Source organism: Impatiens glandulifera, chromosome 8, assembly GCF_907164915.1.
Source record: "Impatiens glandulifera chromosome 8, dImpGla2.1, whole genome shotgun sequence".
NCBI classification, from domain to species: Eukaryota; Viridiplantae; Streptophyta; class Magnoliopsida; order Ericales; family Balsaminaceae; genus Impatiens; species Impatiens glandulifera.
Genome location: NC_061869.1, coordinates 8,353,684 through 8,425,772, shown reverse-complemented (window position 1 = coordinate 8,425,772; position 72,089 = coordinate 8,353,684). Strand labels below are relative to the sequence as shown.

General features: G+C 28.3%; 6 protein-coding genes across 6 annotated transcripts; all 6 read left to right on the top strand.

Moving 5' to 3' along the window:
- Positions 1-127: 127 nt before the first annotated feature.
- LOC124912442 (U-box domain-containing protein 54-like) lies at positions 128-2,388 on the top strand. Its single transcript, XM_047453062.1, has 4 exons — positions 128-414; positions 1,873-1,991; positions 2,065-2,183; positions 2,262-2,388. Exons 1-4 carry the CDS (start codon positions 183-185, stop codon positions 2,383-2,385), a joined length of 594 nt encoding a protein of 197 aa, XP_047309018.1. The 5' UTR covers positions 128-182; the 3' UTR covers positions 2,386-2,388.
- A 22,098-nt stretch (positions 2,389-24,486) lies between these two features.
- On the top strand, positions 24,487-26,668 carry LOC124911868 (BTB/POZ domain and ankyrin repeat-containing protein NPR1-like). Its single transcript, XM_047452400.1, has 4 exons — positions 24,487-25,233; positions 25,316-26,051; positions 26,114-26,287; positions 26,371-26,668. The coding sequence occupies exons 1-4, from the start codon at positions 24,697-24,699 to the stop codon at positions 26,592-26,594; spliced, it is 1,671 nt and encodes a 556-aa protein (XP_047308356.1). The 5' UTR covers positions 24,487-24,696; the 3' UTR covers positions 26,595-26,668.
- A 6,371-nt stretch (positions 26,669-33,039) lies between these two features.
- On the top strand, positions 33,040-35,060 carry LOC124912886 (trihelix transcription factor ASR3-like). Its single transcript, XM_047453523.1, has 2 exons — positions 33,040-34,098; positions 34,601-35,060. Exons 1-2 carry the CDS (start codon positions 33,442-33,444, stop codon positions 34,991-34,993), a joined length of 1,050 nt encoding a protein of 349 aa, XP_047309479.1. The 5' UTR covers positions 33,040-33,441; the 3' UTR covers positions 34,994-35,060.
- Positions 35,061-44,415: 9,355 nt separating this feature from the next.
- On the top strand, positions 44,416-46,224 carry LOC124912147 (6,7-dimethyl-8-ribityllumazine synthase, chloroplastic). The gene is made up of 8 exons (XM_047452710.1): positions 44,416-44,670; positions 44,753-44,850; positions 44,938-45,033; positions 45,138-45,233; positions 45,451-45,529; positions 45,719-45,765; positions 45,839-45,898; positions 46,017-46,224. Exons 1-8 carry the CDS (start codon positions 44,496-44,498, stop codon positions 46,056-46,058), a joined length of 693 nt encoding a protein of 230 aa, XP_047308666.1. The 5' UTR covers positions 44,416-44,495; the 3' UTR covers positions 46,059-46,224.
- Positions 46,225-47,823: 1,599 nt separating this feature from the next.
- On the top strand, positions 47,824-50,085 carry LOC124911732. The gene is made up of 3 exons (XM_047452239.1): positions 47,824-47,978; positions 48,852-49,803; positions 49,878-50,085. Exons 2-3 carry the CDS (start codon positions 48,862-48,864, stop codon positions 49,881-49,883), a joined length of 948 nt encoding a protein of 315 aa, XP_047308195.1. The 5' UTR covers positions 47,824-47,978; positions 48,852-48,861; the 3' UTR covers positions 49,884-50,085.
- Positions 50,086-67,080: 16,995 nt separating this feature from the next.
- On the top strand, positions 67,081-67,431 carry LOC124912885 (protein AUXIN-REGULATED GENE INVOLVED IN ORGAN SIZE-like). Its single transcript, XM_047453522.1, has one exon. The coding sequence runs from the start codon at positions 67,081-67,083 to the stop codon at positions 67,429-67,431; it is 351 nt and encodes a 116-aa protein (XP_047309478.1).
- The last annotated feature ends 4,658 nt before the right edge of the window (positions 67,432-72,089 follow it).

The window sequence follows — 72,089 nt, the reverse complement described above, 5'->3', positions numbered from 1 at the left end:
TAATATAACAGTCTTTATTTAAAAAAAACGAATTAATTTAATTTAATTTTTGTTTGAATAGACGACACGAGACCTAAGTTGTCTGCATATATTTAATTGTTCCTTGAAATGAGTTCACATTGAAAGAGAGAAAGTTATCATCCGATTTCCGGCCGGCCGATCAAATTGAACGCCGAGAAATTATGGCGATGAAGAGAGTGAGCGAAATAGAGGAAGAGAATATTAATACTAGAGAGAGAACGCCGGCGTTGGCACCGGTGAAGGAGGACGACGACGTCGTTTATGTGGTAATCTCCGGCGAAGAAAAGGGCGGTAATAGAAGCATGGACGCTCTGCTATGGACACTGAAGAATGAAGTTGCAGAGATCTTTCTAGTTCATGTCTTCCCTGAGATCCGTTTCATTCCGACTCCATGTTAGTATTCATCTCTTCCTCCATTCATTTTCTTAATAAATATATTGTTTTATCAATTCATGTTTTCCTTTTTTTTATAATAATTTTAAAATTAATTTATAAACATATATGTTCAAACATGAATGGTTGATTGAATGTATATATAATTGTATGTTTTTAAAATTTTTATCAAAATATTATCAAATTTGTTAGGTATATCATATATGGTTTCATATAAAATTTTGATAAATATAGTAGAGATTGAATTTATTCATATATTTATGGTAACATATATTTTTGATAATTTATCATTTTTGTATAGACATTTAAAGAAAAAAGTATCCTATTATTATTACTATTTTTTTATTTGAATAGAAATAAAACTAATTTCTGCATCATATTTTTTAATTGTAATTTTAAAATATGGTATTTTTTATTTAGGGGTAGTCTTTAGAGACTTGATGGTTGTTTGGCAGGGATTATTTGAATAATAGAGAAAAAAAATGATGATGATAATTTTTAAGAAGTATTGGTAGAAAAAAAAAATATTGATATATATTAATAAAATAAAAAATAATAATTTTAAGTAAAAGATATTTAATATTTTGATAAATGAAATGAATGATTTAATAAATAAGAGTGAGGGTGAATTGATGTTTGATTTTTTTGGGTTATTTAAATAACAAAAATCGAACAAAATTTTAGAAGATAATATATAATGATAAAATAAAAGGTAAAAAATTTAAATAGATGTATTTTAATATTTTAGTTACTGAATTTAGATATTTTATTTTGATTATTTTAAATATTTCAAACTTAATTAGGCTGATAAAATATTAATAATATTTTGTTGATTATTTTGAGAAAATAATTTTTATTTTTAATAAAAAAATTTATATATATAAATAAAATATAAAATAAAAAATATTTTAATATTTTGATTAACTATTTGAATGATGTGATTGATAAGGGAGGAATGATACGATGTTTTTTACTTTGTTTGAAACTCAAATTGAATAAGGCTTCACTATTAATATAAAAATAATATCATTTTGATTATAGAAAAAATCATTTTCTTGATTAGATAAAAAATAAAATTAAGAAAGACTTTAGGGTCCATTGATTAGAAGGAAGAAAATGACAATGCTGACTTTTCCTACTATATGTATATAGAGTAGTTGTTGGTCAAGACTTGACTTGTCTGGTTGTGTATAGTCGTTATTGTTGAATTGAATGGCTCTTTTTTTTTTCAAAATAAATTAATTAATTGTTAGCCTTGGAGAGATCATACTCAATTTAACTTACTTATAACATATACATTTAACTTTAAATTACATAAAAATAGATAGATAGAATTCAGAAAATCATACCTTTAATTTTTAAGACTAAATTACCCTTGAGATTAAATGTATCATTATTGATCTTATCTGTTTCTTTCTTGTTTGGGGTATGACTAAATGGTAATTAACTATTCGAAAGTGGGAAAGCTTCCAATAAATCAGGCAAATCCCGAGCAGAAGCAAATTCTCATGGAACAAGAACGAAATAAAAGACGCGAATATCTTTTTAAGTTTCTTAACTTATGTTCTGAATCAAAGGTACATTTTTTTTATATCTTTAAATAACAATACGAGAAATCATATCATAAATTAACGTAATAACAATTTGCAGGTTAAAGTGGACACGATCCTGATAGAAAGCGATATGGAGGCTAAGGCAATACTCGATTTGATTCCCATTCTCAACATTAAAAAGCTCATCTTGGGCTCCCCAACCAAATCCTCCCTCAAGTATATATACATATTGTGTTATTAAAATTGATTTTGATTGACGTTAATTGAATGAATGATGAATATATCTGATTACAGAAAACTGATCAAGCTGAGAAGGAAAGAAAATGGGGTGGCTGATAAAGTATTTGACAAGGCACCACATTTCTGTCAAGTGAAAATCATCTGCCAGGGTAAAGAAATCTCCAAGTCTATAGGATAATAATTATCGGCGCTTTAATATGCGTCGCAAATATATTTGTGACGTGTTATTCAACATTGTTAACTAATAGCGACACTTATGTGCCGAAAAATGTCATTATTTGCGTCGGTAAAAAATATTGTTAACAGGTCTGTAAATTCAAACCATCCTTTAAATCATATATCATAACAAAAATTAAGAACAAGCCATCACTTAAATCTAGTAAAGTTTGGTTGAATGAAAATGACTATAATTGGACTACTCACGGAATGAAATTGTTGTGTCTCACATTAGGTGTGGGGCACATTTTATCTTATTTTATTTAGTTGTGTTTTATTACACTTTAATATTGTTAGAAGACTATATAGCCTTACAAGTTTCATTATTACGGGGTACGATGATATTTTGTAAATTTTTTTAATTTCTCACTAATTACAAGTTTATCTTGAGCCATTACTCATTAGTATAGTTTTTTGTGTATCTATTTCGATCTCTTATCTTCTCTTCTCCCTCGATCTTACTTATCTTTGTTTACACAATCCTAACGGGTCGAAACAAAAATTTTCCAAATACAATCACATGGTTATCTTATCAATCTTTTTCTTTTATAAACATTCAAAGCAAAATTCTTTTCTTCCCCAACCCTTCTATATTTTAGGGTAGGTTGATCAACAGAAACCAAAACCCATGTAGGTGACTATTAGGATTTTTATCTCCCAAATCCAACATGCTTGAAGCAATATGTAAAAACGCAAAAGAAGAACACAAGAAGACACAGATTTATAGTGGTTCACTTAAATTGAGCTACGTCCACTTCAGCCACAACCAGATTTCACTATGAAGAAGAATAAGAAAGAATACGAGTTTTTGCCTTACACTTTATCTCTCTCGAATTATGTCTATAAAGTATAAACCTTTAATAATCACATGTTTATAAGATAACATTCAGGTAATAAACCTAAATAATTGTTGATCAGGCCCAAGCCCAAAACCAAATACAAACTCAATAAACTCTAATTAACAATGTAGAGTTTATTATAAGTGTAGGTTTCATAACTCAACAATCTCCCACTTGGAGACTAACTTCATCATCTCTCGATTGGTAGCGACTTTCCATCCGGTGTCTTAATGAAGAAGACCAACTGAAGTTGCACACAACTTCAGTTTCTCATTTGTCACAGCTTTCGTCAACATATCAGTTGGATTCTCACTCCCGGGAATCTTCTCAAAAGCTAATACTCCATCTTCTAAAACTGATCGGATGAAATGATAACGAACCTATATATGCTTCGTCTTTCCATGATAAACATGATTCATTGCCAAATGAATGACACTCTAACTGTCGCATCGCAACACACTTCCCTCGTAGTCTTGACCCAATTCTCGCAAAAAGGGTTGTAACCACATCATCTATTAACAACCTCTATTATAGCAACATACTCTATCTCACAACTAGAAAGAACAACAATCTTCTACAATTTTAAAACCCAATTGATTGCAGTACCTCCCAAAGTATAAATGTACTCTATTGTGCTTTTCCTACTATCAACATCACCACCATTGTCAGCATCAACATATCCTTCCAAACTCATATTAGACTTTTGAAAACACAAAGAGAGACCCATATTTCCTCTTAAGTATCGTAGTATCTACTTTACTACTTCTCAATGTTGTCTACCCGGAGAAAAAGCGCAGAAAGTAGAATGGGCTCCTCTTATATGGTCAACGAAGATTATCCCTCGACACCAGTTCATCCTATGGCTCGCCTTCTGGGAAAGACTCAGCACTCATGATCGTATCAGTAAGTATATGAGCATCCCGGATTCGAGTTGTCTTCTATGCATAGGAAATGAAGAAACCATAGATCACCTATTCGGGAGATGCTGTATTGCTTCGGAGCTTTGGGACAAATTCTATAAAAGCCTGGAGCTGATCAGTTTCCCGAGCGAATGGAATGAAATTAAAGAAGCAGCACTACTCAAAGTCAAGGGAAATAGATTTGCAACAAGCGTGTTCAAGTGTGGCTTTGGAGCAGTGGTGTATAACATCTGGCAAGAACGGAATGCAGGGGTATATGACAGAACCCGCAGGAGCATTGACGAGTTCTGGAAAGATATTGTATCGGATTGCAGCGCCCTCGCGGGAACGTGGAGAAGAATTCCAAGCACGGAGCAGAACTGGAATATCTGCAAGAACTGGAATTTACCGTTTTTTAAACTCACTAGAATTGAAAGCATTGTAAACAAATGATTCATTTACATTTTTAGCTTTTTAGCTTTTATTCAGAATGTTACGACTTCAAAATCATTCTAGGCCTGTCTAGAATGATCTCTTAAACTCGTGGGTTTTTTTCCCCGTTTTTGAGAATTTTTAATTAAATGACGCTAAGTCGTTTTTCCCAAAAAAATGTTGTCTACTCGGGTTGCTCATGAACCTGCTAACAACTCCCAATGCATGTGATATGTCTAGTCTTGTGCAAACCATCGCATACATAATATAACCAATGTCAGAGGAATACAGAACAATGACCATGTAAATTTTCTCCTCTTCTGTTGAAGGCGACTGATCTTTAGATAGTCTGAAGTGACTAGCTAAGGGGGTAGTAACTGGTTTTGTATCAAACAAGTTGAACATACTAAGAACTTTCCTCACATATTTTTCTTGTGAAAGTTTGAGAACTTCTTCATCCCTGAAAATTCTCATCCTAAAGATTTATTTTGCAGCACCCAAATTCTTCATTGCAAACTTTTCAGACAACTCTTTCTTGAGCTTGTTAATCTCATACAAGTTTGCTCCATCAATCAGCATGTCATCAACGTAGAGGAGTAGAATAATATACGATTTATCAAACATCTTGATATAACAACAATGATTAGCTTCACACCTCATAAAATTATTACTTTTCATGAAGCTATCAAACTTCTTATACCATTGCCTTGGAGCATGTTTTAAACCATACAGACTCTTCTGAAGCTTACACACAAGCTCATATTTTCCTTTGATTTCAAATCCTTCTAGTTGTCGCATATAAATCTCTTCATCTAAATCACCATGAAGAAAATCAGTTTTGACATCCATTTGTTGAAGATGAAGGTCTTCTTTCACAACCAAACTCAATTTTTTTTTGATTGTCATCAATTTAACTACTGGAGAGAAGATCTCATTATAGTCAATACCTTCTTTCTATTGAAATCCTTTCACAACCAATCTTGCATTGTACCTCATAGTTTTATCATATTCTTCTTTAATACTGAAGATCCATTTATTGTGAAGTGCTTTCTTTCCCTTTGGCAGCTCAGTGAACTCTCAAGTATGATTCAACGTCAAAAAGTTCATCTCATTTTTTATCATAGACTCCCACTTAACTGATTCATTAGATTGTATTGCTTTCTCATAGCATTCAGGTTCACCTCTATTTGTCAACAATATATAGTTTAGAGATGGAGACCACCTCTCAACTAGTTTTTGATTCCTTGACGATCTTTTTAACTATATAATCGGTGTTTGTTAATTTACCTATGGGGCCACGTTCTCAACGATTTCATCTTCAACAACACATTGTTCTTCTTCGACAGTCGGTATATATCCAGCTGAAAATTCTCTCAAATTGACTATACTAGTCTCTTCCAACTTGGAATCACCATTTGATGTCTTCTTAATACAATCTTTGTAGAGAACTTGTTCATTGAAGATGACATTTCTGCTACGAATGATCTTCTAATTTTGATTATCCCAGAAATGATAACCAAACTCGATATCACCATAACCAGTGAAAAAACATTTATTAGACTTTGGATCAAGCTTGCTCCTATCACATTCATTAATATGAACATATGATAAACAACCAAACACTTTCAAATAAGAAAAATTTACCTTTTTATTGCTTCAGGCTTCTTTAGGAATTCTGAATTCAAGAGGAACAGAGGGTCCCCTATTTATCAAATAGGCAGCAGTATTGATAGTTTTTGCCTAGAAGGTTTTAGGCAGCCCTACATGCAATCTCATGCTTCTAGCACGCTCGTTCAATGTTTGATTCATTCGTTCAATTATTCCATTATCTTGAGGCGTTTGGGGAATAGTCTTCACCATACTAATCTCATTCACAACACAATACTTTTTAAATCTGAATTGATATATTCACCTCCGTTGTCGGATCTCAAATACTTAACTTTCTGATTTGTTTTATTTTCAACCAAAGCCTTCCATTTCTTGAAAATAACAAATACTTCAAACGTGTGCTTCATAAAATATACCCATACCTTTCTTGTCGAATCATCTATAAACGTCACGTAGTATTGTGATCCACCAATAGAAGAAACAAGTGCAGGTCCTCACACATCAGTGTGTACCAACTCTAGCCTTTCTTTCTTGAGCTCCTTCTCAATCTTTAAAAAACTCACCCGTTTCTGTTTTCCATGAATACAATTTTCACATAATTGATTTTCAATAGACTTCTGTTCTAGAATCTGTCCACTCTTCAAAAGAATTTCATCCTTTTTTCGCTCATATGGTCCAACCTGCAATGCCACAACTCATTGTTCTTCGAGTCATCAACTACAGCAGCAACTGTTTCTCTACAAGTTGAAGTCGTGTATAACGTTCCAGTTTTGTGACCTCGAGCAACAACTATTGCTCCTTTAGTCACCTTCCACGCACCATTTTCACAACTGAAATTGTGACATTCTTCATCAAGTTGTGTAACAGAAATCAGATTGCGCATTAAACATGGAATGTGTCTCACCTTATTAATCTTCTAAACAAAACCATTTTCCATCTTCAATTTGATGTCACCAATGCCAACAATATCCAGTGGTTCACCATCTACGAGATAAAATTTCCCACAGTTTCTAGCCACATAATTCTCCATTAATTCTTTGTGGGCAATGGTGTGGAAAAATGCTCCCGAGTCCAAAACACATGAATCTATCGGGCTATCAATAGATAGAAGTAACGCATCAGTGACATTTTCTATAACAACGTTGGCTGCATCATTTTTATCATCACTATTTCTCTTCGGTGTTTTACAGTTCCTCTTCAAATGACCCTCTTTACCACAATTCCAGCACTCAAATGTCCGCATAAACTTGGACTGACTCCTCTTGCTCCTCGATATAGATTTGCTCTTACATTGGTTGAAATATTTATCATTATATCTGCCCCTGTTTTCCATATTCAGAACAGAACTTTTGAACGTTTCACCATAATCAATTTTACGAACCTCTTCAGCAAAAATACGGTCTCTAACTTCAACAAATTTCAGTTTAACATTTGCAACTGAATTACTAATTGTTGCTCTCATAGGTTCCCATCTATTTGGTAGAGATGCTAACAAAATCAGAGCACTAACTTCATCCCCAAAATCAATCTCAAAAGATAGCAATTGATTCACAATTGTATTGAATTCATTCAAATGAGTAGTGACAGAAGTACCATAAACCATTCTTAAGTAAAATAGTCTTTTCATTAAGTGTACCTTGTTGTTAGCAGATGGTTTCTCATACATATCAGAAAGAGCGTTCATCAGACCCATGGTGGTCTTCTCTTTTGCTACATTGTGAGCAACCGTCTTGACTAGTGTCAATCAGACAACTCCCAAAACCTGTCTATCAAGAAGTTTCTATTTAGCTTCATCCATATTCTCTAGTTTCTCACTCAGAGGAACATGAAGCTTCTTTCTATAGAGATAATCTTCAATCTGCATTCTCTAGAAAACATAATCTGTCTCATCGAATCTTCCAATCCCATGTCATATATTTCTCTCGCTTGTCATCATTTCCAATTCTCAGATCTAGCCTAACTACTCTAATACTAGTTGTTAGGATTTGTATCTCCCAAATATGACCTACTTGAAACAATCTATAAAACGCAAGAAAGAAGAACACAAGAAGACACAGATTTATAGTGGTTCACTCAAATTGAGCTACGTCCACTTCAGCCGCCACCAGATTTCACTATGAAGAAGAATAAGAAGGAATACAAAGTTTTTGTCTCACACTTTATCTCTCTAGAATTATGTTTATCAAGTGCATGTAAACCCTTAATAATCACATATTTATAAGATAAACATCCAGGTAATAAACTTAAATAACTATTGGTCGGGCTAAAGCTCAAACCCAAATACAAACCAATAAACTCTAATTAACAATGTATAGTTAATTATAAGTATAGGCTCCAAAACTCAACAGTGACTGAATCAAGCCACGTACATGCCAAAGGACCCCACGTTCTTCAATGTTCGAGTCACCTTAACCAGTTTGGTCAATGTCGATATGGTTATAGATGGGTAATTGTAGTTTGAGAGACTAGCATTCAATTATAAGGTTTACCAGCCACAAATTGAATTTGTGTCGCATTATAACCGATGGCACCAAGAAAATTGAAGTGGTCGTTAATGGTTAAGTCGATCCAAAATGCGATATGGGTTCACATGTCCGCTACCATGATTAAAGGTGTTGCCTTTGTTGAAATTTTAAATTAATTCATAAATTCCATTAATGAATGAAAATGAGAAATTGGGTAAATAAAATCAAATGAAATTCAAACGAAATTCACACGAAATTCAAACATGAATTAAAGTGAAATTTGATCCAAATAATTAAATTATTATAATTAATTTGTTAATTATGTAATTAACATTTAATGGCTTGAAGAACAATTATCAAATTAAATATATTTAATTTTGTTCATTGTCATTGTAACCTTCATAATATTATTGTTATCAATTTATTAGCAATTTAGAAAATCATGTAACGTGTATTTTCTAATAAAGAGAAAATACAAAGGGCAATGAAGAGGCAATCAAGGTGAGCCGTTGAATCAATGATTAATGGTTGATTTTATTTTTATGAAAGTTTAACTTTACAACAATATAAAACCCCTCATCTCTAATCTCAAACAACCCTATCATCTTATATTTTTTCACTCTAGAATTCTAAAAGCCCTTTTCTTGTTTTGTGAGTGTTCTTTGAGTCTTTTGATCGATATTTCCGTTGAAACCCGGTGATAGTTCAGATACGTTGATCAAGTTCGACGAGTAGTGATTTCAGTGCAGAATCTCTACTAGAGTCGTTGTACCCTGGGAGACAGTCATCTACGATAAGCTCCAACACAAACAGGAGACGATGAAACTGTTTTAAGGGAAATGTGTTTAACACATGCCTCGAATCAACATCTCAATCGGTGATTTCGTTCTTCGTATATTTAATTTTATTTAATTTATTTGTAACATCATATGTATATATATTTTCTGTTATTCTAGACAAGACAAAATATCTAACAACATTTACATTGTTGAAATCAAGAATAGGATTATGGGTATTGCCTGTTGTCCTTGCTGCATGATTCAAACACCACCCCATGATCATGATCATGATCCTGATTCGATACACTAATTAACCTTCTTAACTAGAGCGACATTTACAGCAACGTGAGGACAAGCCATGGAAGTGCCAGATTCGACGATGAACGAAATCCTTATCTCCATCAATAACTTGATATTTTAAAAAATGATTCCCAAGAGTAAGTTCAAATCATTTTATATGTAGGTTTTATAGGGATAACAACTAAATTTGGCACCTTGAGAGGTATATTTCCAATGAGAACTTTCAACATTTTGGGCAGCCTCATGGAGTTGATGTGAATGTGATCCCATATAAACTATGTAGGGCTATAAAACAAGCCAAGAAATGACGAGAAATAAACTCAAGTCTGGTACCAAACAAGGCTAAAAATGTTATAAGATTTTAGTGACAAAAGAAAGAGTAAAACCTATTTAGCTGTCATTGTCAATACTTGATAAGAGATGCGGAAGAAAACATAAGAGGAAGATACAAATTTGCAGTCACGTCGGAGCTAGGATTTAAAATCTATTTAGGCTAAATTTTTTCCGTAAAACCTACCCAAACATACTAGAACGATAATAATATCAAACAAACAAATCAAATATATCTAGTTAACTATCCAACATTTTGTATGAAAGAATATCATATATCACATTTTCTTATTAAACAATGATATTTAATTTATACAATATAACGTTATTACATTATTTATCACATTTTATCAAAGTAAAACTAAAAAACATATTAGTCTCAATTAGCCAGAAAAAATTAAATCAAAATAAATTATAGCAACTAAAATCAATATTAATTGTGTTGGTTAATATTCATATTATATTTATTGTGTTTATCTTACTTCACATAGTTGTAAAACTTATATGTTAATTTCTCAACCCTCTTTGAATTTGTTAATTTTTGTATATCCCTACTAATATTAGAATTCTCAATATTCTTTTTAGGCCGGCCTTAGGTGGTCATCTAGGCAGCCGATTAGGTCTTCCCCATATGGCACCCAAAATAAATAAATAAAATTTAAGTCATTTAACCAACCCAGTTATGTTACTTTTGTTTAAAATAATACAAATTTATTATATTTATTTAATAATATATATAATATAATTATTTTAACTAAAAAATAAGGATAAAATTTGTGCTTAAAGCACTCCAATTATGAGGACCGGTAATTATGGCGATCAATTCACTCATTCTTCGCGCTCTCTCAAGAATGTAGGGGTAGTCATACTAATCCGCAATCACGCCCTTTCTCGTTTGTTCAACGATTGAAGGTTCCGAGGAAAGAGTGTCGCATCAATCTGAATCTTGGTTTGTATCTCCATTGCATGATTCCCATAATTATTTAATATAAATTTAGGCTTGTATATAATAATAAAAGTTTCCAAGGTAACTTTCAGAATGGCTTCCTCGGTAACACTGTATCATTCCATTTCAACAATCACACATATAGCTGGCTTGAAAGTAGGATATTTATGGGTCTATGCAACTTTTTTTTAATACTTTTAAAAATGTTGTATAGATGTATAATTGATTAATATATATAATTAATAAAATTAATCTAGCTAGTTTAGTTTGTTAAATATCCTCTTTATTATTATAGGTCTAATGTTCAAACTTTATCAAAAATATATTTTAATTTTATTTTAGGGCCTTTAAGGTGAGTCATATGTAAATGCATATGTTGATCCGTGGGTAAGAATGTTTATGAGGAGCCAATTGAACACCAATCTAGCGACCTAGCGAAGGACTATTGGTCTGCCCTAGATATATTAATTTTCTTTAACAAATTGTTCACATCGATAAATAGTTTTCACTTAGTAGATATATAAATTAACTTTTTATTTATAAATGATGGAATTTATATAGATAATAAATTAGAAAAAAAAAAATACTGTCAACCTAATGGGTTGGCTTAGGCCTATTAGGTTTACTAATTTTTTTTTGATGTGATGCTTTTAGGATTCCAAACCTATGAGCTTTGTTAGGCTTACCTATTTCCAGCCACCAACTACTTTAATTTAGGGCTATGTCCTAAATTGGGTTTATTGGTTTATTTTAGTTAAAGTGACAAAAAAACCTGTATGAAATATGAATAATTTTATTTAGGTAGAATGAGTTTTGGGACATTTAACTCTCTATGGTTATTAAAAATTACGTGCCACTAGATAATAGAGTTTAATAATTTAAAATTTAGAAAATTTGGTAAGGGTAAAATGGTATTTTAAATAGAGGATTGAAGTGATTGAAAAGATTGAAACCATGGAAATGACATGCCTTAATTTTGAAACCATGAAGTCATATCAGAAATTGGCTTTCTTATGATGCTTCCCCTTAATTAACTAATTCAAGATATGTAAATAATAATGTAAAAATTAAATATACATCCTTCATGGGAATTCCAAGTAATAATTTGTTTTTAAAATGATATAATGCAACTAGTTTGACCCCGAGTATTGTGCTGCCTTGACCGATTCAAACATTTTTTTTTTATTTTTTGAAAAAGTCACAAGATAACAAAATTAAGTGTTTCAATAATCAAACCGATAACTTATTAATTATTATACCTTAGAAATAAGTATATGATCATACCGCCTTATCAAAGAAATATCTAATCGATCATTAAAACTAGGTGAAATAAAATTATAATTTTTGTTGTTGTTGAGAGTTGATAGAGTTCCCAAGCAAATGGGACTATCTTAGGTTGGCTATGCATATGAATTTTTTGTTTTTTTTTAAGTGGCCAGGCAAGTGTGAAATCATAGGACCTAGGCATTTGTATAAATCCTGCCTTAATTTATAGGACATGCCAAATGAAGATGGTAAAATGATAATTTATTTAGAACCATTGAAAATTGCAAATAGGGTTTTCATAGATAAAGAAACATATAAGGAAGAGAGAAAAAACCGGAAGAGAGAGAAAAATTAAATGATGGAGATAGACTAGTGAAAGGCGTGATAGGAGTTACCATTAACCAATATAAATATGTTCATGGGATTGTCTTTTGTTTAACCTAAAATTAACATAATCACAATTCACACACATTTAAATCAATCAAACCGGATGATACGGATCTGAAGCTAGCAAGCTATACAAGAACAACAATTCAAGAACATCCTATACTGTAAGTCTTCTCATTCAATCCAAATTCTGGTATATATATATATATATATATATATATATATATATATATATTTTTAGGGTTTAATCTTTTTGCAGAAGCTATAACATGGGGAGAAAGAATCAGAAGAGAGAGAGAGTTGAAGATATCCCATTGGAAAAACATTCTGCCTTGACGTCCAAGAAACGGAAACTGAACAAGGATAACAATAATAATAATAATAATTTAGGGTTAGGGGAATGCAGCAACAGTGACTACAAAAGAATTTTCGATTTCCCATGGATGAAGAAGAAGCCAAGAACCGGCAATGATTGCAGCTTGGTGTTTAGTACATTCGATGAAGAACATGATCATGATTATTGTCATTGTTTTCTTCCTCATGATCATCAATTGCATGACTCCCATCATTATTCTTTTCTTGAAAACGAATTATACAATTCAAACCAGATAACAACAACGGGTGTGGTCGATATTGATTATAATAATGTCGACATTACTTCTTTAGAAGAGGCTGAAAAGCTTGAAGAATCTGATAACTGGATTTTTGAGTTAGGTGATTAATTTATGCATGCATGGAACCAGAAAGATAAATAAATTAATAGATATATAACTAGGGTTTTTGATGATCATCATGATTTGCTCATGTTGATAATAAATCTGGCAATTTTCGAGGTAGCTGGATTTTGGCAGTGGTTGGCTCATATGTACAAAAGATTGTGGACTGTTACTTTTCTCTAATTTTATTTAATTATTGAACTATTTGAAAAGTTTTTTTTTTCTTTATTGTTGTTAGAAGATGGAAAAAGAATATATATTCTGATTTAACACATTGAAAGAAAGATCTGATTAATTCTAAATAGGTATATATATATTAAGCATAAACTTATCTTCTCTTCTAGCCTAGTGGTAACAAGGTAGACAAGTTTTGCGCCTGATTAAATAGGTAATTGTCTTTGCGACTCATATACTTAATTCGTTGTTCAATTTATTAAGCATAAACTTTATTTGAAAGCGGTTTTAAGTATGGAATTAGAGCTCGATATAAGTTCGGCTAAAAATTGGAGAAATAATTTATGAATTCATCTCTAGTTATATCTAGTATGAATAAGGGAACTGAAAACTGTTTTTTAATTTATAGTTTTTATTTTTAAACATATTTTTTTAAATGAAAATATTTTGTTTACGATTTCTCTGATGAAAAGGTCCAGGACAATCTAGAAAGTCAGGAACCCAACACTTATATCCATTCATGAATATAGTGACATGGAACATAAGGGGACTCAATGAACCTCTAAAATGCAAAGAAATCAGGAGAATCATTGAGAACCAAAAGATCACTATTATGAGTATTATTGAGACAAAAGTCAAAAGCTGGAACGTTGAGAAGGTTAGCAAACTGTGTATTGATAGCAACTGGAAAATCATTCACAACTCAAACGACAAAACGGACAGAATCTGGGTTATCTGGGATAACAAAGTTGTTGAGGTCAGAGCTCTTTTTTCGAATGATGAAGCAATCCTGGTGGAGGTCAAAAACATAATCACATTAATCATGTTTAATCTTGCTATTGTCTATGGTAGCAACTCAAGCACTAACAGAAGACTCTTCTGGAATTGTCTTAAAAACTGGATCGGTAGTGATAAATCTTGGGTTTGTCCTTGGTGATTACAACGTAACTAGAAACGAATCTGATCGTAGCCTAGAATCTGAAATAACTCCAGATATGATTGACTTTAATGACTGCATCAGAGATATGGGTTGTATCGAACTTACCAATTCTGGGAATTTCTTCACTTGGTCTTCTACGAGAGGGAATGAACAAATTAGAAGAAGTAGAATTGACAGATGTCTGGTAAATGAGAACTAGATTAACTAATTTCCGAGAAGTCAACTTCACGTTCTGAATCCGGGTATATCTGATCACTGCCCGATTAAATTGTTCTAGGAAAATGAAGAAAGGTTCAAAAGGCCCTTTAAAATTTTCAATTTCTGGATGGAAAACGACAAATTCAAGGGTATTCTCGAAAGCGTATGGTCTACAGATGTCAGGGGATCCAACATGTACAGGGTTTCTGAGAAGCTTAAGCTCCTGAAGAATCATCTTCAAAGCTTTGACAAGAAAAAGTTCAAAAATATCTCCAATAGAGTTCTGGCTGCTAGAGAAGAAATGGAAGAAGTTCAGAAAAGGTTATTAAGGGGTGATAGTGATGTACAAATCAATGAAACAAAAATGCGCTTGAAAACTTTAGGAAGCTTAGTCAGCTTGAAGAAAATTTTGTTAGACAGAAATCAAGACAGAAGTGACTCTCGTTGGGTGACAAAAACACAATTTTTTTTCTACAGAAAATACAAGGCTAGAAACATGAGAAACAATGTATACAGGCTAAAGAATGATGATGGTGAATATGTTCAGGGTCAAAAGGGTGTACAAGATTTGGCTATCGATTTCTATAAGCAGCTTATGGGTACAAGAAAGCAGCATCAAAGTCACCTAAATACCTTGTATTAGATTATTGATAGGAAAATCTCTACAGAAGATAGTCGCGAGCTGATAAGGGTGGTCATGAGGGTTGAGGTTGAAGAAGCTCTGTTTAGTATTGATGGGAATAAAAGTCCGGGTCCTGATGGGTTTAATGCACATTTCTTCAAAGACAATTGGTCGGTTGTGGGTAAAGACGTTATTGATGGGGTTATGGAGTTTTTCAAGAATAGGAAAATGTTAAAACAATGGAATACAGTGGTCCTAACCTTGATCCCCAAAACTACGGTACCCGAGAAAATACAAGATTTCAGACCAATTTCCTATTGCAATGTGATTTATAAAATAATTTCAAAAATCATTTCTAAACAATTTAAAAATGTCATAGGAAAAATTATAAATCTTAACCAATCTGCATTCATCCCCGATAGGATAATCTCTCATAATATTCTTCTTATGCAGAGCCTTTTCAAAGGCTACGGGAAAAAGAAAATATCCCCGAGAGTGGCTTTCAAAATAGATATCAAGAAAACTTTCGACTCTATTAGATGGGAAGTCATTCGGGACTTTCTAGTTGTTTCTATTTTTCTATGATTTTTATTGATTGGATTATGCAGTGCGTTTCATCATTCTACTTTGTTGTTAGCGTCAATGGAGTCCACGTAGGCTATTTCAAGGGGGAAAACGGGGTAAGGCAAGGAGACCCCCTATCTTCTTATCTTTTCATAGTTATCATGGCGATCTTTGAGAGCATCTTCGCGATGTTCCGAAAGAATCATCCATACATCTTTCACTCATTCTGTGAGGTAGAGGAGGTGACCCATTTATGCTTTGCTGACGATTTGTTCATTCTAGCGCACGCAGACATTGATTCCATTAAAACTATTAGGGATGCACTAACGTTCTTTTCTGAGGTTACAGGTTTAACTATTAATGAAATCAAAAGTGTGGCATGTTATGGAGGCGTGAAAGACGAAACAAAGCATGACATCTTCAACATCATGAGCATCAAGGAAGGCAACTTTCTCATAAAGTACTTAAGAGTTCCCTTAACTGCGAAACAGTTCGAGATCTCACACTACAAGCCGCTGATTAAAAAGGTAAAAAACACGATATTTGGGTGGGCGGCGAAAAAACTTTCTTATGCAGGGAGGATCGAACTTATCAAAATCGTGGTCATGGGCATAGTTGGCTACTGCGCGCAGCAGATGGTCATTCCGAAGAAAGTAATGAAGGAGCTCGACACGCTGATGTGGAACTTTATCTAGGACAATAGCGGAAGAGGAGGAAAAAAAGTCAATTGGACCGCTCTCTGCAAACCGAATGACGAGGGAGGCATCAACTTGAAGAATTATATCGAGTGGAACAAAGCTCTCACCTTCAAGCATATGTGGGCTTAGGAGCGCAATCAAAAGTCAGTATGGATCAAATGGGTTCATACGAGGTTTATGAAATACGAAACCAACATCTGGACCTGCAAAATTCATGAAGGTATGAGCTGGTCTCTGAAAAAGATTCTTAGACTAAGAAGCGATATTGTAGATCTTTATGACATCCGGCTAGGGGACGGGAAATGCACTCTATTTTAGCACGACCCATATTTCGAAAACTAGTCTATCATTCACATGGAGGAGTTTCAAAATATTCGTATCAGAAGGGACTGCGTAGAAGCGAAAATCAAGGACATTAAAGACGGGAATTGTGACTCACTCTTGAGAAAAATTCCAGAAGGACGGAGGATACTTGATCATATAATTAACATACAATTACACGAAAGACTGAATATTCATAAATAGAAAGTTGAGAACAATTGGAAGCTGGTATCGAAGAAAATATGGGAGGTAACCCGGGAAAGGGCGCAGAAAGTAGAATGGGCTCCTCTTGTATGGCCAACGAAGATTATCCCTCGATACCAGTTCATCATATGGCTCGCCTTCTAGGAAAGACTCAACACTCGTGATCGTATCAGCAAGTATATGAGCATCCCGGACGCGAGCTGTTTTCTATGCAGAAGAAATGAAGAAACCATAGATCACTTATTCGGGAACTGATGTATTGTTTCAGAGCTTTGGGACATATTCTATAAAAGCCTGGAGCATATCAGTTACCCGAGCAAATGGAATGAAATCAAAGAAGTGACACTACTCAAAAACAAGGGAAATAGATTTGCAACAAGCGTGTTCAAGTGCGGCTTTGGAGTAGTGGTGTATAACATTTGACAAGAACGGAATGCAATGGTACATGGCAGAACCCGTAGGAGCGTTGAAGAGTTATGAAAATATATTGTAGCGTCTTCGCGGGAACGTGGAGAAGAATTCCAAGCACGGAATAGAACTGAAATATCTACAAGAATTGGAATTTACCGTTTTTTGAACTCACTAAAATTGAAAGCATTGTAATTAGATAATTCATTTATGTTTTTAGCTTTTTAGCTTTTTAGCTTTTATTCAGAATGTTACAACTTCAAAATTATTTTAGGTTTGTCTAGAATGATCTCTTAAACTCGTGGGTTTTTTTTCCCGTTTTCGGGAATTTTTAATAAAATGACGCTAAGTCGTTTTTCTCAACAAATTTTTTTTTTAATTATAATTGAATGTTATAATAAAAATATTTTTTTATAATATTTGAGATATTAATGTCAGTAAAGGGATCTATTATAAATCCATGTTGTAGCCTAGGAATACATCTTTAATTTTAGTAATAACATAATTGTCTCTATCTCATAATTATTAATATGATCGTCTTACTAGGTACCCACAATTTGAATAATAAAAAATCTTTAAATATACTCATTTACCGTTTATATAGAACTAAATCACATATGTTTCCAATCAGAGTTTAAACAAGAATCTAATTGGCTGAGATTTAAGTATAAAACTAAATACACCACAATCCTCTACAAAATTAAACTATTTTCTTCTGTTTTATAATAATCGTTATATATATATATTTTCTTCTGTTTTATAATAATCGTTATATATATATTAATATATTAATTATCAAAGTATAAAACTAAATATTTTACGGCCTTGTTCGGTTAAGCTCAACCACAATAAAAAATCATTTCATCTCCTCTATAATATAAACCACATAACTTAATTAATTAATCAAAATATTAAAATATTTATATTTTAAATTAAAAATTTATCATTATGTATTAATAACCTTTAAATTTTTCTTAGAAAAAAATTTAAATTTTCAAAATTACTATTAACTAATAATTTTTAAATAAATTAAATTTATTTAAATACCTCAAACCATACCAGTCCTAATAATCAATATGTGATGGTTTGAGGAGCTAGGCCCATCTAGATTTGCACAATAAAAGTGTTTTCAAACCAAATTTGCACTACAATGGGTTTAGGGTTTTCTAAAGAAGCAATTATATCTATTTTTAAATTTAATCTCATCTTAAGTGTCTTATGTATAAATTTGTTCTTCACATTTGATTTGGGTTTAGACTTTTAAATGTTCGTAAGATTTGAATAATATATTTAATACAAACATATTTGTTAATATATATTAAATTAAAATAATGTTAAATGGTTGTTAATAACACTTTATATTTTAAACTCAACACCAAATTTGATGAACGCGGAACATTTTAACAATATAAGTTAAACTTTTATAACTAACTAATTTATATATATATATATATATATATATATATATATATATATAATGATGCTTAATTTTTAAAATGTCTGCCGAGTCGAAAGTTGTGGTTAATTTGGATATATATGTGAGAGTAAATAGATACTTGGGTCGGATTGTGGTTGACCTTCCCATAAACTTAAAACGGTTAAAAATAAAATTAAAAATGATATATGTATGTTTCAAATTTACAACCTAATAAAACAAGTACAACATTTTAACAAGTGTGATTGAGATGTGGTTTACCGAAGGATAATAGGTCGGTATAAATTTAAAAAATGATTAAAAAAATATTAATCAAATATTTGATTGACCAAAGTATGAGGTCACAATGTTAAATATTAAAAAATATTAATTAAATATTTGATTGACCAAAGTGAAAGTGTAAAGTTACGAGATAAGAGGTTCATTCGGAAAAAATATGTGAAAAAATAAGGTAATTCGTGATTTATTAAGAATTTTAAACATTGAATAAATATCATTATTTTTTTATTAAATTTATTTTATTTATAATTTTATTTGTGTGTATCGCACGAAGATCTTTCTAATTTTTAATAATTATCTTTAACAATGCAACGAAATAACTCACAATTGCAAAAATTGCATCAATTATTACAATAACGAGATATTTTTATAAGATAAAAATATATTACAAATGGTTGAAAATATATATCCTAAGTATAAATCTATATAACTTAATGCAAATGTAATTACGAACAATTAAATTTAATAAGAATAACAATTATCTTTAATGCAAATCTTATTTTATGTTTTTTTTTCCTATAAATAATTTATGTGGACTAATAGGTTAAGTAATAGTGTTACGTATTTGTTATTTTTAATATTATTATTACTGATTTAAAATTATATAAAAAATAAATATAATAATATCAAGTCTAATCTATTACAATATATATATATATATATATATATATATATATATATATATATATATATATATATATATATATATATTTAAATAAGTTTTACTAAAATATAATAATTTTAAACCCTACTAAAGAAAGGAACAAATGGTTGGCATTGGATTCCTATTAGAAACGTCAACAGAAGAAGAGAGTGACGCAAACGTATACGTAAGCAAACATCAACACCTAAGACTGACGATGAATGGTGCTGTAATCATCGTCATGCCCTCCTTTCTTTTTGGATTAGAATAAATAATTCAATAGTTTTTATGTTATAGTAAATTTACAACTATTAATTAATTTGGATAAATAAAACAACAAAAATTGTATTTTGGTTCAAAACATTATCTATTTTATGCGAAAAGTCTAGAGGTACTGATAAGTGGTTTTACACAAAATTCAACTAATTAATTATATTTATTTTTAATAATTCAGTCATTAAATTAATCAACTGAGTTTTTAATTTAATATATATATTTTTTATTTTATTTTTGTCTGAATGCCATTTTTTAGTTTTTTTTTATAGAACTTATGACCCCTAATGTCATAACTTATTCTTGATATTTGTATGTATTGGGTTTCACTATTTAGTTGAATTCTCCTTAACTAAATAGATCATGAAGAATGTTTTACTTTATAATTAATGTTTTTTTTAACTGTCCGATTGGTGCACGAACAACCTTAAGTGATTTTTGAAGTGAAGCAACGCAAAACATGGTGAGAAGAACAGAGAGTTGAAGGGTCACACAGGACATCGGTCTTTAGTGAAGTTATGCGTTGTATTGTAAATGTTATTAGTGGTAGAGAGGGCTCTAAAAGGGGTTAATTCTCGACTAGACTCTCTTTCCACAACAAAATGAAGAAGAGATCAACGGTTGGCCCAAAACTTAATTATAAACTCGGATTGGAGTGGTGCAACTGGAACCTCGTGCGGCCAAAGCTTAGACCCTTGCAGTAGTGGCGGCTTGGGAGATAGGTTGTTTGGGTAGATTGAACAAAGGTGGTTCATGTCGGACCCAAATCTTTTGAATTTTAAACGTTGGAGGCACATCGATCCCGAAGTTGTAGTTATCTCAAAAATAAAGAATATAAAAATAACGATTGAGATATAGTTGATTCAATTAAAGTTGTTACGTTGGGCACTTTAGACACCGAGTTGGAACTGAGGGCATCTTAGGCCTAGACCTAATCAGGGTGTCTTTAGAAATTTATTCAATTCTCGAGGAAGATATGTTACTCTATGGAAGGAATTTAAAACAATATTTATCATTTCAATCGATAAGTGTATTAGACTATTAGTCGATAAAGGAATTCGACGACTCATTAATGATCGACCAGTTAATATTGAGAAATATGTTTTGCACCCAAACACATCATAAGATCGCACATATATAGGGAGGTACATAGATTCGATTGTTTGGAATGTCAACGAATATGTGGAATAATGATCTTTTTAGTCGGGCTTCTAATGACCTTGGGAGATTTATTGAGCTTAATGGGAACACACAATTATTGGAGGAGACGGATTGGGTTAGAATGAGGGTGCATCACTTCGATTCACAAATTCGTTACCTGAAATTCATTTGTGTTGATAACATAACACATATGTATAAGGCGATGGTATGGCGTGAACGTTTCTATTGTCGTGTCTCCTTTATCGGGAATAAATACATCAAATTCACCTTGTTGGAGTCATTGACTCTGTTCAGGAAAATGAGAGAGTCAGTGATAACCCCATTTTACATTGATCGGATTTGTGTAGCTAGCCTTACGGATATTGAAAGACTAGTTGTTAAAATGACAAATTCAGAGAGATTTGATATGGGCAGAAGGGATGTCGTGCAAACTTATGATGGATTAAATGAGTCAACAAGTTTTCGTGAGGATGAGATTGAGTATCCATCTTCACAACCATTGGGTTGCGATGTCACCTCGGATGTCAAAAAAGGGGAGTGTGGGCAGGTGGTGGAGTATCAAAAGTTGAGGGCATTAACCCCATCCTATTTTGGATTTGTTGTCCGAACAAGAAGTGATTGATGAGGTAGAAAATGGATGTTGGTCCCTATAAAAGACATAATAAAACCCACCCCTATTAGAATTATTTATCCTGGAATTAAAAAAAATGAATTTCTAGTTTCTATTCACGATGTGCTCGATAAGGAATCGGTGGATTCCTATGCTAGATTATGTTGTCAATGAGAATATATCTTAATGGAATTTTCGATACATAATATGACGTTCAATGAAAATAACACTCTCTTTAGGGAAGTCCTTGAATTAGAGACTAAAGTGTGGCTTAATGTGTGCAAGATCTCACCCATTTCCACACAAGTCCTCTTTATCAAATAGTTACCAACATTGTCAACTAAATAAACTAAATAATTTATCTCATGATTATATGTACGAGGGAAAGTGTGTCTCGAAGTCAAAAAATGATTATTCCGATTAGATTTCATCAATGATTGAAAATATTATTGCTTGAAACGTTTATGCAATCAATGATGGTGGAAAGAGAGACGTCATTAAGTCAACATTGTGAACTCTTATGTTGTGGCATAAATTGTTTTAGTGAGACTAAAATTCGAAAAATGGATTAATGAATTTTATGGAATTTATGTAATTGACGGTTGGGAGACTCTTGATTTTATAGGAGAGTCTCATGGGATTTTTGTGCGTTATGGAAAAATGTTGCATTGTGGGAAGTCGGCGCCGTATGTGTCATATGGTGGTGGAATTAATGACTCACTTACATTTGCATTGTCAATAGTGACTTGTATATTGAGTCTTTTTTTGTGAAGTGTGATTATGATTCACTAGGTGATGTCTGAGTCTTTGGGTAGTTATTGTGAAGTTTCGATTTAAGCGGCTGATATAGTAAGAATACATATTTAGTTTACCATCCCGATTATTTTCTAGTGGACTATCTAGTTTGAAAGAAATCGTCGGATTTTCAATGATCGTGTTCGTCTAATGTGTATCATTATACTTATATTATTATGACGCTTTCTCATATTCATTTTAGAAAACTGGTGGCGTAGATCTGAGAGTTATTCGTTATTTTTATTATTATTATGTTTTCTCATATTCGTTTTAGAAAACCGGTGGCGTAGATCGGAGAGTTATTCGTTATTTTTAAGAATTCATTAACTCGATAATATGTTGAGTAACGTGCTTGAATTATTTTATTTTTACATTTTTCCTTATAATGTCTTGTCGTTGAGCTTAAACGATTCTTATCATTTTTAATATACATTATCATTTAAAAAAACTCAAATAACAATCCTACTTGTAATAATTTTAAATAAATAAATAAAATATCACTATTTTTTATATCATTTTTAATATACATTGAGTATTGAACTGTGGTAATTAATATAGACACTCAAGTGACAATTCAGGTCGGGTTCGGGATGACAGGTTGATAGGTTAACGTGCGATACTAATTTAAACCTCACTATTTAGTAATTCAAGTTAAAATCTTTAACTTGAACAAGACATTTTATTTGTAACTAATCCGAACCCTACATTGATCTGATTGACATGACTTAACTCGAATTCAATACGGTTTAACACGATATAATTAACATCCCATCTTTCGACTCTCTATTTCAAATTAAAATTACATCAATACAAAAGAACAATGAATCTAAATAAATCTACTTAAAAAAACAAAAGAAAATGAATGAGTGAGTAGAAAAAAACGGGAAATTTGAGGAGATGACCCTCAAAAAGGGGGCAATTGCGGAAAGTGTAGAGATTAAAAAAAGCGTTGGTGACCCCTTTAACTGTTTTTGGACGATTTTTCCCATGTCGGAGGTTGCGTGACGCAACCGAAATCGCGAGATTTTTTTTTTGCTCGCAACTGGGGTTGTGTGACGCGATTGCGTGACACAACTAGGGTTGTGTGACGCGATTACGTGACGCAACTGGGGTTGCGTGATGCAACTGGACCATTTTCTTCCAAAAAAAATTCATAATTAAAATTTTTTGAAAAATAAAAAAATAAAAAATTGCGTTGCGTAACGCAATAGGGGCATTTTCGTCAGAAAAAAAAGGGTCACCAACGCTATTTAATTTATGCGCTGGCACTATCCGTTATTAGGCCTATCAGTGGGGTCATTTCCTTAAATTTCCCGAAAAAAACAAGCACAAAACTCTAAAAAATTTGTAAACAAGTTGACGGGTCTATTTTGAGTCATTTCAAATCGATCTATATTCGACCTGATTTCGATCCGAACCCCAAAATACATGACCTTATTTAACGTGATTTTTTGTGTTGGGTTCAAGTCGTGTTTTCGTGCTTTTAAAAAATTATCGGCCATATTGGTAATTTTTCAAAATTTAGAAAAAAAATTATAAATAAGTATTAATATGTAATGATAAAAATCTCTATATATATATTTTTTTGTTAAATAAATATTATTTTAGTATTTTAATAAATAAATAATCTTATTTAATTAATTTAAAAAAACTCAATATCTTTTGGTTAGATTTTTAAATTGATAATATTCTCTTTTTGAGGACTAGAATAAATTCATATTTATAAGAAATCCAACTTTCCATTAACCATATACCGCGAAGCTTCCTTCGTTGACTCGCTACTTGACTTTGATTTTGTATGAATGAATTCAATATTCTTCAAAATCAAAAGCTTTCTTCTATATTCTCATCACTTTCCCTGGATCTAGCCGCCGGCGACATAGATTTCAACAGAGGATGATCCGATATTGATTCCGAATTTCCCGATCAAGTCATGATTTCGTAATCTCAGGTCTTCTCTCTCTTTTTTTTTCTCGATCGAATGGATTCGACTGAACCGTCATCATCGATAAGTTTTACTTCATCTCCTCATTATTTATCAAATGGAGGATCAATTAGCTCCGAAACTGGTAATTCCAATCTAGAAACCATAAGTCTAACAAATCTCAGCTCTCATCTAGAACAGTTAATGATGACGGATTACACTGATGCTGATATCATCGTCGATGGAATCTCCGTAGGAGTTCATCGATGCGTATTAGCAGCTAGGAGTAAATATTTCAATGAACATTTCAAGAAGAAAGATAACGGAATGGTTGAGGATATGAGTAAACATGGAAAACCTAATTACTCCATGAATGATTTGTTGTTACCTTATGGTAGAGTTGGATATGATGTATTTCTTATCTTCTTAAGTTATATCTATACTGGACAACTGAAGCCCTTTCCTGTTGAGGTATCAACTTGTGTTGATCATTTGTGTCCTCATGATTCGTGTAGACCTGCAATTGATGTTATTGTTGAATTGATGTATGCTTCATCAGTTTTCCAAATTCCTGATTTGGCATCGTCTTCTCAGGTTAGTTTTAGTTTCTTCTGTGTATAATCAATCAATCACTTGTTTCTAAATCCTAAATTGTGTTTATTCAATTGATTCGCAGATTCGTCTTTTCAATTTCGTTAGCAAGGCTAATGTGGAAGATATCATACCGGTTCTTCTCGTTGCTTACCATTGTCAATCAAATGAACTTGTTTCTCAATGTATCCAAAGAATTGTTGGATCAGATCTTGACAGAATTTCTCTCGAGAAAGAGCTTCCTATTGAAATCGCTGATGAAATAAGATTACTGCGTCAAAAATCCAAATCTGAATCGGAGGAGAATTCAGATTCATTACAGGAAAAGCAAATCAGAAGAATACACAAAGCACTGGATTCAGATGATGTCGAGTTGATGAAACTTCTATTGAAGGAATCTAATGTAACCTTAGACGAAGCCTGTGCTCTTCATTATGCTGCATCATACTGCGATCCTAAGGTTGTATCGGAGATTCTTAGTTTAGGTTTGGCCGATGTTAATCTTAGAAACGCTAGGGGTTATACAGTTCTTCATGCTGCAGCAATGCGAAAGGAACCTTCTGTAATTGTATCGCTGTTGACGAAAGGAGCTCGAGGTTCTGACCTGACGTTTGATGGAAGGAGCAGTGTTAGTATTTGCAGGAGACTAACTAGGCCGAAGGATTATCTAGCGAAAACAGAACAAGGAAAGGAAACTAACAAAGATCGCATCTGCGTTGATCTCTTGGAGAAGGAGATACGCAGTAATCCGATGATGGCTCCTTCGTCGCCAATTGTAGCAGATGATCTGCACATGAAGCTGATATATCTTGAAAACAGAGGTAATAATTTGAAATTTATTATACAAATGAACAATACTTAATCATTTTATGGTTACATACAGTTGCATTTGCGCGATTATTCTTCCCAATCGAGGCGAAGTTAGCCATGGAGATAGCTCACGCAGAGACAACATCAGAGTTTTCAAATGGTAACTCAAGGGAGGTTGATCTAAATGAAACACCCATTATGAAGAACAAGAGACTTCTATCAAGAATAGAAACTCTATCAAAAACAGGTAATAATTTACTGTCGTGAATTCATGATTATGAGTGTAAATAAATTCTGTAATTTTGACCCCGGAAATTGATTGATTGTTAGTGGAAATGGGTCGGCATTATTTCACACATTGCTCGAAAGTGTTGGATGACTTCATGGAAGATGACCTTCCGGATCTGTTTTATCTTGAGAAAGGGACTCAACAAGAGCAGAAAATCAAGAGGGCGCGATACATGGAACTTAAAGACGATGTTCAAAAGGCCTTTACAAAGGATAAGGCTCAACTCCGACGTAATGTAAATTCTAAATCTCGGAGATTGTCTTGAATTTTGTAAGAAATGTTTCATAAGATTGAAAATTGTATTTAAGATTAATTTGTAATAAAATTAATGGTAAGTGTGGAGACTAATAGGTCAATAGAGCATAGTAATGAGAGTCTCATATCAAATATCCTTTAAAAGTTTAAGACATCCAAATGCATTAATACAAATAAAACCATTCAAATCAAGTACACAATCAAACAAAACAAACCAAGCTAAGCACACACATCCAAACAAACAAGACCAAACACAAATTCAAGAAACCAAAGCACTATGAATGTGTTTGGTTAAAGTATTATTTACCCCTTTTACCAGTCACCTTATACTTCATCATTAATATTTTGTAAAAAAGCATTCGAGTCATGGAGTATTGTGGATGAAAATTTGAGTTAGTCTCTTAAAAGAAACAAATTATGGTTAATTTTTTTTTAATGAAATTTGTTTCAATATTCTTTTACTAGTGGTTGGGCTCAAGATAATTATTTTAATAATTTGTTTATAATTAATATCCAAATTATTTAAAAAATATTAATTTGAATGACCCAATTCATAATTGGGACTTGAACTTGGATCGTTTTTACTTAATGAAACTTGAACTTTGAATTTTGTCATATAAGACTTAAATTATCACAATTTTAGTCATTTAAGATTTTTTACGAATGAATACTCGTTTCCTTACTTTAACCTAATAGTTTCCTTTTCTAAATTAATTTATCACATTTGTAAATCAAATAGTAATTCTTTTTTTTCTTCGATTTTTCAATTATTCTCACACATTTTTATATGTAATCAAATCGTATTCGGCAATTTTGAACTTATATATATCGAAAAAATACATAATTTAAAATACAAATTCTTTCGGATTGATAAACCATTCAAAAAGTTGTATCGTTACGAAGTTCTTTAAAAAAAATATAAAAAAATCTATATCTATTCAAATTTTCTCAAATATTTTCTTAAATTTTACAATTTTCTAGTCACCTAAATCAACTTCGACAAATTATAATACGTAAATCTAGAAAATAATACTCAATTTAAAAAATAATACGTTCAAAACGTCTCTATATATCATTTCATTTAATAACGTGACAAATTAATTAAAAAAAGACAAAAATAATACGTTATAATTAGACAATTTGTCTATTTGAAAAAACCTCAAATAACAATTGTGTCATTTTTAATATATAGTTGAGAAGTACTTGCTTTTTTTTTTTACTTATTTGTTGTTTTTATTCTTCTAGGTTTAAGCTAAAATGACCCTTATTAGTTTTGGACATGAAAGAACTAAAATAATGTAAAAAAGTATGAACTAAATAGTTATATACACAAAACATAATTATGTACAGCAGAAATAACAATGAATAAACTTCAATCATTAAAGTAAGAACATAACTTCATAATGAGCTGAGGACATCCTAGATTTCCTTTTTAAAATTTCTTCAAATTGATACAACTAGATGGTCCCCAAATAATTGTTGGGAAAGTAATATATATGAATGATAAAGATCTTTTACCATCAAATCCATTTTTTTTTACAATATAGAATAACAACATAATTTATTTTATGAATATTAAAGAGATTTCACACCTCAATAAAACGGTGTATTTTGTAGGAGTTTATTTTGTCAATTAAAATTACTTTGGATAATTGTCAAAATAAAGTAAAATTATATATTTTTTATTTAATATATTGGAACGATACTTGGTATAATGTCAAAAGTTTAGTTACACATATAGGTATAAATGTGACCGTTAATAATATTTTGATTCTTGGTCCAGTAGTTTAGAGATTAAACATTTGATAGTAGGACGCAAACAAGTGTTCACATCTGAACAAGACGTTATACGTTGTATATACAATTTTTAAGCAGAGATATAACAATTATACGCTAAAACAAAAATATCGACAAATTTATACATTTTCTAATGATGTAATCATCTCTAATTGTTATGTGCTATTGTAAGATATTCAAATGATGACAACTCACATTTAAATAATAAAAAAAGAGTGATAGATGAGAGAATTTGGGAGAGTGAATGACGTGTCCCTATATCACTGGCCCCGAAAAAAGGATAAGGGTGAAGAGAGAAGAAAGAAGAGAAAAAATTTATTAATTTTTCGACTAATAAAATTGCGCCACATAATTTCATCTCAATTTTTTTCTCTTAACTTCTCTCCCAATCATTTCTCTAATAAACCTAACATAAATCACTTTATTATATATTTAGACTAAATGGTCCAAATAATAGCTAATCTATTTCTTTGCAATAAAATATGCTTGTACTACCATAAAATCAACCACCTATAAACATAGAATAAACTATATAATTTTTTTCTCAAAAGAGAGGTGATTTTAAGATGAAAAACATAACATTAATGCAATAATAAGCCATAATCAGATTTGATCTATTTATAACAAAGAATATCTTCTGTCAATAAAACGTGATTAGTAAAATTTCAAATTACATTCTAACTTAAATAGTATACATATTAGAAGATGTCCAACAATTCCTTAAAATAAATCTCAGAGATACTTTGCAACATACTTTGCTCTTTAAAATCAGTAATACCTAAAAAAAAATGTATATTATGTTACTACATACAAGTCGTTTTTGTGTTCAATTCATTCGTCGTTAATAAGTGTAATATGACATAATATTGTGACAAATTGTATTAAAAATGTTACAAATTTATATATTTTCAAACTCACATTGAAGGATAAATATAACCCAAATCACTTTATTAGATCTCTCACAAGCGTTTTTGGATGCTCATGTGCTAGAATTGCGTTAATGTTAAATAAATATTAAAATTAGAAGTAAAAAGGTTTTTATTTATTTCTTTGATATATTTTAAGAATTTTTTTGAATTATTTTTGAACATTTATTTTAAGTTAGCATGACAGTATAGTTTATATATAGTCATGAGTTTCATTTAGAAAATTCGTAATTTTTAAATCTTAAAAATCACTCTTATTAGTTACTGAGCTATTTTAATGAATTTGTAAATATATATTTTTTTAATTCACCTTTTATATAAGATTATTTATTTTATCATGATTTATATTTTATTATTATTATTATTATTATTATGATTTTTTTAAACATATCAAATAAACATAAATTTTATATTATTATAGTCAATATCATAATTAGACTAAATATCAAGTTTGATTTAGTTTATTCCAAAAGCTTACCCTTGTGTTTTTAATTGTTATAATGTGTTTAGTAACATATAGCTTAATTATTTGCATTGGTGTCTCATTGGGTATGTTTAATAATTAAGTTGTTCAATATTTGTTTTTTTTAAACAAAATATTTTTATTTTTTATTTTTTTGTTAATATCACATAGCCCTGTTTAATTCAACTTATTTGTCTCAATAACTAATTCCCAATCACAACCAATAAGAAGAATCAAAGTTTGGTTGAAATGGGTTAGCTAAATGATTCAGATTTAAGTCTTCGTTCACGATCGTTTAACGAATAAGTTAAATAATATATATCGATTAAGTATATTAAACACACTTAATGCTAACGCTAACACTTCAAATAAATTGAATACAACCAAACTTGTATTTTAAATGTCATTTAACAAAGAAAATTTGAGAAAAAAATGACGTGACGCAATCTAATTCGTTAAAAAAATAATAAATTTTATTAAAAAATTATTTTCTCTCATTTTCTCTCAATTTCCCTCCCCCAATCACACTCCTTTTAACCATGGTAATTAAAATCAATATTACTACATAGGAATATATTGAGCACAGTAAAAAAAACATATGAAAAGTGAAAATTGACCGGAATAAGTTTTTTTTAACTCCTATTTGATATTTTTCTTTGTACGCTAAAAATGGAGACAGGCTAAAATCCAGAAGTGGAGAGCGAAAGTGACGTGTCAAAAAAGGACATATAATTTTTTTTTTAAATATTTCTTTCTCTTTCTCTCTCCTCGGAGGATTGGATTTGGATTGTCCTCTAATTGGGTCAAAGCTTCTTCTGGTCAAAGAAACCCTGCAATTTGTGGTGGCCCACCACTTTCACTACCCCTTAGCTGGAAGGACAGTCCCAGGAAAAAGTGTTTCAAAAGTCTGCTGACGTGGCACTCTAACAATCTTTCGTCCCCCTTTTTTTGGTCTCTCCGAACCCCTCCAATGACGATATTGCCCCCCCCCCCCTAAATCACATTTTAAAATTAATTTTTAATATATAATATAAATGTACAATTCATAATTCTTATTAAGTGATTATTTGAAAAGCAAAATAAAGTCCATTCCCAAAGTTATCTTGATTATAGTCTAAGACTGGTGTTTAAAGTGTAGACAATGTTTGAAAATGTTAATTCTTTTGTTATTTATGAGAATTTAGTGTTTTAAAATGTGAGATTTCATTTACTATATTTAATTAGAATGTACCATGTTTTAATATTTTAAATTGTTGAAAATAGCTTATAAAAAAATTCTCATACAATGTTAACTATAATTATTTGAAATCAGCCTACATGAGAAGTGAACATTTACACTTTACATTAATTTGTTGATGCCTAGATCAATGTGATTGAGTTAGTTTAGTGAATCTATAGAGTATGTTAGCCTACCAACTTTTATTTTAATTAAAATATTTCAATCACAATTAAATATGAAAAAAGAGGATGAAAATTAAGGGATAATGAAATCAATTAATCCGTCCAAATCGAACTAATCGAATAATCTTATTCAATACCATTAGTAAGATTCAACCGTTCAACTATATATATGAATGAAAGTTAAAAAAACAAAATAAAAAAGACATTTATACATTATAAACTCATGTCTTAATAATTAAAATTTTCTATAATTCAAATATAAAAGGGAAAATATTTTGGTTAAACCAATTTATACATAATATTATTATTGTTACTATTATTGATGTTATCTTTTCTTTTAAAAATAAATTAAGTATACTTAAGCCTAGTTGGGTAAGTATCATTTAAACCATTTTTAAAATTTTATCATTTTTAAATATATTTATCTGAATGAGATTAATTAATTTATCAATTAAAATATTATATATTTTAAAAAAAATATATTAAATATTAATAATAACACAACTTGCAATGACCCATAACATACCAATTTATCTAAATATCCTAAATCCAAATAAGTCTAATATTTAAAAAAAACTTGTTAGGAGCAAATAAAATTAACGAAACAATGATATCGTTTGTGGAAATGATTTTTTGAGTTTTAAAGAAAAAAATCTTTTTGATAATTAAAAAAAATAAATCTATTTCTAGGATAAATATCTCAACACTTTTATGTTTTTTTTTTTATTATTGATGGGTGACTAATATCTGAAGTCTTTTGTGTAATATCACTGAGATTCATTGGGTGATTTTCAAGTCTTTGAATAGTTATTGAGAAATTTGGTTGATGCAACTAATATGACATGCATACATAATTGAATTACCATCTCAATTATATTTTGGTGAACTATCTGGTTTGAGAGAAATCCTCGAACTTTCACTAATCATAGTCGTATAATGTGTATCATTTATAATGTTATTATTATAATTCTTTCTGAGATTTAATAGTTCTTTTCGATGACTTATGAACTTCATAACATACTGAGTACCTTTTTTATTTTTAATTATTTTCTCTTAATGCTATGCTTTTGCCATTTTTCTTAAATAAATTTCATCATTTTTAATATAAATGAATCTTTTTCAATAAATAACAAATTTAAAATTGATCAAAATACTTTTATATTTTTTCTCTCTCTTCTTTTGTGGGTTAATAATAGATATTTTGATATTTTAATAGATAAAAAGAATAATTAGATAGATGAAATGATAGTTAAATTTTAAACAAAAATTCTTTAAAAAAAATCTAAAAATTCAAAGACCAAACAAACTCTATGAAACTAATGATCAATACAATTTGAGTGTAACATTTTTTTTTCATACGGGCGGGAATCAAAACACTTTTAAGTAGTTGGGCGCGTTTGATTTGATGTTTAATTCGAGCGTATAATGTTTACTTACACTAATTTTGCGTTTAAACTTTAAATGCATTTTTTTCTTGTAGCTTCCTTTTTTATATCCAATAAGCCAGAACAAATAAATTAAATATAAGCTGAAATCTAATAAATGTACACGAAAATAAAGGTGAATAAACTTAGGTTAAAGTGAATCAAACTTATGTTTGAATTTATTGGTCATTGAGTTATTTTATATTAGTAGTGTAGTTAAGCAAATGATTAGCATTATTATTATTATTATTATAAAAAAATGAAAGACCAGCTGTCCCTTCATTCTTTTCACATAGATTCTGTTTCCTTTGTACTCTCAAACAGACAGACCAAATCACTTTGGGGTCTCTCTAATTAACCCTTATAATTAATCTCATTGGCTAATAAAAACATCATTAAACCCTAAAACACACATACTCAATAAAAGCATCAAAATCGAATGATGATCGCTGCTCTTAGGCACGTGCATCCTAACTTGCAGGCACACAAATCTCTCTCTATCTCTCTCTAATCTCTTCTCTTTTATGAAATCTTCAAGTGTCAGTTTGAACGGATATATGTGCTTGGCTTCAACCTTTGAACCTTTTAGCCTTTTCCAATATATATATATTTATGATTTCTCTCTGTAATTAATTATTATCTTACTTTCTTCCCACTGGTATGAATCAATAGGTTATAGATTTTGGCTATAACCTATAAAGATTGAAGATTCTTAACTTTCTTTCTTTTGAACATTTGTTTTTTTTTAATAATTTGTTGTTCTTGAGAATAACCCAGATCGGATATGTGAAAAAGATCAAATTTTTGTTAGTGGGTTTGTTTGTTTGTTTGTTTGTTTCCAATGTGATGACGGCTAATGAAGGAAGCAGCAGCGGTTTGAGAGATTATCGAAAAGGAAACTGGACTGTACAAGAGACAATGATTCTGATTGAAGCAAAGAAAATGGATGATGAAAGAAGAATGAAAAGAATAATTGGAGATAACACAACAACTGATCAATTATCAACCGGCAGAGGAAAACCAACTGAACTCAGATGGAAATGGGTCGAAGATTATTGCTGGAAAAATGGTTGTTTTAGAAGCCAAAATCAATGCAATGATAAATGGGATAATCTCATGAGAGATTTCAAGAAAGTAAGGGATTATGAAAGAAGATTGGAGAAAGGTAAAGCAGATCATCATGAAGAAACTCATGTCTTAATATCTTCATCATCTTCTTATTGGAATATTGAAAAACATGAGAGAAAAGAAAGGAATCTTCCTTCAAATATGTTGCCTCAGATCTATGAAGCATTAATGGCGGTTGTAGAGAAGAAAGGTGGAGGTTTGAGACAGCAGATTGTTGTTCCTTCTTCTTCTTCCATTGGATTAATCCCCACAAATCCAGTTTTACCTCTTCAATTACCTGCTCCGCCGCAACCGTCACCGCCGGCGCCGGCGCCGCCTCTTGTGCCACCGCTATCTGCAATGCCAGTTTATTCTCAGCCATTGCCGGCGGCCACTGTAAGTTTTGTCTCTACCACCATCTACAAAAATAATTATTTTTTATAATGTTTTCAAAACCCTAAAAACATAAATTGCAATTCATATTTACATGTTTTGAGACTTTATTATATTTAGAATGTGATCAAATTTGTAACAAAATATTTACATGTTTTTTTTTTAAATATTTTTTTTTATTTGGTAAATAAAATGTTGCTAAGTATATTCACAAACCCTAGCTAGTATAATTTTCTCCAATCTCTAATACAATTTATCTTATCTAAAACTTATAGAAATTAAATTATTTTTTTAGATGACCTAAACCCTAAATTGAATTATAAAAACTAACATAGAATTGGGACCACAACATTGAGTGATATTAATGGTGGATGTCCCCTTTTTATTATTAATAATTTAATTTAAATATATATAATTAAAAAAAAGAGTAATTAATTAATTAATTATATTGATTTTGTTATGAACCAATTGAATTCTTTACATGTGCATGGATATGGACAACTAGATCATTGGAAGCATAGATTCTGACACAAGTGAGGATTCAGACTCGCCGGAGCCGGCAACAAAGAGGAGGAGAAAAGGAGATGCTGCCGGAGGAGTGGCCGGAGAAAGTAATACCGATGATAATAGTAATAAAAATTCAAATATTGATGAGGCCATTTCGAGAAGTGCTTCGATAATTGCAGAAGCCATTAAAGCTTGTGAAGAAAGAGAGGAAAGAAGGCATAGAGATTTGGTGAGATTACATGAAAGGAGATTGCAGATTGAAGAATCTAAAGCAGAGATTAATAGACAAGGAATTAATGGTTTGGTTGAAGCTGTTAATAAACTTGCTAATTCAATTCTTGTATTGGCTTCAAACAAGACTCATCATCAACCTTCAAGTTCATCCAAGTGATTGATTCATCATCATCATGATTTGATCTTCTTAATTCCTAGCTATAAGCTAGCTAATTTATTAGAGAAAAAACTCCATATTATTGTTTCTCATGATAATCAGAGAAAAATCAATAGTTTTTATTTTATCATGATGATTGAGATATATATATTAATTAATATGATTTTAATGTATATAAAGTCATTTAAGTATTCTCTAAAATGCCCATCTTTTTTTTTTGTTTCTATTGCGATTTCTCATGAGTCTAACTCATAGATGAACCACAGTTAGTCAATTATTCAGTTTGTTCGAAAAACTAATATTGAGTATGTTTTATACGTTTTACTTATATTTTTTTGTACTATACTTATTCACACTTGTAAGAAGAATCAAACTAACCCATAATTATTTTTTCAATTATTCAATGAATCTAATTATTCAATGAATCTATCCATCAAAGTATCAAAATACTCTAATAAATGGACAACAATTATAATTGGAATTAAAATAATTATAAAATAACATAACATGGATAAGTCTAAATATAATATTTTATATAAAAAAAGTTAGTTTAGTGATAATAATAACTAACCACTTTTTATTTTAATAAAATTTAAAATTTAAATACAAAATAACATTATTATTATAATATTATAATAATTCAACTAATTAAACTCAACTAACCTAATTTATTTTATAAAAAATATATATTTAGAAAAAAAAAAACCCAATAAATTATAAAATAACATAACATCAAACAAGTTCTATTTGTTCCAAACATTTTATTTTTGAACAATTTTATTTCATTACAACAAATTGTTTAAACAAAATGAATAAAACATTCTTAAATAAATAAGAAAATGAACAACAAACAAGTCTAAAAAGAAGAAGTAATTCAAAAAAACATACTAAAAAGAAGAACAAAGACATCAAAAATAAATAACACCAAATAAAAACTCTAGTCATTTTACATACGTTATCTTTACTACCCGAAAGATTATTTAAGAGTAAAAAATGTACAATCTAAATGTCCACCAATTTGGTGAAATTAAATTTGAGATGAGATTGTAAGGTACTAAAGGATTTGTATAGAAATGAAATGAGTTGTAAAAAAAATTAATTTTTTTTTAAGCAACCAGTATTAGCATTATAACTATAACCACGGTTATCTGTCTTGCCTCGCTTCAACTCAAAGCGTTTTCGGATTCGGAATCGAATGATTAACTCCGATTAAACTCTAGTTAAATCATGTGTAGATGATGGTATATATATAATATATTATGTAAGTGGGTTTGGCCGGAGAGATCGATCAGAATTCAGAACTGGCAGTGGCAGTAATGCAGCTGGTGTGGTGGAGCCGACCGGTGGCAGAGCAACAAAGTATGGATCCCATCCCCAAAAGACCGGTCAAACGGAGACCGGTCAATTATATCATCTTCCCTCTTTAATATATTTCTACATGTAATTACTATTTTATCCATCCCTTAAGGAACTGTTTGTTTTTTATATTATGCAAATTTTGAAAACGACAACCCTATTCGTAAAAAGGTTCAATCCTAACCGATGCCAATAGAGACTAAACAAACAGAGTTATAATATCAAATTAAATATTTACTGTACCTACTCAGTACTACAGTTGTACTCATGAATATTGTCACGTAATGATTCCATCCTTTTTTTTATTATTATTATTTATTTTGTCTATTAGTAATTCAAGTTAATTTCAGACATTGTTTCATAACTCCACCTATTTTTATTTTATTTAGTTCTTGTTCAGTATTATTTTATTGTAATAAATTCAGTACTAGCTGATTTTGAAAAGATTTGTATTTTTTTTATAAAAACTTAAAAGATATTAAATATAAAATGAAATGTTATTTGATTAAGACTAATAAATAAATAAAAAAGAACAGCTATTTTTTTTTAAAAAAATTTTATATATATTAAAAATAAAAAATAATCGTTTAAACAAAACATGACATTAAAAAAATACTTAATAAATTATCGAGCTTGTAAATTCTTGAGAAGAACGATTAACTCACGACAGAATCTAATGGTTTTCCTAAACGAATCTCAGGAAGTATAATAATAATAATAGTATTATAAATGATACGCATCGGACAACTACGATCTTTGAAAATTTGATGATTTCTCTCTAATCAGATAGTTCATCAAAGAATAATTGGGATAATAACCCAAATATATATGTAGGTTTATCACATTTATCGTATCCATCCAAACTTTGCAACAACTACCTAAAGATTCGAGTATTATCCAATGAATCCCAGTAATACTCCAAAAGTCTTCAAATACTAGTCATTCCCCGATAATGCAAAAGTAAGTTCTATAAAAAAAAAGTTATTTATGTTTTGAATTAGGGAATTATGATAAATAAAAAATTGTATTAAAAATTTAATTTTTTATAAAAGTACAATTAATTGATTATTTAAAAAACATTTGTTCAAAACTTATATATTTTATTTTAACCATCAAATTATTTTATTTATTAACTAAAATATTAAAATAAATTTATTTTATTTTTATAAAATTTAAATAAGAAAATATTATAATAATTTAATAAATTTAAAACTCATCTAACTTATTTTTATTTATTAAATAATTAAAAATAAATAAAAATAAATAAAAATAAAAACTCAAATAACCAACATTAAACAATTTTTATTTCTTTTATTTTTTTAGTTGTTGATAGGGCATCTTCATTTGATAAAGGAAAATATATTTAGCTGCATGTGGAAAAGAATAGTAAGTAGTACAGTCAATTATTTATAATAATAAGCTTATATATAATGTATAGATTTTCGTAGCTTATTTTCTGTCTATATATATAGTTTATTTTCTTTTATAGAGGCTAAAAACTTTGTATAATTATTTTGAGTCACTTTTATTCATAATGTTCTTTTCAGATGAATCTAACTTATTGTAATTTTGAACTTGAATATAACTACAATGTCTTCTTTGATCTTTTCCAAAATTAAATTGTTGAGTTTTTTTTTTTTTTATTATTTAGGACATTTTCAAATGAAAGTCAGATCTGAAACAATTACTTGTGAGAATATGTCAATATGAACATTGGGCAACTCTTCTTCTTAAAAAAAAGGGATGTTAGAGTATATATGGTTAATTGATTTGATTTTGTTACTATATTATTTTTATTAATTTAAATACAAAGTTATTATATTACTTTTATTAATTTAAATACAAAATTATAGTATTTCGCGTTTATGAAAGTTATTTTAACTATTGATGATGCTCTAATAATTTATTATTATATTTTTAATAATATTTTTTTAAATGTTTTTGTTGATATTTTATTTTCTTCGGCTATTGTATTCTTCAAGTCTTTTTCAGTTATTATTTTATCCTAGTAGTTAATATCTATATTTTGGTTGGTCTTAATTCAATCATATCAAAATTTTGACTAATTATTTAGCCAACACACTATCATCCCGTCGTTGAATGAATCTCAACATCCACGAGTAACATGAGAGTTCTTTCAGTTGTTGTTTCACCTTAGCATTCAACACTCATATGATTCTACATTTTCGTTAGTTTATTAGTTAACACATTATCATTCTGTAATTGAATGTATTTTAACACTCAATAACTTATCAAGTTTAAAAAATATAACATCAACATTTCACAATCTCGTGTTTAATACAAATATCCAAATCTTTTTATTTGAGCTTCAAAAGGGATGTTATAATATAAAATAATATATATAAGATATATTATCACAATATTATGATAATATCATTATATTATTATATCAGTTTCCTTATAAATTTATTATAATGTCTATATATTAGACATAATTTATGTAACTCAATATATCATCCAATACAAACAGAATGAGAAATATTGTATTTGATGATATATTGAGTTACATAGGTCATGCCTGTTATATAGACATTAATTAGACTGATAATGAAACTAATATAATAATATAATTATGTTATTATAATATTGTGATAATATCTTACTTTTTATATATATATATATATATATATATTATTATATATATATATATTTTATTATAACATTCTTTCTCAAACTCAAGATAAAAAAGAATTGGATAACTTAAGGTTGAAAATGAGATTGTGAAATATTAATTTTATGGTATTCAAGCATGATAAAATCTTGAGTGTTGAAATTCATTCAATTACATGATGATAGTGTGTTGAAATCTCATTGTATTCACTACTAAGGTGAAACAACAACTTAATAACTCTGAAATTACTCGTAACTCGTAAGTGTTAAGATTCATCAAACAATGGGATGATAATGTGTTGACTAATAAACCAATGAAGAAGGTTCCCATGGGCATTGCATGTTGGTGAAACAACAACTGAAAGAACTTTAATGTTACTTGTGAGTGTTGAGATTTATCCAACGATAGAATGATAGTGTGTTGACTAAATAACTTGCAAAAATCTCATATGATTAGATTAAGACCAACAAAATAGGCATTTACTATTGGGATTAAACAACAACCGAAAAATAAAATAAAATATAATAGTCGAAGAAAATAAGAACATCAACATAAACATCTAAAAGAAAAATATATTACTAAAAATATATAATAATAAATTATTATAGTCCTCCATTATTGGCCAAAATAACCATTAACCATTAATTGAGACAAAGACTGAGATTTTATATATTCAAGAACGAATATAAGACTATAATACCAAGTTAAAATAATGAGAGGATTGTGTTAAATGATATATAGAATTACATATGATAAATTGAATATATAGACATTATAATATATTATAAAGAAATTGATAAAATAATATAATTATATTATCACTAAATTATGATAATATTTTACGTATATATTATTTTATATTATAATATGTTTTTTATGTAATACTTTATTTCAAAATTTTATTAAAAGTAATAACTTTTTTGTTATTCACTTCATAAGATTTTTTTATAAAAAAATAGTTTAGTGGCATTTTAATAAAAAACTTAAAAGTGGAGAAATAGTTCGAGAGTTAAGATCAAACATAGACAAGCTCTAATTTTGACAAAGAAATAAACAACAAACCGAAATTAGAAACAACAAAGAGAATTACAATAAACAAAAACTGCCTAAAACGTTTTGAATTTGATTTTGCTGGTGACTATTCCACAAGAGATATTACATATTTGTAATTAAGCTCTAGTTTTCTTCATTCTTCTGAATTCCTTTGTAAGTATGAATTAGTGCATTGTCGTTTGCAACTAAATCTTCTCAGACTTTCTCTATTGATCTGCGTATTGTACTATAAATTTTTTTATTTCTTTCCCTCCATACATTGTAGATCAATGCTCCATAGAAGCATTCCATCAAATTTGTGTAGAAGTTGTCTCTCTTCCCTTTTATCATTATAATTTCTTTGATTTCATTCTATGTTCCTGGGAAGTTTAAGATGTTCATATTCCTTGGAAAATTAGACCAAAGTATATATACGAAAGAGCATTCCTCAAATAAATGATTTATGCTTTCCTCGTTCCCTTCACATACTAGATAATTAACATCAGGTATATTCATGTATTTGTGAATTCTATTTCGCATCGTCAGTCTCAGCTTCCTATAAATCAGTCAAATGATAAATTGGTGTCGAGTAATTATATTTGTAGACCAGATTACTTTATGTTAGTCGACCACTTGTTCCTTTGTTCTAATGTTTTTCCATGCCAAACTAGCAACAAACTTTCTATTTCCCAAGATAGATTGTCAATTCTTTTATTGAACTACAAATTACTAATCAAATTCAGAATTTTGTCTCCTTCTAAAATTTGCCTCATAATTGATTCATATTTTCCATCATAAGTTTCTCTAACCGAGAATCTTAGACAACTTCTTCTGATTCTGCATCCTTGAAATTCATCTTTTAATACAATGGGATTACTTTCTAGCCAATGATCATGCCATAATAGTAACCCCTTCCATTTCCTATGGTGCACTACATCATTTTGTAAGCATCATTAATTGATCTTATGATTTTTTAGTGATCATGCCATTTGATCATTGATTGCACATGTCCAGATGCTTGATTCTCCTTTCATAAATCTCATATGACCCGTTTTACCCATAAAGAATCAGCTTTCTACTTCAGTGTCCATAGATGACGTATAGTGAGTGCTATGTTCTTTATTCTCAAAGGTTAGACCTCATTCTTCTTTGGGAGTATAAATATTCTCCCATTTGACTTTTTCTCCCTTTGTCTTGTGTACCCCATATATAGTCTCCCATGATTCTGTCTATTTCAACCATAACCTTTTTTGGAATAACTATTTGATGCTCCCATTAGCCAATTATTATCATTATAACTTTTTTCACGAGTTCTATTTTTCCTACATAAGACAATTTCTTAGTTGCCAATCTCAATACAATTTTTCTAACATTTTCAATTAGTGGTCTAAAATGTGAGCATTGGAGTTGTCAAGATGATAGGGGAACTCTGAGATATTTCACTGGTAGAGAACCTTCTTCTATTTCCGTGATGTTGACGATGCTTTCTTTCAGTTCCTCCTTCACCCCTCCATATAAAGCTTGCCTTTTATCTTCATTGATGTGTAAACCTGTAATACTTGAAAATTTGGTTAGTGCTTCTTTGATTGTACTAACAAATTTAACATCTTCATGAATCACTAAAAATAGATCAATAGTGAAACATATATGAGTTATAGCTTCCTCCTTGCAATACAGGTGAAATTTAAAAATATGACTTCTCATGATCTTTTTAAAGATGTAATCAAGAATTTACATGATCATGACAAAGAGGTAAAGAGATAGAGGATCTCTTTGCCTAACTCTCCTTTCACCCTTAAAGAAGCATCCAGGAATGTCGTTCATGTTTACCACAAAGTGAATGGTAAAACACATTGCATAATTCATTCAATAAAAATGATTGAAAACCCTATTGCTAAAGGAATTTGTGGATGGAGTCTAATCTGATCGAGTTAAAAGCTTTTTTATATCGATTTTGAAAACCACACGCGGTGATATAGATTTCTTACAATATCCTTTTAATAAATTTCGCATTATGGGAAATAGAACATAATGTTGATTTCCCTAATTCTACAAGTTTATCAATGACTAATTTAAAACGATGTGAAAGAATTTTGGAAATTATTTTGTACATAACGTTGCAACATGAAATAGGACGAAAGTCCTTAATTTTTTCTAGATTGAATTTTTGAGAATCAAATTCAACACTGTCACATTCCACTACTTCAACATTTTTCAATACTAGAAGAATTTAAAATACTATCACAAACATCTTTTCCAACAATGTCTTAATTTTCTTTGAAGAAGCTCACATTGAAACCATCATGTTCTAAACTTTTGTCTCCTTTCATTGAAAATAGTATATTATTTTCATTTCTTTAGAACTCATTTTTTATATCAGTTAGATGCAATTTTTTGAGCTAACTTTTCTTTGAATAATCTGTTGAAACAACGTGAGGTTATATTTTGACACTGCAGTATCTAGTTTAGTATCAATCAATCCCTTGTAGTAGTTGATAACTTCATCATGAATTGCTTTTTGTCCTTGTATTTTTTCTCCATTGGAATTAGTAAGCATGAGCACTTGTTCCTGAAGTTTCTTGAAGAGCATTTCTCTTATAGAAGAAAGAAGTATATTTATCTTTTAATGAAAACTAGTTTTCTCTAAATTTTTGCTTTACAAATCTTTTTTTTATCACATAGATCTCTAAATCTTGTCCACGCCTCCTTTTCTTCCTCTCTTTTATTGGCAAGATTTTGAGTTCTCGGTAATTTACTTTGTATGTCATCCAACTTCATTCTAGCTTATCTATTCTTTTTGAAATTTTACTATATTTTTTGCGATCAAAGTTGTTTAGTTTTCTTTTCAAATACCCAAATGTACTCCATAAGATTTACAACAACTCTTGTTGCTATAGCTAGACTTAGAATTGAACTCAGCATAATAATGTCACCAAAAGAACCATAGATGCTATGTTTTGTTGTCAAATTTCTAAACATAAAGATATTTTGTTGGTTAATTTAAATCATCGTTTTTTTCGAATAAAACTGTTTATAGAAATCAAATTGGTTTCAACAAATGAAAAATCAGAATGTAGTAGGTTTGATTCGATTTTGATAGATATCACTCAATTTACTTACACTTTAAGTCTTGTTATTGTCTTCTTATGCAACTCTTTACACTTAAAGAAACTAAGTTGATTGAGTGAAAATAGGGAATGCTTATGTAGGAAAATTCTCATTAAGTGTCTGGTTCAAGCTATTTTTATGGACTTAATATTTATTTTTAAATTACTCTAAGTTAATTATTTTTGTAGCAAACTTATTGACACACTAAACCAATTTACTGAATACATATAGAGACTTTGAAAAAGAAAATTTGACAGAATGTGAGCTTGAGAAACCTTAAAAATTTGTAATCAAGCTTTTATTATACAATCACCAAACTTGTAGAGTGATACAAGAAAATTAGGAAAGAGGAAAAATATGAAAATAAATAAATAATGACACTTGTATTCTTAATCTTTTATAGAAAAAATAAACACCAAGAAAATAAAAGAACATAACCAAAAGTTAAAAATTGGTATATGTATAACCCATCATTTATTTTATTTAATTTATAATAAAAATATCTTATATTTTTTTCTTAAGCATTAATTTTTATGAAATTATAATACTCTTTTAAATATTTTCTTATAGTATTAAACATTTTATAACTCTAAACTAAAAAAAGTATTTAAATAATTTCAATCCAGTTAGAGTTCTAGCTCTTCCGTGTGGTATCTCACCGATGGCTTAAGGCTCGGAAGAGACCTTCTTCGCCTTCCACCTAACTTGCACATGGAGAGTTCAAAGCGGGGCCTTTTTTTTGCCTTCCACCTAAGTTGCACAGGAAAAGTCTAAAGTAAATCTTAAGACGCAGTAAAATTTCAATGGATACAACTATGATTGAACGAAATGTAAAAAATGTGATTTTTTTATCTATTTGAATAAAGACTAATTGAGTATGTCAAGATAAAATTTGTTTATCAGATAATTTTTCGATCGCTCAAAATATTTATGTTCACCCAAACAGTATGTAACACTCAACTATTTAATCAAGCGCATAATAAGTTAGAAGAGAGGATATATATGCCTACTTGTCTCGTCTTTAGATCTGATTTCATAATTGTATTTATTAGAATTTATTAATAAATTATATTTTAAATAAATTTAATCTAAATAAAAAACATTATCTATATTCAAGATAAATAGTAAATAAACTTGTTCAGATCTGATCTATAATATCTAATTAGACGGTTACACAAAACAATTTCCAAAAAATTAAAAATTAAAAAAAAGTTTGTCTTATTAACCAATACTAAAGTATTTATATATTTAAAGTATTTTAATCAAATAAATTCAAAATTTTCAAATAAACCCATCATCTTGAAAAATATAGTCAACGAAAGTAGATAAAGCCCCAACCTGAAACACTTGCACTGACCTAACTCCTGTAATAAGATGGCCGCCGCTTTTGGTACCGCCACCGTCGCCGCCGCCGCCGCCACCTTAGCCGGAAAAAGGGTTTCAAATGACATCCATTTCTGCTCCCATACTACCCCGCGGTTCATTCGAAGCGGATGGTCTCTTGCCCCTGAGAAACTACAGATCAAAGCATATTCTACTCCAATTGGAGGTAGATCCGTCTTCCAATCTCTTCTCGATTCTTTTAATTGTTCCAAATCGTTAACATTATCTGTCGCCTAATCACACTGTAGAGAACCCAGCTCGTTCAAGGTCTTCAATCGTGCGAACCGCAGCTGTCCGGCAATTAACTGGACCCATTACTGCAACTGAGGGTTTACGTTTTGCTGTTGTCAGTTTCCAACTTTCTATTTTAATTTGATGAATCTTGAATTGCTCAGAGTTCTAACAAGGTACCATTCTATATTGGGTTGCAAAGGTTGTAGCCAGATTTAATGAAATTGTGACAAGACCCTTATTAGAGGGAGCTTTGGATACTTTCAGAAAATATTCAGTTAAAGAAGAAGACATTGATGTAAGAAGCTTCTTCTTTGATGAGTAGATCTTAGATTCCAATTGTTTCAATTTTGCCTTTGAAAATGTAGTAATGATAATAGATGTTTTTCTTCTTTTCATCAGGTAGTGTGGGTTCCTGGTTGTTTTGAGATTGGTCTAGTTGCAGAAAGGATGGGAAAAACTCGCAAATATAATGCAATCTTGTGTATTGGAGCTGTGGTATGATTTCGCTATCTTTCTCAATTATCATAGAATAAAGTGAAATGGCTAGAAGAAAGTTAGCCATATTTATAGTTTTAACAGATTATGATCACAAATTTTGTAGAACCCATGTAGATTTCATTTGACAGGTTCACAAAAGAACCAAACATCCAACTGAAATTTGTCATAATGGTTTATAATGTTCATTCATTCATTCATATGTAATGAATAATAGATAAGAGGTGATACCACGCATTATGATGCTGTGGCGAATTCAGCTGCATCTGGAGTTATGACAGCTGGTCTAAATTCAGGTTTGTTTTTAACTCACTTTCAATCCCATGAAGGGATTAGAATAAAAGCAGCAGCCTTTGTATTGAATTGTTTTGAACAAGGTTCAGGTCATGTATGATGATGATTTGGTAGTCACTGTTTTAAACAAGGTTATGAGATGGAATTGAGATGTTTCGAATAAATGTCATTCTCATGGAACTTAACTGCAGGTGTTCCTTGCATATTTGGTGTTTTGACATGTGAAAACATGGATCAGGTACTATACAATTTTTTCTTCACAGTGGAATCTTCATTTCAACGATAATCATTGTTTTCTCTTTTGTGTGTAGGCTCTAAACCGCGCTGGAGGTAAATCAGGGAATAAAGGATCAGAAACCGCTCTTACAGCTGTAAGTTTTATTAGTTCATGAAATTTTTCATCTTCATCACTTCAATGGTGTGTGTCATACTGCGTTTGAAGTTGATCCGCGACTGATTTATTGCGATTTGTTTGGATTTGTTTTGCAGATTGAGATGGCATCTTTGTTTGAGCACCATCTAAAGCCTTAATCATTTTGGATTGAATTTTCACCTTCATAATAAAGAAACTGCAGAGGGTTGGCTGTTTCATGTCTCATTGTGGTGTTGAATAACTTCTGCTTTTAGCAAAGAATAAAAATAAATAACTTCTATGTTATTTTTCAAATCTCAATTATGTATGTGTTTAATTTGAAGGGAGAGTTAGAACTAGTAGATTAAGCAAAATAGAATCAAACCTATAAAAAAATCAATGGAAACAATTTTAATTCGATCTAATTATATATATATATATATATATATATATATATATATATATATATATATATATATATATATATATATATATATATATATATATATATATATATATATAATTAATATTACACTTGAACTTGAATTAATATTTGTATGCTGAATTGTTCTAGGTTTAAGCCCGGTTCAAAATAATTTTATTATATATTCTAAAATATAAGTGATATATATATATATACTTTTGCACCCTAAATAAATAAAATCATTAATATAATTATTTACCTGAACTCTTTTGCATCTTTATAATATATATATTTTTTTTAATTATTACTATTTTTGTAGGATTATAAATGTAACAATTATTACTTTTTAAAATATTTTTGTAATAATATAAATATTTAGTTTTTAAGTTATAAATAATTTTAATTAAATGTTGTGTCATGGTTTTGGCCTGCCGACACAATAGTTAGATTTCTAACTATTATCTCTGGATTTATGTGAATTTATTTGTAGACATCATTTAATAAGATGTTTTTATTTTTATTTTAATATTTTGGGATTATATATGTGAACTTGACACAACAGTTTGATATTTCTTTTATCATCTAGTCTTATATATTCAATTATTTAAATTTAACGTGTAAATAATATTAACATAATAATAATTTTAACTATTACACTTTTAATTAATATATTTCACGTTTAAATCAAATAATTTCAGTTTTTTAAATAAATTATATACCGACTCTAATATATCAAAAGATTGTATGACTGTGCTTATAATTTGTAATTGGCCACTCATTTCATTAAAATGAAATAACTGTTAAATGAAATAATATATTTTTAAATGAATTTGAAATTTATTTGAGTGATATTTTAACTTTACTTTTAAATTATATATCAGTCTTAATAATAAAATAAAAGGGAAATTTAACAAAATAGTTTTAAAGACCAAGGTAAATGAGTTTTTGAATAGCGAACAAAATTAAATACGTTAATGATCACATTTTCTTTTGGACGAAAATGGCCCGTTGCGAAAAGTTTATAATCGCGAGACGCAACCCTCGCAACCGGAATTCGCGAGACGCAACCGGAAATCGCGAGACGCAAATTTTATTTTATTTTTGTGAATTTTTCAAAAAATAAAATAAAAAAATTGCGTCTCTCGATTGCCGGTTGTGTCTCTCGATTGTAGACTTTTCACAGAACATTGTGGACTTTTCACGTGGCATCCGGTTGCTCTCGCGGCATGGACAATTTCGTCAAAAAAATATAAAGTGGTCACCAATCCATTTTAAATTATGCGCTGGTCAAAAACTCATTTACCCGAATATTTATGACCATTTCGTCAAATTTTCCAAATAAAAACATTAAAATTTAACTTTAAAATTCAATAAAAATTAGGAAATTTTATAATAAAAAAGAAGAAGTAAGTTTATTGATTGTGATTAGAAAAAGATATTTTTCATCTTATCCATCTGTGTTTTGGATACGTGTATGAACATGATTGAATTAAGTTAATGATAATTATAATTATCTTCATTTATTTCTTCTCTCTCAAGAAACATAATTTTTCCAACTCTTTTCTTACAGATTTTGACTTTCAATTTCTACTCCATTTCCAATTGATCTGAATCATCTGTTGCCGGAATCGGAATCTCTCTAGATCATTCGATCATCGCGCGGTATCTGAATCAGGTATAAAGAATATATACGGAATTTCTCTTCCATTGATCTCGTACACAATGTTGTTGCATCTGTTTAGCTTATCTTATGAAGTTCATTGTTCAATTTCACTTGCAATCATAGTTCATGTTCCTTACGAACAAAATCTAGCATCCGATCTACTTTCAGCTTACTTAAATCTCTTCATCTTCTATCTGAATGTTATTTCCCGCATTAAGTAAACGATTAATGAATATATGCTTCTGATTAGATTAGATTAGATTCAAATCACCACATTCTGGATCTACAAAATGCTGATGCGAGAATCTTAATCTTGTGAAAGTAGAAATTCTGTTTATCATTTTGAAAGAATCTTTTATTTTGCATATTCGATCTATCATGGTTAGGTTTACACTTTACAGTGACTCTGGTTGCTTTCTTTCACTTTTAAATTTGGAACTTCTCTTGTTGAAGAGTGAAAATTCTAATGATCTTAGTTATGTTCAATTTCACTTGCGATCATAGTTCATCTTCCTTACGAACAAAATCTAGCATCCGTTCTACTATCAACTTACTTAAATCTCTCGATCTTCTATCTGAATGTTGTTTCCCGCATTAAGTCAACGATTAATGAATATATGCTTCTGATTTGATTAGATTCAAATCACCACATTCTGGATCTACAAACTGCTGATGTGAGAATCTTTCTCTTGTGAAAGTTGTCTTTTATAATGTTCTATCTTATTATTGAAGTAGAAATTCCGAGGTGCTGATCTGCATCTACAGGATCTTATTGAACTATCATGGTTAGGTTTACAGTGAATCTGGTTGCTTTGCTGAAGAGTGTCAATTGTAATGATCTTAATTATGATCATCTAACATTTGTTTGAATCATGCATGACTCAGGAGGATTGTTATGGCATCATCAGATGAACCAGAGATAGTTGGAAGGGGTTTTCTTGACAAAAAAGAAGAAGAAGAGAAAGGCGGATTCATTGAAAAGGTTAAGGATTTTATTCATGATATAGGTGAAAAGATAGAGGAAACAATTGGATTTGGAAAACCAACTGCTGATGTTTCTGGCATTCACATTCCACATATCGATCTTCACAGAGCAGATATAGTTGTGGATATTCTTATAAAGAATCCAAACCCTGTTCCGATTCCTCTCATCGATATAAGTTACTTGATTGATAGCGATGGAAGGAAATTAGTTTCTGGATTGATCCCAGATGCAGGCACAATTCATGCACATGGTTCTGAAACAGTTAAGATACCAGTTAGCATTATATATGATGATATCAAGAGCACTTATGCTGACATTAAGCCTGGGAGTATCATTCCTTACAAAGTTAGAGTGGAACTCATAGTGGATGTGCCTATTTTCGGGAGGTTAACTTTGCCACTTGAGAAAACAGGGAAGATCCCTATTCCTTATAAGCCTGATATTGATCTCGAGAAAATACAATTCAAGAGATTCTCTTTTGAAGAAACAACTGCTATTCTTCATCTCAAGCTGGAAAATAAGAATGAGTTTGATTTAGGTTTGAAAGAATTGGACTATGAGGTTTGGTTGTCGGATGTTAGCATTGGAGGTGCTGAACTTGCACAATCTACCCAAATCGATAAGAATGGTATCAGTTATATTGATATTCCAATCACCTTTAGGCCTAAAGACTTTGGCTCTGCTCTTTGGGACATGATCAGAGGAAGAGGCACTGGATACACCATGAAAGGGAACATCAATGTCGATACTCCCTTTGGTGAGATGAAGTTGCCCATTAGCAAAGTGGGTGGTACCACCCGCCTTAAGAAGAACAAAGAAGATGGAGGTGATGATGATGACGACGATGATGAGGTACGTCTATTACTTTCTTTCCTTGTGAATATTTATGGTTGGTTTTCTAAGACAATATCGGTTTTGTATACCAGGAGTAAGTAGGGAGGGATGGATCGCGAATAATGTTCGACATGTGTGTGCCTACATGGACAAATTTGACATGTCGGTTTTGTACTATTTATAAGTTGGACCTAACCAAACTCGACTTTTGCAAGACTCTATAATTATGGACGGTTTTATCTGGTATGTAGCTAATGTCTTGACAACATTTGCTTGCGTGTTGGATTGTTTGTGTTTTGGAGATTGTTGTTTTGGATTTATATATGGTTATAACTTGTTTGCTTGATAAAGCATTTTAGGTCCAAAATCTATCTACTTTTTTAGCCTCTTGGTGCATGATTTTGCTTGGATGATACTTATGGTCCTGTAAAGCATCTTGAAAGACTTGTTTTGATGATCTAAAAATATACCATTGATATATATATATAAAGACCTAGAGCTTATTGCTTGTTGGGATGAATGGATAAATTTACCCTAACCGGTTAGACCTAAGGTGTGTATAGAGAATCAATCGAACTGATCAAACTGAATTACTGGCGGTTTTGGGTCGACTTAGTGGCAGGATTGTTAGGAAACAGGTAAATCCAGACCAGCCCAATTCCAGCTAATTATTTCTCGAGACGACAATATCACGAGTCACGACGTAGAACACACGAACCGGGAATATGGTCCAAGCCTTGTTCAGGATAATCAAATTTCTCAACCAGATTCAAACCTAACTAAATACCCATAATTTTTTTTTAGAGAAACACAATGGTTAAAATTTAAGTGCTAACTAGTAATAGAAACAGTGCAATTTAATAGGTTGAAAAGAGGCCGAATGTATATAATATATTTTTTTAAGAAATATTAAAGATATAGAGTTTAAGATTAAAATTAATACAAATGATTTCTTATAGTTATTTTTTATGAGAAAGTGGTCTATTTTATGGAATGTTGCATGGACCACCCCTTAATAATAAGAGTTAATTTGTAACAATTACTCAATTATTTTAATAATTCTTATATAGAGTACTTTGTAATAGTTTGATTCTACATTTTAGTTTCTTTCTTTTTATTATAAAAAATATGTCATAAATAAGGAGAGATTATCAGTATTTAAAGAATTAAACTTGTGAACTCTAAGTCTATAATAAAAATCACATCACATAAAAATAAAACAAAGAATAAAGTTTTACATTGAATATAAATACACAATGAAAAGTGGGCATAGAAATGAGATGAAAAATAATAGTTTATTGAGCAATTAATCTTAAAAGTGAAAAAGTAAAGTCAACTTTGAAAAGAAGAAAAAGTCATATTTGATAATGAGGAATTTATGTGTGGCCATCTGGTTTCTTGGTCTTGAATTATAGTTGGGAAAAGACCCATGTGGTTCTTTGTTTGTCTGGCATTTAGTATATATGTGTCCTAACTTATAACATGGCCTATCACCCACCTTATGTTTGCATCACACAAAAAAATATCTAACATGGCCTTGTTGTTGATTAAAATAATAAGAAGGAGAAAGGTCTTCTTATCAAATTCATAAAAAATCTAAACTCACAACTATTGAATTATTTATTTTTATTTTTTGAATATTAACCTTTTATTTAAATTGATCTATCTTTTTTTTTTATATTGAAAAAAAATAAAAACTATTCGAAAATAGGTAAGAAAAACAAGTTATGAACGTAATTTGTTATAAATTAATAATACAAAATTATGAAATTGAAATTGGAAGCTTAATTTCAATTTTTGATTTGATAGACTATTTAAAATTAATAATTAAAATTAAAATTTTAATTAAAATTAGAATTAGAATTCAAATTCTAATGGAATTCAAACCAATTAATTTTACCATTACCAATTCTAGATATTTTTTAATTCGGAAATATAATTCTAATACTTACAATTTTGTTATGTTTTTCAAACAAAATATCTTAATATTAAATCATTTACAATAAAATTAACGCGTTGAATCATTTTTATTTTTATTTAGGAAGTTAAATGGTAGAATCGATAATCTTTTTAGAATTATTAATTTTACTTTTGAATTTAAGAATTTAACATTTCAAATCGATATTTTTTTTTAATGACAATCAATCTTAGACAAAAATTTTGAAACTTGTGTTTACATAATAAATTGTGTCTTATTAATATTTTAATAATATAAATAATATATATTTAAATTATTTTGATTATAATTTTTTTCAAATATAAGAATTTAAATTTTGAATTCAATATTTTTTTCTAAACACAGTAATTCAATTTCAATTATTGTAAAATATGAATTAGACTTTCAATGTCAATTTAAATTTCTAATTTTATTTTCAATTTCAGTCATCCTCAATAAGAACATCTATATTACGAACTAGAAAATCCACCTCAATCTTGGGATCTAGTATAACATCTAAAGGCCCTCATCAACCCTAGCTTTACCATTAAAATTATGACATGAATGAAAGGATGTTTATCCGATCCCAATGTCCTATGTTCAAACGTGATTATCTAATGAGAAATGATTAGGTGAGGGAATTTGGTGAGGGAATTTGGTGAGGGAATGATGTGGCATAATCTTATTCGCTGAAAAAATCAAATAATTTCTCTCTTTTCTCTCTTTCCTCCCACTTTTACATTTTCCAAACCAATGAATGTAACGCCACGTCATTCCCTCACCAAATTCCCTCACTAAATTCCCTCACTCTATCACTCCTCTTATCTAATAGGATCTCAATATTCTATATTTTAGATTAAGGGATAACTTAGGTTATCAAATACAATTTTAATCTTTTTGCACTTAATTCCGTGATAAGAATTGTGATTTAAATCTATCTATATATAATGATACTTAATTTTTAAAGTGTCCGGATTGCCGAGTCAAGAGGTGTGGTTAATTTGAATATATATATGTGAGAGTAAATGAATATTTGGGTCGAATTGTGGGTTGACCCGCCCATAAACTTAAAACGGTTAAAAATAAAATAAAAAATGCTATATATATGTTTCGAACTTGCAACCTAACAAAAACAAGTACAACCTTTTAACTAACTAGACTAATAAGACTTTATATTTTAAAATCAATACTAAAAAAACGTGGGACATTTTATCAATATAAGTTCAACTTTTCAACTAACTAATCAATATATAAAAGATTAAAAATAAAATAAAAAATGCTATCACATTTTCACCGTAATTTTTTTTCCATTTTTTATATCATTATTCGTGCAAATGCACGGGCTACATGCTAATTCAATTAATATGTATAAATTTAGGGATCTACCTTTTTTTTCGCAACAATCATATAAATATAATATACTTTATTGAATTGAAAATAATGTAGAAATACAATCAAGAGGGTCAAGACAATCAAGATTCCCATACAAAGTTAAATGAAGAAAAGAAATAGATGACATAACAAAATCTCATTAAAAGAGGAGTAACGATATAGAACGGGAATTTGATGTCATTAATTATGTCAGGAATAATGTTTTAACACGTGATTGGACTTAAATCTAATAGAAGAGAAAAAATTCATTTCCAAGTCTAATTACGTGTTGTCACATCATTTCTGACACTATTCATGACATCAAATTTCTGCTCTTTATATTACTCTTAAAAAAATAGGTAAAATAGGTGGATTAGTAATTCAATTAACAAATATTGAAAAATATATATATTATTTTATAATTAGTGATTACAATTATAAACCGTCCAGCGGTTTTGCAACCCAAATTGTCCTATTAAGGGCAGTTTTTCCCAGTTTGACCGGTAGTTGGCTAATGATGGGACGGAAACACAAATAACATTTCCGACTCGATTTCACCCCAATTCTGCTTCGAAACTATAAACACAATTAAATATATAACATCATCAATATGTTTATTTATTTTTTTAGATTTTATAAGAATTTTAAGTCTATTTCGGTATTATAATATAAATATTTAATAAATTATAATATATATAATATTACAAAATTATAATATATATAATATTACAAAATTCATTTATATAATTTTATTAAAGATTTTTTTTAAAAGAATATGATATAACGATGTCCCGCGAAAATGGTAGTAAAAATAACTAGAATGAGGTGGGTATGAAAAACGTATTCCCCGTATTTCCATCCATATTTATAACCATAAAGGATTAATGATCTATATAAGTTGAAGGGCTACCAAACAATTTTATCTCTATTTAATTTCAATAATATTCGATAAGTTTTATCCATTAAAAATAAAATTAAGAATATTCAAAACCAACTAAGACATAACAAAAAAGTACATGAAATGATTCTACCTTTTTCAAAAGCATAACCAAACTTTTGTAAGGAGAACGTTTCATTTATCACCACAAACAATAATAGAAGCAATGTATGTGAATTTGATAAAGTTTTCCCCACAAAAATGATGATAATATTCTTTGTGTTCGATTTTATGAAACGAGTAGATCTTGGAAAAGAAATTATATATTTTTATGGGTATATATATATGTTTATGTTAGGTCCAAGAAACTTTAATAAAGTAATATTAGATATTTCATATTGAAATGTAAAAATATTAAAGGAAGTCACAAAATAAAATGAGAATTAAATATAGATCTTTTAATTTATTTTTTTGCTAATGCATAAAATATAAATCATTCTAGTTGAATGGAAGAGGGACAAAACAGTGAGAGTATAGTGATGGCTAAACAACTAAATAGTTTAGAAAAAGATATGATGATGATTTTGTTTTTGAATTATAAAGAAGACAGATAATATTGAGTTGTAAGTATATGATAATTTGAATTAACTAATTTTTTTATATATATCTATATATTCAGAAAAAACACTGTAAATAAAAATTTTATATTGTCATGATTGGTTCCATCTTATTTGATCAGTGTCATTTAATTGGTTTTAATTATCTTTTTAGTCATATATTTAAAATGTTATTACAAAAGAAGAAAACATGAAAAGAAGAAAAGTTGAAACAAAAGGTGTGAAACTAATGCTTTTTTCATACATAAGAATGCAAGAACAAAAATTAAATTAAAAAAAAAATTGTTTTTTCAAATTAAACTAACAAAAGAATTATAATTATATTTTCTTTCATTTAAAATATTCTTACAAATATACCATTTATTAACATAGTTGAAAATAATTATATAAAAAATGTTACTCTGTAATGTGTGGCCAATTAGGTATCATTACATGTGGCTTATGTGGTACATGAAATATTATTATATTTCCCTTTTAATTTTATTATAAATTTGTTAGGGTTTAGAATTCTTAATCCTTCATTTAGAGAATATAAATGTACGTAATTCATTTCTATCAATATTGTAACCTTCCTCTTGTAATTTTCTAATCGCTCATTCTCTTAAAAGATAAACCGATAATAAAGAAATTTAAAAAAGACAAACAAACAAAAAAATAATAATAAATACAAACGAAGACAAAAAAGAGACAAAATAATAATGTTTCCCAATCGATTGATTTATATTATTTTTATTGGGAGAAGGAGTATAAAATTTCATCCAAGATCTCGTTTTTTGGATGAAGCGCTATTCATTCTTATGGATTATATATGTTTGAAAAAAGCTTGTATTACGGTAAGTCGTATGTGTCACGAGAATGTTGAATCGCCAGCTCATTTACTTTTGCATGGTCGAGAGGTTGACAAATATTTATAGTCTTGTGTAGAGTATTACTATGATTCACTGGTAAACCTACATATTTAGTTATCATCCCAATTATTTTCTAGTTTGAGAGAAATCGTTAAACCTTCAATAATCGTAGTCTTCCGATGTCGTATCATTAATAATATTATTATTATGTCGTTTTCTAAGATTCGTCTCGAAAAGTCTATTGAATGGATATGTGAGTTAACTGTTCTTTTCAATGAACTACGAAAACGATAACTTATTAGTAATATTGTTATATTTGTTCATGTCAAACTTTATTGTTTTGCTTAAATGATTTTTATCATTTTTAATATATAATATAAATCATTCTCAACCCAACAAAAAAAAAATATATCTTAGTTATCTCAATCTCGTATCAAATTATAATAACATAAAGTAAACAAATTGAAATACTCTAAAATAATAAATGACCTAATAATCTTATCCTCCTAACCTCCTAGTTAACTAATTTGTAACATGTGAAACTAAATGCTCCTAGGTAACATGACAAAGTACCATTAAAGGTTGATTTATAAATATGATAAAAAAGTAAAACCAAAATAAAGATGAAAAGGATCATCTAAATTACTTTAAGATAGATTTAAAGTAAATATTACACTTCACATTATAAATATTTTTGTTTGGCTTAGAAAAAATAAAAAAACGTTCCATTGGTGGTGGGTGCCCAAAACTCCACTACTAAAAAATGATTTATATAAACAAACATTTTAAAGCACTATTTGTGTATTATATCCCACTTGTTATATTTGTGGATAAGTAAAAAAAAATCTCAAAAAGATTATATGCTGGCCTATAATAGAAAGAAAACATTATTAACAAAGTTGGAATCACAATTTCGAATAATATAACAATCTTTTAATTCAAATTTTGTAATGGCTAGTTGTTGGACCTTGCTTAATTATTCAAGTTGCGAAGTGAATTAGGTTTAACAGTGAACCATATTCTTCAAAACTTTTTTTCTTAATTTTATTTTTTGGAAAGTATAAAATCAATTCATCCATTACATTTTGAAAAATATATATAACTAAATTATAATGAAAAATTCAACAACAAAAAAAAGCATACAAATTAAGACATAAATTACAATCAAATGGAAAATTCGCAAAAAATAATTCATATATGCCTGTAAACTATTATTTAAATTAGTATGACAGACTAATTTAGGAGACCTAAGACCAGCCGCAGCAGGGGAGCAAATGAGGTGTTATTTGGGTGTCAAAAGAGGAGAGGAGGGTGGGAGGCAGCAGGGGGGCAAAAATGGGGATCAAATTTTGGGTGTCAAAATTTGATACGGGTGTCAAATTTTGTTTGGCCAATGAGACGCTGCCATGTGGCAGTTTAATATTTACTTTTGATTTTAATTTTCTTATTTTAAAAATACATTTTAATAATAATTGATCAATAAAAAAAATAAAAATTATATCAATATTTTTTATTTTTCACGATCTATAAATAGAGACTTGGTTTGTGTCATTTGGACACCAAAAAATTTCAGAAATTTTCTACCATATTATCATCCTTGTTTGTATCACCTTTCTTTTGAAATCTTCAAACTCTTTCATGGATCCTTCACAAAACCACAACTTCTTTCCAAAACCACAACTTCTCGATTAGAGTTTTAAAAACACTATTTAAAAAATTACCAATGTTTAGAGTGTTTGTTTTCTTCTTCGTTTTAAATAATATTTGTATGTTGATGAATAATATTGTTTGTGGTTAAAAAAAATAAAATTATGTATATGTTTAAATGATGTGGAAGTGAGAGAAAGTGAAAAAGTAATTTTGATACCTTGAATAACACGCTGCTGTATGACATGTTAAAAAGTGGGTGTTAAAAGAGGTGTTAAGCTGACGTGGCAGGGTGTTAAATGAAAAAATTTGACACCCTGCTGTGGGTAGTCTAATAAATGTGAAATAAATTTATTATTATGATTAGAATGTACTAGAAAGATTTTTATGCGATAGACACGGTTAAAAATAAAAACAAAATAAATTTAATAAAAAAATTATTATAATATGTATTAAATGTTTAAAATTCTTATGGTAAGAGTCGGCTTAAAGGACTAAAATGTCACAAGTTCTATTTCATTTGGAAGCGCTTTGTGTTGAAGTGGAGGGTCATGACTATGAGTGTCATGCTAGTTCTTCTTAATTAAAAAAATAAAAATTCTTAATAAATCACGAATAATATATTAAAATAAAAAATAAAACAATCTTATTCCACATTTTATTCACTTCGGTAAAATAACTCATCTTCTCACATATCTCATTACATATTTTTCTTCAATGAACCTCTCATCTTGTGATATTCTTACACTTTCACTTTGGTCAATCAAATATTTGATTCATATTTATTAACCAGTTTTAATTGTTATCGGTCTATTATCCCTCGACAAATCACATCTCAATCACAATTGGTTAAATAGTTGTACTTGTTTTTGTTAGATTGCAAGTTCAAAACATACCTATAACATTTTTAATTTTATTTTTAACCGTTTTAAGTTTATGAGCGGGACTCAAATATCTATTTACTCTCATATATATATCCAAATTAACTACAATTCTTGATCCGACAATCCTGACATCTTAAAATTAAGCAGAATTATATATATATATATATATATATATATATATTTATATATATATATATATATATATATATATATATTAGTTAGTTAAAAAATTGAACTTGTATGGTTAATATGTCTCGCGTTCATCAAATTTAGTGTTGAATTTAAATATGACATTTTTAATTTTACTTATAACTATTTTAAGTTTATGAATGGGTCAACCCACAATCCGACATAAATATTCATTTACTCTCACGTATATATATCCAAATTAACCACAGTTTTCGACCCGACAATCCAGATTAAGACTTAATTTAAAATAGATTAATATTAAAATCATTTTAACTATACATAATTAAATAATAAAAAAATTATCGCAATTATAGACACCAAACAAATTGTCGAAAACCGAAACCAGTGAAGTGTTTTAAAATAGTGCATTTGTGTACAACTTAATATTATAAATTATTCAAATGATGCGCGACTATTACAAGTTCAAATAAGTCAATAATATGACAATATAAAGCTAATTCATGAAAATCACAGTGATTAGACACTAAACACGTTGAAGGTGGTTTAAAAAAAATTCAAATAAAAAAATATCGATTAATTTAAATGTATTTATGTAAAATATCAAATTATAAAATTAATATTATAAATTATCATGATGATACATGTACTTTTTAAAGTTAAAATATATTAACATAACGAAATTTGTTGCAATTGAATTTTAAATAGTTGTCGAGAGTAGTTTATAATCAATTAATTTTATAATTTTTATAAGTATAAAATGTCCAATTGCTATTTTTAACTTGAACTTGGGTCCTATTCATGAATAATACTCGAATTTTGAATTATGGCATATGGGGTCAGAACTATCTTGACATTTTTACTTTTTTTTTTCAAATGGGCAAAATGTTTTTCGTATTATTTTAATATATTATTTTTATTTTTTTAATTAATTTTTTACGTTTTAAATTAAATTATATTTAAAGATGTTTGGATGTATTGTTTAAAAAAATGGGTATTAGTTTTGGAATTTTACGTATATTAATTTATCGAACTTGGTTTGAGTGATTACAAAATGTTTACTCTAAAAAAATATTTGAAAATTTTTGAATAGACGTAGATTTTTTTAATTTATTTTAAAAAAAACTTCATGATGGCACATATTTGTGTACGGTATACTAATATTCACGTATTTGTATTTTAAATTGAATATTTTTTAAAAAATACGTATTCAAAATGATAAATATATTTTGAATGCTTTTAAAAATCTATAATGTATAGAATAATTTAAAAAATTGAAAAAAGAGATAATTGATATACTGTTTTAACAAATATGATAAATTAATTTTAAAAAGAAAAATACTATATTAGAATAAATTCATAAAAATTAAAAAAATAATTAAATAATAAAAAGGTCTTAAATCACTAAAATTATGATATTTAAGTACCTTATTTTTTTTTTAATTTAAATACCCTATTTTTATTAAAGGACAAAATTCAACCCCAAATAGCCCCCCAAATAGTCCATGTAAATTTTTAAATATATATATAGTTCTCTTTCATAAATTATATTTATAAAATTAGTTTATAAATCCTGTAATTATTATATAACTTGTAATTCTTAAATTATATTTATATTTTTAATTCACAAATTGATTAATATATTAACTATCTAACTACTTACTCATTTATATTAAAATTTAATTGAAGTTGATGATATATGAGCTCTGATTAAATAATATAATATATATATATATATAATTGATTTTTTCACTATCTTCTTTGAATAAAATAAAATCATACTTAAATATATAAAATAAGATGCACTCCCATAATCAGTAACACAAACTCCCAAATACAACACAATTATCAAGCAAAATCCCAAATTTTGTTATCAGAAAATCAACATTGAAGCATGTAATACCAACCATATACTATATTATCTTATAGTTTATATATAATATATATTATATTGAATTTACTTTTTTTATTTAAATGATTATATCGATCGGTGTAAAGATCTTACCATATCTACAGTTCGATTGGTGCAATATATTGTATTGATTTGGGTGCATGCACGTACTATATGCATTCTTTAATAATGTAACTTTATACATTTAAATTATTATTATTATTATATTAATATATAGTTGTGTATTCTTTTTATGAGATCTACTATACTAGCTAATCGGTGTACGTGCTTCTTTCTATACCTAATAATTAAATAATATATAACCACCAATTTGATATGGGTGTGTATATAATAATTCATTAAAATAGTACTCAATAATTAAACTTGAATATATGTATATATAAAAATATTTAATATAATGCATGTGATTATGATTTAAGTTATATCCACTTTATCATAATTTTTAAAAGAAAATTGCAATTTTAATATATATTAAAATTACATAGATTTCCCTTGAGCATAAAAAGGTCCAACATTTTTTTATATTCTTTTAGAAAAAAAATTATTAATTTAAATAAAAAATTAGGTATATAAAATTAATTTGCAAAATAACATCACTAAAATTAAAATATATTAAATAATTGACATATATAAAAGCAAGACAAGTGATTTTTGACCGACACGAAAACTGGACCCGAATTAAACATGAAAAATCAGGTTAAATCATATATTTTTGGGTTCATGTTGAAATTAATAAAAAAGTTAAAATCGGGTTAATTTGAAATGACTCAAAATATAACCGACAACCTATTTAAATTTTATTTGTAGTAAGTTTTTTCATACATGTTTTCTCTCTTCTATCATATTTTTGCTCAACTTTCATCCACCATTTTGTTCAATGTATCCAAAATCTTTTCTTTTGCAGTGTTGTTATCAAGGAAAAACCGAAAAAGATAACAATTGAATGGATCTCGACGATTACACAATAGTCTTGTAGAGTATCAACAATAACATTAACAAATTACACCCAAAAAAAAACTAATAAATCATTTTTTTAATTCATGTTAAATAGTTTACTATATAATAATATATAGGTCAGACATAATTGACCATCGAAGCTTAAACACGTTTCATAACAACCTATTTATTCACGAAGAGACAATGAATTAGTAAACTAATAGATTTTTTGACCTCGATACAAAGATAACACCTAGTGACGGCTTTTATACATTTCTTATTCAACATATTGCTGATTAGAATGCATGCCGGCATGTGTAATTATTTTATGAGTTAAATATAGGGATATAGGAATTGACCATAATGCAAATAAAATGTGCTCTTTTGACCATTTAAGTTAAGAAGACAATATAATTTTATTGGTTGTACAAGGCATGCCAATTGGACCAGCAACATCTTGACCTTTTTGGTCCTTTTATTTAAATCCCTACAATACTTTTTGATTTTTTTTTTATTAATTTTGGACACCCATTTAATTTTTTTAATAATTTTCTGGTTAAATTTGGACAGATTTTTATATTAACAAAGTCGTGAATTGGGCAGGAATCGATCTAAAGAGCACATGCAGTGCATGACCTATGTCTGCATCGGACAGCGTGTAAAAAGGTCAATCATTGCTTTTGTTAATTTTCTGTGTTGTGTGTAAAAGTAAAATGAGAACAGCGCCCGCCCTCTATGCCGGACATGTCCAACTCTAACTTTATTAATTGTTATATAATATAATATACAGGGCCCCCTATTTTTTTTCATTTTTAAGGGTCCAAAATAAAAATATCATTTTAATTATTCAAAGAAAAGGACAGAAGCATTGCAGTGTTTTGCCCAAATACAACATGTGTCCGCTTTCAACTGAGGTGGAAGAATGATTTGACAAAATAAATGGGCAAAGATCTTGTGTGTTGGACATGCTTTAAAGATTAGGGTGACCTAAGAGAATAAAGAATTAATTCTTATTTTTGTTTAGTTGAAGTACTTATATATATATATATTATGTTCTATTGAAAAATATATATATAATAAATTTATATTATTTTTAACAAAATTAACATAATTTAGTTGGTTGAAAGATATGTTAATACATATTTAACCTAATAATCAAATCTTATTGTTGTTATTATTTATTTATTTTGGATGTCCATGTAAGCATGACTAGACGACTGTCTAACTAGTCTTATTATAGAGACGGTCATAGAATTGCTATATTTATTTTTATTTAGAAACACTTAAATTCAGTTAAATTTTGATTCAAACAACCAAATATTATATAAAAAAAATTAATATATATATATATATATATATATATATATATATATATATATATATATATATATATATATATATATATAACTGATTCAAACAACCAAATATTATATAAAAAAAAATAATATATATATATATATAAAAGTTATATTTTCGAATATTATTGGTTGAGAGACCAAATTCAAATTTACTTGTTTCCATCAAAATTCATATTTTATTTATAATATTCAAAAGTCATTTTAAGCCTATAAACCAAATTCAAACACCTTCTTAACCATTTTTGTTCAATTCAAGCTCCAAATTTTCAATAATATTTGAAAATGAAAGTAAGTCATCCATTTTTGGAGTTATTTAGCATATTGAAAATAAGTTATTCAATTATATCTACTTTTGATTAGATAAACAATGATGTAGTGGGACAAGTAAAATAGAGAGAAGTTATTAATAATTTATTTTAATTATATTCTACAAAAAAAAAATGGCAAAACAAAAAAAATTAGCTTAGAACAATTTAATCCTCAAAATCAAATCAAATAGAGATATTGAAGTTATTGAGAGTTTAATTTTAACTATATTTTATATGATTTTTTTTTGTTAAAACAAAAAATTGGCTTATTTGATTAATTTATGTTACAAAATTATTATAATTTTTAACTTAAAATATATAATTAATTTTCTGCTTAAGATATATACCCGAATCTGGGACCTCTGCCTAGTATAGATTCCACGCTGAATAATAATCGGTTACCAAATTTAAATTGTACCATTACTAATAATAGGATGTCTTTTAATTAAGATAGAATGCCTAAAATATTATAGGAATGGAATTTTTTTAGAAAAAGAAAAGAAGAAAAAAACTTAAATGGGAAGTAAACTAGGGGCGAGGTTTGGTGGTTTAGTTTTAAAAATAATAAATAAAAAAAAGGACAAGGATGGGTTTTATCTTTTCAGCATTATTATTATTTAGAACTTGTTTATATTGTTTTTTCTTTATCACAACTTTATATTTTTTTCAATTATTCAAAATATGCTTACTTTAATTTAAAATTTAAAATATTAAATACAACCCAAATTATAATAATTAAATCAAGTAAAAACCCATAATTTTTTTTATTATGAAATGAATTTGTTAGTAATAAAAGATTAAAATAACCCAATTGAAAAGTAAACTAGTGGGGATAGGGGTATTGATTGGATTATTAATTAATATGGAAAGTATGTATGATTCGATCTGATGTTGACCAGTTTGGCATATAGAAAATGAGAATAAGGAAAGGGGAGAAGAACCTAAAAACCAAACGAGGAAGAGGGCATTTTCCAAGAACATCATCAATTGATTTGTCAGCTAGGGAAGGCCCACTTGTTGTATCATCAATGAATGAATCCTTCATTCGATGAATCTAACCCTTTCGCATCCCAATGAATTTTCACATTATTTTATGTCCCTTATGGATGAATTGGTGGGGATAAAAATATCAATTTTATTTATGTGTTACACTAGGGCCTCATTTGATCAAAGGGTTTTAGGATAAAATTTAGTTTTTATCTCAAAACTCAAATATTTTATCAACTATCTAATCAAATAATTTTATTATTTAAATATCAAAATTATCTTCTAATTTTATCATATCTCTCCCTAAACCATTATTCTCTCACGTACACCATAACCTCTAAAGTCAAAGGATAAATTAGTTTTCAAATTTTAAAAATTAATTTTTTCCTAATTTTTATCAAACAAAGATTTTAGGATAAAACTCAGGTAAAACCTAAAAAACATTTTCCTCAAACAAGTCCTAAGAACCGTATTTAGATTTAGTTTTATTTTTAATTTGGAGATTGGAAATTTATAATAATTTGTGATTATTTTGCGAAGGTGGGTATTTATTTTTGTGATAAAAAACTTAAAAATATTAATTTAAAATAAATAATATTTTAATTAATAAATTAAATGATAAAATAAATAAATAGTAGATTAAAATTGAAATAACTAGTTAATTTCAAATATTTCAAATAAAAATAAAAATAAAATTGGTTCCTTTTAACCTATTACTTAACCTAATATAACTTGAATTATTTTAATAAATTAAAAAGAAAAAAATATTTTTTTAATTTAAAAGTATGATTATTTTTTAAAAATAAATTTATAATATATTCTAATTATATATTAATAAATTTAATAATATTATTTAAATTCGAAGTTGTATTTGAAATATAAGTTAATTAAAAATTATTAACATTATTTAAATTGGATTTGTATCTAGTTAAGAAAAAAAGGATTTTTTAAATCACCCACTATTAAATTAAGTCTATATTAAATACACACTTGTAATTGAACCTTTTTTATATGGGTGGTGGTGGATGGAAAAGGGTAAGCCAATGAATTCAATAAACTCTTTTTGTTTAGAAATTTTTAAAAGAACTAAAATAATGAAAATTAGTGAAGAAATATTTTGTGGATTTTAATTTTTATTATTATTTACAAATAATCAGAGGAAGAAACTTCACCAATGAGTGTTAATTTCTTTTGTCAAAATCAAAATTTTTAATTTTTGTAAATGGTCAAATGTATATTAAAAGTTATAAAAAAGACGTTTAAATATAACTAAAATAACTTTACATTAAAAATAAAAATGTCATGAAACATTAAAAACATATTATATACAAATTTAAATTTTAAATAGATATATTAATAAACACTTAACCTCTAAACCCATTAGTCTACAATTAGTTTGACTACCCAACTCAGTTTGGCACCTCCACGTAACGCCTCCATTACGTCCTATTCAATTACTTAATAAAATTTGATTTTTTATAAATAATTTAATTCAATTTAATCCAACTTAAAAACAATAATGTAGCAACTTTCAAATTAATATACTATGTTTATGAAAATAACAAATAAATTTGTTCATTATTAGTTTTGAGCATGTAAATGATACTTTATAACCCTAACTAACATTTCTAGTGTTTTTCCAAATCAGGTATACGGTTCGTACTTCATTTGATTAAAGATGTAATGATTTTGTTCAACCCAAATCAATACATATGATTCAAAAAATATAACCTAACATTTCAAAATTTCAAAATTTACAATGAAAATAAAAATTAAAAAATTGATTTTAAAGTTGGGTTTCTCTTTGTTGAATTAAAATTGTTTTAGTGAAGAGTGAAATAATTAATAAGAAATTAGAAGTTGGATAAATAAATAAATAAATTCAAGAAAATATTATTTATTATTTTAATTTTGTTGATTAACCTTTCAAATAACTATATATTTATTTTGAATTCCATATTCTAGGTACCCACATGGAGAAATGTTTAATATTTTTGTATAAAAAAGTATTAACAACTAGTAGCAATGAAATAATTTTATATTAGTATGACCTAAAAGAGTAACAATTATTATGTCGAATTTGTGTTAAATCATGTCACAATTGCTGGTTTTTTAATGTATATTATATATATATTATATATATATATATATATATATATATATATATATATATATATATATATATATATATATATATATATATATATATATATAAAAGTATATAAGTATCCCACTGAATTGGCATTCACTAAAACTTATTTAAATTAATTGGTTAAAATTTATAATTATCTTTTTAAATATTAAATCAAACATTTTTTTTTAATTTTTATTTATATTAAAAAAGAAAATCATTTAAGTATATCAGCAAAACATGACATAAAAAATAAAAAGAAAAAAAGAAAAAAGAAAAAATGGTACTAAATAAGTTATAACTCGTAAATTTTCAAGTAGAACAATTAAGTCCTCGACATACTCTACGATCTTTACAAATGTCATAATAATAATAATAATATTATAAATTATAATACTCAGAAAACTACCATTATTGAAAGTTTGACGATTTCTCTCCAATCAAAATATTAAAAAAAAATTATAATTCAAACCTAGGATTTGGGTGTTTTTAAAATTTAGAGAGAGAAAAAGTTAATAACCGGTGATAATTTTGAGAAAATGATCATTATTTTTTATAAAAAAAAAACTTAACATGTATTAATATATAAATTAAATAATAATAAATAATAATTTAAAATAAATAATATTTTAGTATTTTGGTTAATAATTTAAGTGATGTTATGAATAAAAAGAATTAAAGTAATATTTGATTTTATATGAGTTTTTATTTGTATATATTTTTAATTTTTTTAAAAAAAAATCTAGGAAGTTGCATAATTTATCTTATCTAAGACCCACTTCAAATATTTTAAATGAGAATCAAACCTATTAAGTTTAACCTTTTAAAATTTACTCAACTTGAACTAATTTAATCTGTTTAAAATTATAGTAAACTTAATTTGAAAATAAATTAACAATCAAAAAAGTAAAAAGGTGTTATAGAAGATGTATAGAGACATTGAATACCACCAATATGCCCACATACATTCGCTGTCAAAAAAAAAAAAAAAAAAGAAAGCAAAATAGGAAACATAACGGCAATAAATCTGTCATCTTTCTTCTCACCGTTTCTTGTTGTCTTCTTCTTCTTCTACATTTTCTCTTTCACCGTCCATCTCTCTCTCTCTCTCTCCTTAAACAGCAACAGAAAACCCAAATCCCTCCCCCCTTTCCTCATAATAATTCAGCCTGGGTCAATAAAATCCTCCTCTCCTTTCCAAATCTCAAAACCATTTGAGCCCAAACCCCTTTTCACAACAATATATCTTCAGAGGATGATGATCTGAAATACCCAGATCTTGTAATTTACCTGCTGCCTGTCTGTCTGCCGTCGATTTCTTACAGATCAGATCAGAATGAAGGAGAGAAACATGTATTTGGTTGGAGAAGGGAAAGGGAATAATAGTAATAATAGAATGGTTAGTAGTTATCAAAGATCACAACTTGTTGGAAATGGAAAAAGAAGATTGATCAATTCAAAGAGTTATTTCAGTTTAGAATCTTTATTGTTGTTGCTATGTCTTACGGCTTCCCTTTTGATCTTGCCACTTATGCTGCCGCCCTTGCCGCCGCCTCCTTTTGCCCTTTTACTACTACCAATTGGGATTTTGGCTTTGCTAATCATCTTGGCCTTTACACCCTCCTCTTCTTCATCTTCATCTTCTTCTTCTTCCAATGCTCCAAGAGATGTTACTTGTTATATGTAATTTGTAAATCTAAACATAATTGTTGTTGGAATTTTATAATTTTGATAAGAACAAGAAAGTGGAAATTGTTGTTTCTTTCTTAATTGTTTGATTAATTGCTTAATTACTATCATTACAAAGTTTTTCTTTTTTTAATGATGGATTAAGGTTGTAAACTAGCCAAGTTTAACAATTTTATGCCAACATATATTCAAATTAAAATTCGGTTTCGCTAACAAAAACGTTAATCAAGAACTCGATTAATAATAAACTTTTAAACGAACATGTTTGTGAGTTTACAAGTTCTCGATATTTGAATAGTGTCTTGAGTGACTCTATTTTCTTACTTACATGATTATTACACAATTTAAATACTTAAATTAAAACTTAATGAAATGCAAGTAATGAAATAAATTAGGTTAAATAAAATTAAAAGGAGATTTTTTTACATTAAACAATCTACAATGGGGGCAAATGCATGTTCCATGAACTTAGTCATGTATTGAAATAAAAAAATGATCAACAATCACTTACTTTATTTAACTATTACTTTTAGAATAATACAATTACTTGAAATAATTTATTCTTTTGTTAAATAATAAATTACTTAATTTGTTTAATACAAGTGTTTTATATAATATTATATTAGAAAGAGTGTGATATGTTATTATGAAAAAGAGATAAAAATATGTTATAGGAGAAATATAATAATGTAATATGTGTTACAGCTGGTGAAAGGTGCATGACCATGTTTGTTTGTTTATGGTCCTCTCATATTATTTTAATTTTAATTTTGTATTAGTAGGACCTCAAAATCAAAGTTATAATCAATGAAATGTATAATAACAAAGAAAATGTGATAAAATCATTAAATTCGTAATCTTTTTGGTCCAAGGACTCTTATCTTTTGATTAAAATATAGGAAATCTAATAAACCCTCTCTTAGTCATAATGATGTCATTAAAGAGAGACTAGGGTTTGGTTTGAATTCATCTTAATGGTATCCATAATTTTGACCCATGAAAACTGTTTTGAATCTCTTGACTGGGTCTTTTTATTTGAACTTGTTTGATAGTAGGGTTATTTAAGATTTTTAATGGGTTGAAATATTATAATATTTTTTATATTTAAAATATAAATTTTATTAAAATGAAGTAAAATTTTCTTGATAGATGAGTTTTTTATAAAATAAATAAATAAATAAATAAATATATATATATATATATAAATTCAAAATATCAAACTGTTCTTATGTGTCAACTCCAAACTTAAGCAAAAAAAAAGTGACAAGAAAAATTAGCGAAGACGAAGAAGCCGAAACTCTATCCGGAAATATATTTAAAAAAGACACGAGGGTGACAAGAAAAAATGAAAGAAAGAAACAAGGCAAAGACAAGAGAGATGAGTCCGAGGAAATCAACTCCTATCGTCTTGTTTTAGTTGATTGATTGTTAGTTTGATTCTTTATTCACTTTTTTACTATGATTTCATGTCAGTGTGCGTTTCTTTAGGCCAGATGTGGATTCCTTATGACCATCGTCTGTTGACTTTGAGCAAACTATTGTAAGTTTAATTTTAGCTCTGGTATTCTTTTACCCTTTTCGGGTCTTTTTAATTAATGATGTAAACCATTTCTAAAAAAATAAAAAATAACAAGATTTGATGTTTCAAATAATAAATGTCACAAATTTTATAATTATTTAAAAAAAAACTTAAGTTGAAATGAAATTTTATTATTTTTCAAAATAAAATAAATAAAAGTTTCTCTACTATCAATATAACACAATTTTGTTGTGGTCCTTGTGGGATGTGGATTAAATGAACACATATAATTATTTATTATTTTGAATGGACATTTCAGAAACTTAAATTTTGAATTGACATTTTGAAACTTGAATTTTAACACTTTTTTTTTTCTTTCTAAACAGAGTAGGAAATAATAAGGAAAAAGAGATTCATATATATATATATATATATATATATTTAATTTAATAAAATATGCTGACATTAAATAATTACATTTAATTTAATTCCGTTAAACTTCAATCTTGCGTTAAAGTCCAAAATATTGATTGGGCTTCTCTATATTTTTCTTTACATAATGACACTACAGGCCGCTGTTATTCTTAATGGGCTGCTACTAAAGAGTCTTTAATGAAATATGCCTAATTTGTGAAGTGAACTGAGGCCCACTGTATTAAATTTAACAATAATATTTATTTAAATATTATTGAGCTTTTCTTTTATAACACGAATAATTAATTTTATATCATTATATAAGGATTCTTTGATTAAAATTCAAGATAAAAATAAAAGTATGTTGAAAAAAAGAATGGGTTAAGAAAGAAAACAGATTTAATTTTCCAACTTTATAATATGTGTGAATTAGACTTAAAAAATCATTTCTTATTAGTTTTTTTTTATATTTATTATTATTATTATTGAACTACTCTACCAAATTATATTAAACATATCTTATTATTTTTTATTAAACCAGTGGTGGGCTGCCCTAACCTAGGTTTGTTGAGCTTACCCTGAAAGGCCCAACCCAAATTTTCAATTAATGCAAATTTTGAATTTGTAAGGATTAGAACCCTAGTATTGGGTAGGTAAGTTAATCATTATATATTTTGACCTGCGAGTTATATTGTAAAACAAAAATATAAATCATTATATATTTTTTTTTATTGAAATGTAAAAAATATTTGAGAAAATCTCTTGGGCATAGATCTTAGATTGTATAATAAATATAAAAAATAAATAATAAATTCAACAAATTTGATTGTTATGTCATGTTATTTAGATATTATGTTATATTTTTGTATTGACATATTTTTATTTTATTTTTATAGTAATAATGTGAATGTTACTTATTCATTTTTAGTTTTAGATGTATCAAATTAATTACTTTATGTTTCATGCACTATTATCACTTTCTCATTTAATTTTTTATAATATCATAAATAATAAATTATATATATATATATAATTATAACTTATGATTTATTATTTGATTTTCACCTTTTTTTTTTCTTTCATCTTAAATAGTTTTTGTTAAATTAAATATTTAAATAATTATTATTTGAGTCTTTAGAATATCATTGTAATAATGAAAAGGTTCTACTCACCATAACTGCAAACAACTCTACATTTGCATTTTTACTTCCAAGCCTCTTTTTAATAGCTTTAATAACCTCTCTGACCTGCCTGTTCGAAGAATAAACAAGTAACATTCGAAATAGTTGGATGAGTTCTAAAAGATATATATTCTCAATAATAGCCATTGAAGATTTAGAAAATCTGAATATTACCTTTGAATAATAGCCAATAAAGACAATATTCTAGCAAAATTTGAGGAAAAAAGCACAAAGGGGGAAGAATACGACAATCCCTGAATATCTCTTGGTGAACCTAACTTGATACACAAACTCAAAAGGGATATTCAGGGATTGTCGGGATTCTTGGGCGTTTCAACCAAAGGAAACGATTTCACTCAAAAGGGAAGGTCCTTCTCGAAACGTGAAGACGTTTCGAATCTTCCCTGAAACATAACCGAATAAGAGATCATCATCTGAATAATAAGAAAAATCTAATGGTTTAGGGTTTGAAGATGAACATAATGAATATAAGAACATAAATCGATCAAATCACCTGATATTAGAACGAATTTTTATCGTCGATCTGTATAATGTGTTCGTTTAGGGTTTCGCCGTCGTGCCGTCGCGAGAAGAGAGAGAAAAGAGAAAGAAAAATAACGAAATGAAAAAATTTAAGTATTTATATAAAAAAATTCACTGCGAAACGCGAATTCTCTTCGCGTTACGCGATAAGGATATTTTTGTCAAAAAAAATAAAGTGGTCACCAGAGTAATAAAAATTAAGGGGTGACTACGGAGACAAATAAGTCATTCTTTATGATCATTTTGTCAAATTTCTCAATATGTGAGTGGATTTCTTTGATTAGGTCTCTTTGATGATTTGACTGTTTAACGATTTTTCACTAATAAAGTTCAAATAATTATTCATCATATAATAAACAATTATGGTGGATTTCAATCTAGAATTAAAACTAGAAATGGAATTAAGAGGTGTAGTTCTAAATTTTAAATTTAACATAAAACTCAGAATTGAAATTGGATTGGGAATTTCAATGAAATTCAAAATAAATATAATTAATTATTCATTCTAGTCTATTAAGCACAAAGTTGTAATGTGAATATTTTTTTTTATATTTTTTTAAATAAAATATATTATTATTTTATCATTTAAATATGATAAACGCGTTCAACAAATAATTTATTTATTGAAATCTTAGAATTTTTAAATTTAAAATCGATATTATTTTTTAAATTTTAATAAGTTAATATATATATATATATATATATATATATATATGGTAAATTTAATATTTTAATAATATAGATAATATATTCAAATTATTTTTATTATATATTTTTTTATAATAAGAATTTAAATTAAATTGTAATTCAATATTAATTATTATAGAATTTGAATTCTAACTCTAATTATATTCAATTCTATTCCTACCATCCCTGAATATACCTTTACTGTAACTTCTTATGTCTATTTTGTGGGTATGATTAATTTTTTTTATTAATTTTTAATATACTTGAATCATTAAAATAAAATATTTAATATCAATATTTGTGATTTTAAAT

Coding starts and splice junctions, on each gene's coding strand:
- LOC124912886 (XM_047453523.1), top strand. CDS start 33,442: ATGACGGCTAATGAAGGAAGCAGCAGCGGTTTGAGAGATTATCGAAAA. Junction 34,099..34,600: donor AGCCATTGCCGGCGGCCACT/GTAAGTTTTGTC, acceptor ATGGACAACTAG/ATCATTGGAAGCATAGATTC.
- LOC124911732 (XM_047452239.1), top strand. CDS start 48,862: ATGGCATCATCAGATGAACCAGAGATAGTTGGAAGGGGTTTTCTTGAC.
- LOC124912442 (XM_047453062.1), top strand. CDS start 183: ATGGCGATGAAGAGAGTGAGCGAAATAGAGGAAGAGAATATTAATACT. Junction 1,992..2,064: donor ACTTATGTTCTGAATCAAAG/GTACATTTTTTT, acceptor AACAATTTGCAG/GTTAAAGTGGACACGATCCT. Junction 2,184..2,261: donor CCAACCAAATCCTCCCTCAA/GTATATATACAT, acceptor ATCTGATTACAG/AAAACTGATCAAGCTGAGAA.
- LOC124912885 (XM_047453522.1), top strand. CDS start 67,081: ATGAAGGAGAGAAACATGTATTTGGTTGGAGAAGGGAAAGGGAATAAT.
- LOC124912147 (XM_047452710.1), top strand. CDS start 44,496: ATGGCCGCCGCTTTTGGTACCGCCACCGTCGCCGCCGCCGCCGCCACC. Junction 44,851..44,937: donor AGGGTTTACGTTTTGCTGTT/GTCAGTTTCCAA, acceptor TGGGTTGCAAAG/GTTGTAGCCAGATTTAATGA. Junction 45,530..45,718: donor GACAGCTGGTCTAAATTCAG/GTTTGTTTTTAA, acceptor ACTTAACTGCAG/GTGTTCCTTGCATATTTGGT.
- LOC124911868 (XM_047452400.1), top strand. CDS start 24,697: ATGGATTCGACTGAACCGTCATCATCGATAAGTTTTACTTCATCTCCT. Junction 25,234..25,315: donor ATTTGGCATCGTCTTCTCAG/GTTAGTTTTAGT, acceptor ATTGATTCGCAG/ATTCGTCTTTTCAATTTCGT. Junction 26,288..26,370: donor AGAAACTCTATCAAAAACAG/GTAATAATTTAC, acceptor ATTGATTGTTAG/TGGAAATGGGTCGGCATTAT.